The sequence below is a fragment of the Euleptes europaea genome, chromosome 13, assembly GCF_029931775.1.
Source record: "Euleptes europaea isolate rEulEur1 chromosome 13, rEulEur1.hap1, whole genome shotgun sequence".
NCBI lineage: Eukaryota > Metazoa > Chordata > Lepidosauria > Squamata > Sphaerodactylidae > Euleptes > Euleptes europaea.
The window spans coordinates 38,162,335-38,232,777 of NC_079324.1; the positions used below are offsets into that span (position 1 = coordinate 38,162,335).

General features: G+C 45.9%; 4 protein-coding genes across 4 annotated transcripts in view; 2 read left to right on the forward strand and 2 right to left on the reverse strand.

Annotated features, from left to right (window-relative positions):
* The first annotated feature begins 10,035 nt into the window (after positions 1 to 10,035).
* GDPD2 (glycerophosphodiester phosphodiesterase domain containing 2) lies at positions 10,036 to 21,665 on the forward strand. Its single transcript, XM_056859806.1, has 15 exons — positions 10,036 to 10,143; positions 11,636 to 11,739; positions 11,836 to 11,929; positions 12,739 to 12,798; positions 14,200 to 14,298; positions 15,038 to 15,131; positions 15,758 to 15,903; positions 16,460 to 16,542; positions 16,756 to 16,906; positions 18,289 to 18,504; positions 19,321 to 19,472; positions 20,367 to 20,514; positions 20,659 to 20,741; positions 21,096 to 21,124; positions 21,578 to 21,665. Exons 1-15 carry the CDS (start codon positions 10,042 to 10,044, stop codon positions 21,628 to 21,630), a joined length of 1,614 nt encoding a protein of 537 aa, XP_056715784.1. The 5' UTR covers positions 10,036 to 10,041; the 3' UTR covers positions 21,631 to 21,665.
* Positions 21,666 to 27,922: 6,257 nt separating this feature from the next.
* Positions 27,923 to 43,470, reverse strand: FOXO4 (forkhead box O4). Its single transcript, XM_056859805.1, has 3 exons — positions 42,920 to 43,470; positions 30,724 to 31,964; positions 27,923 to 28,277 (listed from the first exon to the last, which is right to left on the reverse strand). The coding sequence occupies exons 1-2, from the start codon at positions 43,373 to 43,375 to the stop codon at positions 30,741 to 30,743; spliced, it is 1,680 nt and encodes a 559-aa protein (XP_056715783.1). The 5' UTR covers positions 43,376 to 43,470; the 3' UTR covers positions 27,923 to 28,277; positions 30,724 to 30,740.
* Positions 43,471 to 47,106: 3,636 nt separating this feature from the next.
* On the forward strand, positions 47,107 to 51,050 carry SNX12 (sorting nexin 12). The gene is made up of 4 exons (XM_056859809.1): positions 47,107 to 47,285; positions 49,854 to 49,949; positions 50,107 to 50,231; positions 50,740 to 51,050. The coding sequence occupies exons 1-4, from the start codon at positions 47,121 to 47,123 to the stop codon at positions 50,840 to 50,842; spliced, it is 489 nt and encodes a 162-aa protein (XP_056715787.1). The 5' UTR covers positions 47,107 to 47,120; the 3' UTR covers positions 50,843 to 51,050.
* A 17,661-nt stretch (positions 51,051 to 68,711) lies between these two features.
* SLC7A3 (solute carrier family 7 member 3) overlaps positions 68,712 to 70,443 on the reverse strand; it is a 12,379-nt gene continuing 10,647 nt past the window's right edge. The window contains exon 11 of the mRNA XM_056859812.1: positions 68,712 to 69,160. Coding sequence (XP_056715790.1) covers positions 69,030 to 69,160 — 131 coding nt within the window. The 3' untranslated portion in view covers positions 68,712 to 69,029. The remainder of the gene's footprint in view (positions 69,161 to 70,443) is intronic.

The window sequence follows — 70,443 nt, forward strand, 5'->3', positions numbered from 1 at the left end:
TCTTTCTCTTTAGCCAAGACATGAACAAAGCCTCTTTAGTCTCCTTTCCCCCCAAGGTAATCAGAGTTCTCCCTGGTGCTTTTCAACTGCTAATTCTCATGCATCAAACAACAGAAAAGGAAGAAGTCCTCCAGAAAACCAAGGTCTAGGGCACAGTCAGGACTATTCAGGAGGCAGGAATTATCAAACAAAATTATCAGGAATGCATAAATTCCAGATGGAAGGACATAATAACTAAGTTATGAACCATGACTAAAGTGTAATTTTACCAGATTTATTTGCAATAAGGTAACATGGATCCACAATTTCTATGAATGTGTACAGTAAAACATACAGGATAATATGATGAGATCCCAGGTACAAACTCGTTTCGATATTCTTCAGATCCCTTCTTCAGACTGAATAAAGACCATGTCCATACCATCATCATACAGTAGAAGAAAGCAATAACCTCTTGACAGTTCATGCATGTGTGACAAGACTGAGCAGGTTATATTCTTGCAGTATTCTTCTAGCTGTGACCATCAAATTGTTGATACAAATAATTTCCTCTAGTTAAAATAGAAATCCAAGCCTTAAGTCCATCTCAGAACCAGGCTCCAATTTTCACAAGCAAGGCTGCCCTGAAGCCTTTTATGTTGCTCATGCTAGGAAAGAGACCGTTGCATGCAGTTTGGTTCAGACTTGGTGAGGGATGAGTGTGACAAAGAGTGAAGTCTGGATTGTTGGTCCTTCTGCCCTTACTTGGTCCCATACAGGGGGGCTTCTTTCCGAATTAGTTGCCATGGCAAGGTAGGAGCATCTGCCTTGGCCCCGCAACTGTCCTCTCACCAAAGTACACCATGTCCTAAGCACTCACATTGCCATGACAGTGCCTTCTGCGAGCCCCTCACTGTGTAAGATTAAATACTGAATGTGCTGCCTCGGTGGTGGAATCCCCGTCTTTGGAGGTCTTTACGCAGAGGTTGGATGACCATCTGTCAGGAGTGCTTTGATTGTGGGATCCTGCAAGGCAGGGGGTTGGACTGGATGGCCCTTGTGGTCTCTTCCAATCTTATGTGATTTTTTTTGGGGAGGGGGGAGGTAGTTGTGAACTTCCTGCATTGTGCAGGGGGTTGGACTAGATGACCCTGGTGGTCCCTTCCAACTCTATGATCTGACTGGTGGGGAGATTTTTTCCCATCTAAGTAACCAACATGTATGAGCAAAGCTCAACCATGAAGTGAGTGAGGCAAGCTACAATACTGTATATGTGGGTACACCCAAGAACAGGCTACAAATGCAGGATTGCAAGACCACTGGGACAATTCTCCTGCGCCTTTTCTATCGGGGTGACAGGCCAAAATCCAACTGGAATTCCTCAGCATGGAAACGCAGGAAAGAGGAAAATTTCAACTGCTATATTTCTCTAGCAGGACCACCGCATTAGTATGGTCTGTGGGGAGGGGCTGTGGCTCAGTGGTAGAACATCTGCTCGATGTGCAGAAGGTCCCAGGTTCAATCCCCGGCATCTCTAGTTAAAGGGACTAGGCAAGTAGGTGGTGTGAAAGACCTCTGCCTGAGACCCTGGAGAGCTGCTGCCTGTCTGAGTAGACAATACTGACTTTGATGGACCAAAGGTCTGATTCAGTATAAGGCAGCTTCATGTGTTCATGTCTTCCCCCTACCCCTTAAAAAAAGTATTGCAAATTAACAGATTTATTGAATCAGGAACTTCTATAGGCTATAGCCCTCTTTGGCAGATTCAGCAGATCAGATGCTTCATGCAGTTGTCAATGTAGGCTACAGACCACAAAACCTTTTGCTTTAATCAACCTTGTTAGTCTGCAAGGTGCCACTGCTAAATATCTGTTTGCCACACAGTTGTTAACACTACAGCAGTCCTGCTAGGAGGGAGCAGGGGAAAGACAGGCAGCCAGCCTTCTAAAACTGTTGGAGGATGGTAGTTTGCCTGTTTTTCTTCATGGCAATAGAAGCATTTGATTAAGCTTTCCAGATACTGCTACTCACCCAGAGCCTCTGGAACTGCAGAGCTTAAATATCTCAGTAAGGGTATTTCAGAGATTGGTGCACATCTTTTTTACAAACAGGCTTTCTCAAGCTGCAGTCATCCCAGAGAATATTTTATTCATCTGTATCCAAAACCCTCCTCGCAGTTACAAACCATCTCCCAGCATGCCTTGGTGGTGGGATGGGGCTGACCTTTGAAATTTGGCAGAAAGGAACAGAACAAGGTTTTGCAAGCAGCTGTTGCTGTTCATCTGGCATTCTTAGCAAGAGTAAGTATTTGCTTGGTTGTGTGTCCTGCTTTCTTTGCTGATGAGAAACCAGGCCCTTCGATCTCACTTCTCCTTCCTTGGCAGCACTGGGAAGCAGGGACCTGAGAGGTATATTACTGAAAGAATGCAGATATTGAGGGGTGCTCGCTGAGGATTTACCTTTTTTAGCACACACAGAATGTGTGTGAGCACCCAAGCAGGTCTATCCTTTGAAGAGTTCTGAGTGTGTGGATGACCTCACTCCTTTGTTACATTGATCTCAGCTCATGCTATGCTAAACTGGAAAAAGCAAGGAGGATTGGCTATACCAACCCCCTTCTCTGGAGGTGAGTGTAGCTAGGGGCAGGTGGTATGGAATTGATCCCTCAATCCTCCCCTCCCCCATTTGCTGGTGCCAAAAAAGTAGGGTGAATGCTGAGCAAAGAAGAAGAAAAAATAGGTGTTGTAATAACCTATTTGCCTAACCTGTTTTTAATGTTTATGGGGTAAAGATGTCAGATTACTAAACCCTCTCAACCACCCTGCTGGTATCATTTGGTAGTGCACTTAATCAGACACTTAAGCACTACAAAACCCTTGTTGCCTTGAGACTGGCTTGTTATTTTTCTATGAAAACTGAGTTTCTTGGGCAATGCAAAAGTCTAAGTGGCAATGGAAAACTCTGGGCTTGCATACAGTTGTAGAACACACATTGACTGGGGAGTATTTGTTTGACTTCAAATTGCTTGTGTCATCTGGCATGTGTATTTGAGCATGTGCAGAGTCCTTCTCATCACTGGACTCCCACAACACAACCATGTACACCCGGGCTAGGGAGAAGGCTAGGAAATCTCTACTTTTCCAAGCTGTTTGACTGAACAGTAGCTGTTAATCTTGAATGCTCTGATGTGTTCACGCAAATGGCAAAGTTTTTGTATTCAGTAAAATGCTGTTGTCTCTTTAATCAATTCTTATTGCTAGCACTCTAGCCTTCTCTTTTTTTTAATGAAAAAAACCCACTTTCAATGAGATGATGGCTATTAGCATATGAATATGTGTCTAATTGTCCTCTCTTCTCACTCTGGGAAGTAATCTGCAATGTTTGAGAAGCATGAAGGTTAAGGAACGTGCCCGGTCTGCGCTGCCTATGGGAAATTGCGCCTCTTCTAAATTGCCACTACCCTGACACTGTCTTCCCGGAGTACAATAGAAACCTGTCATTCCACCAGTAACAATAACCTCAAAGCTTCTCTTAAAAGAATTGCAATCTGACAATACAGACTGCAATTAACGTAACTATGGTGTGGAAGCTCAATTGAATTGGTCCAAGTTCACAGACAAAATGGCCCTGAAGCCCATACCATGATCACCTCTCATTCTCACCTGAAAAAGGGAAGTTCATGGTTCTGCTCTAGTATGTGAGGATGATGGGTGTCTGAAGCTGCAGTGCCACTCACTAGTACAAGGCCACCCCTCAAACTTAAAGCAAGAATTAAGTGTGCCATGTTCTTATGCATATTTTTGAGGCCAGGATGCCACCTAGAGGCTGAGTATTTTCTTAATAAACTGTTTATAATCGGCATCATGAGTCATGAGAAGGATCACATAAGGGTGTAACTATACAATATACTGGACACGTGTTTCCCAATAATGCTTTATGGTCTGCCAAATGTCATGTGGAATTCTTTATTGGGACTTGAGTGGATGCTGTTAGTGGAATGCTCTTTAGACCATGATGGTGGAGCATCTGCCTGTGCCAGGCAGGATAGCTGTCCCCTGAGAAATATGCAGCTTGGGGTTACTTCGGAGTCAGCCATCTTTGGACCCACAAGAGTCATTTGTGGATCGATGCCCTCTTTGGTATTACTGCCCCCTTTCCAGAAAAGAAATAACCAGGGCATTTGGTACTGTTCCTCTCATTTCATCAAGGTTAGAGTACTATCATGCTTTCTGAAGAGCTATTGGAAACTTCAGTGTTGTCCAGGACAAGCCAAAGGAGACATATTACCCCAGTATTGAAAGAGCTGCATTAGCTACCGTCTTTTTTCCAGGCTGGTGTCGGACCTTCAAAGCACCAAAGTGCCTGGAACCCCAGTACCCAAAAGGCCACCTCCCTCCTGTATGAAACTGCTCATCCTCTTAAGATCTTTCTTGGAGGCTTTCTCCAGATGCCACTGCAGTGAGGTGACCAGGGATAAGGCTTTCTCAGTGGCAATGCCCTGTTCGTAGAATACTTTGTTCCATGAGGTTTGTCCATTTAGATGACAGGAGGAAAATGTTGTTTTGTTCAGCTTTGGATTTGGTTGGTTTTATTCCTAACTATGATCTCGTAACTGTCTGCATGGTATAGTGGTTAAGAGCAGTGGTTTGGAGCAGTGGACTCTGATCTGGAGAACCGGGTTTGATTCCCTACTCCTCCTCATGAGTGGCTCAGGCTAATCTGGTGAACTGGATTTGTTTCCCCCCTCCTACACATGAAGCCAGCTGGGTGACCTTGGGCTAGTCACAGCTCTCTCAGCCGCACCTACCTCACAGGGTGTCTGTTGTAGGGAAGGGAAGGGAAGGTGATTGTAAGCCGGTTTGATTCTTCCTTGAGTGGTAGAGAAAGTCAGCATATAAAAACCAACTTTTTTTCTTCTCCTTCTGCTTATTTCAATGTTTTAATCTGCTCCTCTTAATGTTGTTGCTATGTTGCTGTTTTTAAGTTGTTGTTTTTTTAATCTGCAGCTCTATATTTCAACCTATTTAGTTTAATATTTATGATCTTTTTTAATTGCTGAACTTAATAAGAAAAGCAGGGTACAAATGATCTGCAATACATAGTTACTGATTCAGGTTTATAATCCACCCCAGCGATGGCCAGTTTTTTGGGCAAGCATCCAGACTTTATATGGAGTTCTCCAATTCTGTTGCCTTGGGATGCTTTTTGCCTCTAGTCTAAAAAAAAGTGGGGGGGGGGAGAAAGAAACACAATGCAGGAAAGGCAGGTGGAACCTGATATTCCATCTGGACTCATAAGCCCTCCTGCTTTTGGCTGATGGTACTGCAAACTCTTCTTGTCTGTGCCATTTTGGGATCCATAGTCCACATACATTCAGGTTAGGTAAGAAGTTTATATTCAAGTAACACATTTCATAAGTCGTTTTGAAGGATCTCAAGGTGTATCATGTACTGTTCAGTTCATTGAACAGTCTTCAGTTGCTTCTAGCAGGTACCCAGGCTTTGGCAAAGCCGAGGAGAGGGAAAGTTGGAGAGCAGATTGCAAGACTGCAAATGTGTTGTATGGGCAGGTGCAGGTAGGATTTCTTGCAAAGTGCTCTCCAGCTTGTACGGTTACAAGCATGTCCTATGTTGTTAATGGGACACAGGGGTGAAGGCAATCTGAGAAGAACATAGGGCCAGATATCTGTGTCATGTGGAGGTGCAGTGATAGCCCAGTGGTATATATTCTGTATAAAGTATATATTCTGCACATAGAATATTCCAGGTCTGATTTTTGTGGCATCTGTGGCTAAAAGAATCTCTGATATTGGAAATGTTTTTGCTGAGACCTTGGGGAGCTGTAGACAGTTGGACTTGATGGATCAATGGTCTGACTCATTGTAAAGCAGCCTCACATGCTCATGCATGTAAAGTTATGTTTACCCTTAGTCAGACCAAACTGAGTCAGACAACAAAGTTTTGTCTTGCTAACCAGAAACACAATGCTAAAGATTAGGAGGGGCAGGCTTAGAGCTGCTCCATTCCAGTTTAGCACGTGGAGTGTTTGCTACCTCACCATACTGAAATGTGCAAGACAAAGTCAGACCCTTCCCAGTTTCCGATTCAGGATTGAAAAATGGAAGAAAGAGTGGAGAGGCACAGTCAAGGCCCACCGAGGAGGGCTGCTGCTCCAACACTCTGGCATATGAATGATACTGTTTGACAATAGTACGCCATGTATACCACATCTTTTCAAAGATGTAGGGCAGAAACTGCTCTTCCTGACCCTCTGCTGTGTGCTGGAGTGGAGACTGTGCCTTGCTACAGAGCAGTCTAGCACAGCACAAGGAAAGGGGACAGAGGGTGAAAACGCATGGTTGTTTTAGCCTTCTTTATTCCGTGTTTCGGCCTGGATTCAGCCAGGATTGAACGCACAGGGAATAAAGGAGGCTAAAGCGACCATGCGTTTTCTCCCTAGTTGCATCAGAACAACAAACACTGCAGCATCCTGGAAGTGTGTGTGTGTGTGTATTGATACGGCCTGTTTGACCGGCCAAAAGTTAATACATAAAATTATCTGACTTAATAAAACTGCAAAACTAATATAAATTATGAAATTAGATAAAAGTCTAATGATATTAAAATGTAAGATATTAAAACAAATCACAAGAATTAACTTAACATCTTAATATTTCAAAAAATATAGCAAGGTTAAATAATTTTTTTCCTTCTATTTTTGTGAGTTTTAATTGCAATGGCACAAAATTTGGCAGTTGGGAGTGAAAAGTGTGGAGTTTTGCCCATTAGGAGCCTCTTGGTCAGGAATTCAACTGGCTTATCGGGGTGCGTGTGTGTGTATTCACCCCCCCAAGAGAATTCCAAGGTGGCACTCCCCTCTTCTGCTATGGTGAAGAGCCGGTTGTACATGCCCAGGTCAAGGGGAGGCAGCCCTTTTCAAATGGCAGGATTGAGAGTACTTGTGGAAAAGATGCAAGTTGCCAGTTGTTTGCTTGATCACTGTTATATTTTTACTTCCCGTAAAGAAACACCAAAAATGCCTCTGGCCATTTCTGAGGATACAGGGCCACCCACCAACACCCTGGTCAGAGGGACACCCCCCCCCCCGACTCCACCTAAGAGCCCCTTCTTCGACCACCGCTACCCTTTTGTCTGGCTCATCTCTCTGTCTAATCCAGTTGGCGCGTGGGCTGCCTGCAAACTCTGAGTCTGGGAGGTGTGTGAGAGACTTCCCCCACCCCGGGCCCCTTCTCTAGTATCTGAGCAGCCACAAAACAAGCTGCCCAGGCCTGGGAGTGAGTGACAGGACTGGAGCGAGCAGCACAAAAGCAGCTCCTTCCTTGGCCCGTGGCAGCAGCAGCAGCAGCAGCATCACAACCAGCTGGCTCCTGCCTCTCTGCCTCTCCCAAGTGCACCTGGGCTTGCCTGGCCCTGCCCATAAGTGGCATGGGCTGCCTTGCCAAGAACTGTGCAGGTGAGAGATCTGAAGACTGCGGAGGAGCTCCTAGGAGCAACAGCAGCCGTCCAACCTGCTAGGAGAAGGGCAGCTGTCAGCAAAGGCGCTTTGTAAGGCTGCTGTCTGCCTGGCCTCCGAAGGAACTGAGCCCTTGGGCAAGGTGAGTGAGCACCAGAGCCCAGTATCAAACTGAGCAAGGCCAGCTTGGAGCAAAGAGGGAACTCCCTGAGACTTTCACACATGCCGAATAATGCACCTTTAATCCACTTTCAATGCACTTTAACGATTGTTTGCAAGTGTATTTTGCCATTCCTCACAGTAAAATCCAGCTTCAAAGTGGATTGAAAGTGCATTATTCAGCATGTGTGAAAGTAATATTTGGGGGCTGGGACTTACCCCGCAGCCCTCCATGAAGACTACTGGAATGATGCTGGCTTGATGGAAATTGGGGGTGGAGGCAGTTCTGAATAAACCGCTCTCTTTAAAGGAAGGAGTTATCTGAAGATGCCTGTGTACATTGGATGGGAAGCAAATTCTGGTGAGCTAGAAAGAAGCATTTCACTTTCAGTTCCAGTTCACATTGGGCAGGGTGGAGCTGCTGAGGTTTATAGTGTATAAACTTCTTAAATTCCTGTTTGCAATGGAAATGGGTTTGTGGAGTGTTTCCTGTAAGAATTTTCTGTTTTGGTTTTTTTTTTTTAAAAGAAAAGGCACATGTGTGTTTCAAGTGAGAAGGCTCTGAAGATTTAAGGAGATGATTTCTTCCTTCCCCCGTAATGTTATGTTGAAATGTTTCCAGTTAAAACATTATTGTACAATAACCCAAAAAATCTGTTGAAGTTGAGCAACTTCTTTAGAAGGGAGAAAACGAGTTGGATCTCCCCCCTTCCAGACTCATCAAATTTCACAATGGCTGGTTTTGCAGGGAGCGAATGGGGATTGTGCTGACCATGTTATCAGCAAGATGTGCAAAGGCATCTCCTGACTGCTCCTTTTACCACACTTTACCAGCACTGTGCCGTACCCACCCACCTTTGCCCTCCCCTTGCTGGCGCTTGTGACAATCACTGCATGAGAAGATTGGAGTTCTTGAGCGGTGGCACAGCTAAACTGCCCCCCACCCTGCTGCCTTGTTCACCAAAGCCTGAAGCCTCTCTGGTCTCCATGGAAACACCTTCCCCAGGTCTGAGAGGCCCTTGCAGGGTTGGAACGCCTTTGCCTCTCCAGTCTGCTTTGCACAGGACATACTTTCCTTCATGGAGTTAATCTCCACGTAGGAAAAGTTTTGCATGCTATAATGTGTGATGGACATGTAATCCCTCCCCCCACCCAAACACACTCACCATGGCTGCCTGTGCATAGGGCCAATAGGTGCTATTCTAAGTTCGGCTGGCAAATGCCCGCATTTATTTCACAAGATGGTGCCCCAGCTGTTTCCCAACACAGTTATCTCTGTGCAGGAAAAAAATAGCCCAAGCGAAGCTTTCCATCCCCTTTAGAGCCTGTTCAAGGGACCTCTTGTGTCTTTCTTGTGCAAATAGCTTTCAGTGTGGTTTGAATCTGCAGGTATAGGGCCTTGAATTCAGCTGAGGGGTGGTGCAGGAAGTGGGTTTACTGCCATATTTCAACTTTAGTGTACTTTTTGCCTCCTCTGCAAACAGACCCTCCCCCACCTCCAGCAAGGACGTGGTCAGTCCTCCCTTCAGTATTATCCCCATAGCTTCCAAGACATTTTCCTACATTCCCTGGAAGGGCATGCCTTAGGACCTGGAAAGGAGGTTGTATTTATGCACCAACTGTGAATGAGGCAGAGTTAGTTATATAGGGAGAAGCACCAGCCTAAGGTTGCCAACAACCTGGAGAAAAGTGTCCTATCCATTTAACAGAGGTTTAATGTGTGGAAATAGGCAGCTGAAGATTGTCAGGGCATGGAGTTAAATAACATTCCATTAAGCTTCTGTTAAAGGGGCAGGACACCTTTTCTCCAGGCAGTTGGCAACCTTAAGCTGCTATCAAGTGCCAGCTTCTGGGCAAACCCTCCAAAAGACAGCGCTGTGGGTTTCCTAGCCCTCCTGTTTTCTTACACCACTGCATGAAAAGAGAAAGCTGCAGAATGAAGCTGTCTGTTGTCCCGGGCTTCTTGCAGCAAGGGCCTGCCCTGACTTGACTGTTTGGGGCGGGGAGGCCAAGGTGTGACTAACTGCGCAGGTTTCCGTTGGCCTGCTGCCTGATCTGGATTAGCCACTGCTGGGAATCCGTCGGTGAGTTTGCGCCAGATGGTGAGACTGGGGAGCTTGGAGCCATCAAAGAAACCTCAAAACTTGAAACCTGCTCAAGCTCCATCTGTTCTGGGGGTGGGGTGGCTGGGAAAAGGGGGAAGCATGTACCAGTTGTGCATTTCGGCTGGAGCCGTTTCTCCTCCCCTCTCCAATTTTGCCACTGTCATTTCCTCTTGGAAATTCCCACACTAAATCACACCATATTAATGGACCAGAGCCAAGGGGGAGCCAGGGTGCATGCTCAAGGAAGTACAACCGCCACTCTCAAACTTCTTCCTGTCTGTGTGCTTTTTTTTCCCCCTTTAGGGCCTGGTGCCCCCTCCTCATCATGGCAAAGGATGGGGGCTGCTGCCATGCCTGTGCCACCTGCCTGCTTTGCCTTTACAGCTGCCGCTGGTCTCGCAGCAAAAAGGGCATGAAGACCAGCAAGGTGAGTAGGAGACTCCAGGCAGTATCTTGGGGGATAGGCAGACGGCTGCCCTGATTTGCTCAGCTAGCGGTGTAGAGGGTAAAGTGCTGGATTAGGCTCTGGAAGACCTGGGTTCAAATCCCCACTCTCCCATGGAAACTTGCTGGGTGATCTTGGGCTAGTCCCTCTTTCTCAGCCTAAGCTACCTCACAAGGTTGTGGTTGTGCGGATAAATGGAGGAAAGGGGAGAGTGAAATAAAACCAACTTGAGCTCTTTGGAGGAAGAGCACAAGAAAAACGCACATCCATAGGCTTTTTTACATTGCCAGGCTTTGGAGAGGGGCAGAAAGATTTCAAGCCTGGCCTCCTTCTAGGGTTGCCAACCTCCAGGTGGTGGCTGGAGATCTCCTGCTATTACAACTGATCTCCAGGCAATAGAAATCAGTTCTCCTGGAGAAAATGGCCGCTTTGGCAATTGGACTCTATGGCATTGAAGTCCCTCCCCTCTCCAAACCCCACCCTCCTCAGGCTCCGCCCCCAAAATCTCCAGGTATTTCTCAACCCAGAGCTGGCAATTCTACCTCCTTCCCTTTTTGGAAGTAGCCTGGCTGTGTGTCTTCCCCCGTATCCTTGAGTGGCCCGTGTTTTTACTTATTTATTGGGCCTCCTCTTCCCCACTTTTCTTTCCTCTTCCTCATGTTCCCAGTATATGCCCAATCCCTTTCAGGTGGGGTCTGAGTTCAAATTCCTGCTCTACCACCAAATATTGGGCATTATGGCAGCCAAAATAGGGGGAAACACTGTCTGCTCTATCTCACGGGCTGCTACAATGGATGAAGCAAACGGCAGAAGCTGGCACGGGGCACCGTGTCTTCTTCCTTCCCATTCCTCCTGCAGTGTAGCACCAGAAACAATGCAAGGCTGGAGTTAGACCATGTCTGAAAGGCTATAGGAAAGGTGAAAACTCTCATCCCATTTTTGTGCCTGGTAAGCAGGTTTAACGTGACTCTTTATTTCCATTTGTTTACTTGCCCAGAGGCAAGGGCGGCACAAGCAGAGTATGCGTGTGCGCATCCAGAAGTGAACACAATAAGCTGCCTTATGGATAGTCAGACTATTGTCTACTCTGACTGGCAGCAGGTCTCCCGGGTCTCAGGCTAAAGTATTTTACATCGTCTTCGCTGGAGGTGCCAGGGGTTGAGCCTGGGACCTTCTGCATGTAAAACAGCTGCTGTTCCACTGAGACAGGCCCCCTCCCCCCAAAAGTGCCATTGAAAATCCAGCCTCTCTCAAGCCTTTTGTCCATCTCCAGCTCCCCTTAGGACAGAGCACAGAGCTTAGTTTGAGGTCCTGTTTACAATGCTATGCGAAACAAGAATGCCGCTAAGCACGTGCAGAGTGCCATTGAGCGATGTCAGTAGGCTTCCCAGTAAGAAAAGGTGTCTTCTAGGGATCACGGTGTCGAGATGTCACTTCCGGTGTCCTTTTTCTAATACGATCCTTTGCCTCACAGTGTGACTGTGCCTGGTTTTTCTTCCTCTTCTGTGTGTGTCTTTTCACGCTGGCCTGGCTTTATCTTGCCCTCGTCACCCTCAATGACTTCCACATCCTCAACGAGTGAGTAGAAAGCACCGCGGTTCCCACCCCTCTACTGCAGACCCTTCCTGATCCAGGCTGGCTGTGACTTAACCTGCCCTCCTTTCTGCCCAACAGATTCCTCTTCCATAAGTTGGAGTGGTGGCTTGATTGGTCGGTGGTGATGCTGTGTGGAACGGCGACTCTGGTCACCTACTCATCCCTCCTCCTGGTACGATCTTTGCTCTGATCCTTCCTTCCAAAGTGCCCCATCTGAAATTCCCTGGTCCAGCTTTGGGAAAGCGGCCCAGCATCTAACTCCTAGAACATGATTGCCCCATCTGCCACTTGAAGTTAATGGTCTGCCTATGCTATAAACTGAAAACAGTTTAAGTGCCGCAGCTGCCCTACCTGATTGGGAATGTAGCTTTGTGAGAGGGCTAGAAATATCCAACATAGGAGAGCTACCATTTGACGCAAGTGTCTTCAGCATTCTGAAATTACAAGTCTCAGAGGCCTTGGTTAAGCCAAGGTTAAATCAGCATAGGAATACCAGCTTACTCCTAAAAAAAATAATAATAAAGCAAGCTTCTAGTCCTCAAGACAAAGTACATGGGCAATTGGTTCTTGTGGGTTATCCGGGCTGTGTAACCGTGGTAACCTAGACCACGGTTACACAGCCCGGATAACCCACAAGAACCAATGAACTCTGACCGTGAAAGCCTTCAACAATACATGGGCAATGCCTCGTGAAATCCCAGGAGTCGGAATGGGATGTTGCGAAAGATTTTGCTGCTCTGCATAGTCAAAGGGAACATTACTAACAGCTGCAAAATGAATTAATCAGCGGAAGCAAAGATGTTTAATTTTCGTAATTTGTAGTATTCTGCTTTACTGTGGTCAGAATTTGGATTGCCTCAGTGTATGATTCTGATTTAGTGCAGGATCAACAGCCATGCTTTGCCACACACGTGTCAGCTTCTCCCACACTGTCCAAGGAAGAAGCAGACTCTTGTGACTGCTTTCCTTTTTATATTCCAGGTTTTGGCGCTCACTCTACAACTTTGCCACCAGCCCTTGAAGATCCATTGGCTGCACAAGGTAACCTTGCCCTTACCCACAACTCTGGCTGCACCTTTCGCTTCTCAGGGTTGCTCCACATTACAGATTTCCTGAATGGAAAGTGTACTCCCACCCACAGATTTCCTGATGCTTAATGTACACTAGGTGGATAGCCTTGATGAGGATGTATGGCTTCCCAGTGCATGTACTCCAGCATCAGTCTAACCTACTTCATAGGGTTGTTGTGAGAATAAAATGGAAGGTGAGAAGCGTGTATGTTGCCCCGAGTTACTTGGACAAAGGGTAAGATAAAAGTTTACTAAATAAATAAGAAATCTGCATGCAAGATATTTGCGTGTTAAAATCTGCAGGTGGACTTTCTCTGCAGGAAATCAACACTGTCTCAAGTGGCTTACAGTCATAACTTCCTAGCCACAGTATCACAGCTCTTCCATAGAATTCCTACTATGCTTCAGGTTGAAGAAGAGTTGGCTTTTATATGCCGACTTTCTCTACCACTTAAGAGAGACTCAAACCGGCATACAATCACCTTTCCCTTCCCCTCCCCACAACAGACACCCTGCGAGGTAGGTGGGGCTGAGAGAGCTGTGACTAGCCCAAGGTCACCCAGCTGGCTTTGTGTGTAGGAGTAGGGAAACAAATCCAGTTCACCAGATTAGCTTCCTTCGCTCATGTGGAGGAGTGGGGAATCGAACCCGGTTCTCCAGAACAGAGTCCACCACTCCAAACCCGCTCTCTTAACCACTACACCATGCTTGCTCTTGACAAGTACTGATGCAGCTGTTACTGTACACTGCAGAATTTATCACAGGCAGTTTTATCCCATCCCTTTTCCGAGGAGTCCAGAGCAATATGCATGGGCCTTCCCTCCTCACAACAACTCTGAGAGATTGACTGGCCCAATCTCTCCCAGTGAGTTGCACAGTAGAGGGGAGATGTGGACCCAAATCTCAGATCCTAGTCAGGCACGCTTCATCATTACACCATGCCTGCTAAGAGGATAAAACGAGTCTAATCCTAGAATGTTCGAATGCTAGTAGTGAGGTAGGTACTGTACAGAGATCAGAAACTTAAGCAAGATGTAGTGTGTCACACTAAGATCTGCTAGACCTATGTTCAAATCCCCCACTCTGCCATGGAAGCTTGCTGGATGATTTTGGGCTAGTTACGCACTTTCGGCCTAACTTACCTCGCAGGGTTGATGTGAGGATAAAATGGAGGGGAGGTGAATGATGTAAGCTGCTTTGGGTCCCCATTGGGGAGAAAGGCCATGTATAATTGAAGTAAATAAATAATTTGAACTGTGCTTGATCATCTAAGCATGCTTCTTTTCTTTCGTTCAGAAGGACGCTTTTTGGGGCAGCTGGGAACCCCATTGCCTTTCCAGGTGTTTGAAACTGTCCTCCCCATTTCTTCCAGGTCCTCCTGATCTTGACTGTGCTTGTGGTAGCAACTGCTTTTGTGGGACTGGAAATTCAGTGGGCAGAGCAGTGGGAAAGCGCTCACATTGCTTTACAGGTGAGTCCACAGTTGATGCATTCCTTTTGAGAGGGCTGTGTTTCACACGAGAGATGCCACATGTATGCTGCTTTGAATTGCACCATGTTTTTATGTTCCATGTGGTTCCAACTGTGGAGGAAATTCAGGCTGCATCACCGAGCCCCAAAAAAGGGTGGGGAAGAGGGGCCAATTCCAGGGAATAGACAAAGGCACATCAGGGGCAAGCCCTTCATACATGCCGGGCTGCTACACTTGATCAAGTCATGGGAACAACCCAAGCACCTTCTGCATGGCAGTCTTTTGAGCGCCTGTTTGGCGGTAGTTGCTTGTCTACCCTTTTGGGTGCTGTGCTGTACCACAAGGAATGTGGGAAGCATTGCATAAAAGTCCCCCCCCCCCGATCATACTCAGCCCACACAGCGGAAGCCAGGTTGCAAATGGCGGCTTGATCCTCAAAGACCACAAGAACTGATTGACACTTCCTGTGTATCTGCACTGTTAGGGTAAGATGTGTTCCACTAACTAAGCAATTTGGGACATGACCTTTCCTTCAGGGTGGATGGGGACAGCAGACCTTGCTGCCCTCTCCTCATGTGCAACAGGGTTCGGGGTAAGTGACAAGTTTTGGAGCCCCCGACGTGGCCTTTTTCTGTTCCCTGGAATTGGCCCCTCTTCCCCACCCTTTTTTGGGGCTCGGCGATGCAGCCTGAGTTTCCTCCAGTCCCAGATGACACTGCCTTTTTCTCTGCCATACCAGGCAACAGGGCCCTTCCTACACATTGGAGCTGTGGTTGGTGTGACGCTGCTTGCCTGGCCAGTGGCAGACTGCTTCTACCGTACATCCCGCTCAGGTACTGGGGAGAACGAAGTTTGCAGGTTGGCGCTTTCAGCTAAGATCATGGGAAAGTTGCTTTGCAGCTTCTTGTCAATCCCCCCCTCACCCAGTACTAGTCATTAAAGCCCCTTCAGCAGACCATTACATCTTTTAAAAATTTGAATTGGGTTTACTCACAAGCTTGTTAAATCATATTGTGGAGTGTGCTGAAGTGAACTGTGTGGGCTAGCGGTCAGCGACTGGCACTGTCATTCTGTTTAGCTCTGCTTTGGAGATTTAGTACCTCATTAGAAGGAAGACACCGTCCAAGAAAGGGGGGGGGGCAGGGCAGATGTTCACAGTGGATGCTCTCTTATCTAGGAGGCCTTTGCGAGGATGGGTCTGCAAGCCTTATGATCTATATTGGTAGAGCATCTGCTTGGCATGCAGAAGGTCCCAGGTTCAATCCGTGGCATCTCCAGTTAAAGGGACTAGGCAAGTAGGTGATGTGGAAGACCTCTGCCTGAGACCCTGGAGAGCAGCTGCCTGTCTGAGTAGACAATACTGACTTTGATGGACCAAGGGTCTGATTCAGTATAAAGCAGCTTCATGTGCACCTGTCATGGTATCTCATGTGCATTTTCCATTCATGTGTCTTGACAGCCCTCAGAGTACTTCTGCTGCTGCTGTATCTAGGAATTGTGATTGCTTTGTACCTGGCTCCATTGGGCATTGACTCTCCCTGTCTTATGGAGTATAGCCAGCTACCCTCCAAGCCAGCTCTGTTTGGGCATCGTGGTGCTCCCATGGTAAGTAGCCGACACCTCCACTTGCTTCTGCAGCACAAGGAGGAGTACAGTATGAAGTGGCATCTGCAACTTGTAAGCCGCCTTGAGTTCCACAAGGTCAAAAGGCAGCTAATAAATGTTTTAAGTTAATTAAATAAACTGGGGTTGGGTGGAAGGAAACACAACCAGAGAGGCTGAAGGAAGGTGTTGGAGGCTACTTGCTTCCCTCCCAGGAGCAGTCCTTGGAGCCTGAACTATCTCCATATCCCTGGATTCCTCCCATATGTGAGCAATAAGAACCTGTACAACACCTTCTACAATCCATCCTCTCTTCTGGACTTTTGCAGCCTGCCCTTGAAACCAGGAACTGATCTGGCCATGGGATGCTACGCATTCCTCCAGTTGGTGACTTTCAGCCTCACACACTCCATGCTGAGTTACGTCACTTCATAGATCACTGCTGAATCCTGTCAGCGACTCCGGGAGCGTGCACTGCAGACCAGAGCCTCCCAGGAGTTGGTTGATGAGGCATCAAGATTTGCAGTCACAAATCTTATCACTCTCCATCTTCCTCCAGCTTGCACCTGAGAACACACTGATGTCCTTTCAGAAGGCACTCAACTGTGGTGTGCACGTACTGGAGACCGATGTCCTAGTGAGGTAAGGGCAAAGGAAGACAAATGGGAAGTTTGCCAGGAAAGGGGGGGCCTTCCCAGGCGTCTTGGGGGCATCCTTCAGAATCTTTCACTCATTCCTAATAATACATTCATTTTGCTTTTGTCTGGTTTTAAAAAAGAGAAGAATCTTTCACTTGTTCTTCAGGAAGTAGAGATGAGTCCACTATCCAGCCACTTTTCTCTTTATTGCTTCCAGTGCTGATGGAGTCCCTTTTATCATGCATGATGAGAAGCTCACCCGGACAACGAACGTGCAAGAACTCTTTCCTACTTGGGCCCATTCCAATGCCAGCTCCTTCAACTGGACCGAGCTGCAGCAACTGAATGCTGGCAGCTGGTTCCTGCAGGTGAGGGCCAGAAGGGGGGGAGAACCAAGATGAACCCTAGCCAAATTTGATTTAGAGGATGTTGCTCACATGCTTTACAAGCAAAGGGTTGATCTAGGGAATCTCCAGTTTAAAAGAGTTCTCTGGTAACAGGTATTGGGGAAGACTTTGTTTTTTGCCAGATGTCCTGGAGGGCCACTGCCAGAGCAGACAGTGCTGAGTTAGATTGGGCTGTGATCTGATTCTGTATGAAGTAGCTTCATGTACTTGTGTAGGGCTTGGCTTTCTTGCACAAGTCACCAGGAGTTAGTTACTGTCTTCTGAATTACAGCTGCCCTCTGTAAGTGGCATAGAGTAATTTGGGTTATGGGGAGTCTGCTAGATGAAAGGCCCTGCCATGGGAAAGGACTGGGGAGAATTCTTTTTTTTTCCTTATCAAATATTCATTTAAATAAAGGTTTATGCTGCAAATTCTTGAAACTAAAGTAGCACTTAGCAAAATAAAACTTCTATGCATCTAGATAGTTAATCAGAAAGCAGCATGAATATGGCATGTCATCAGCCATGGACAGGAGCAAACCTTTAATCCAGTGAGTCCATGGTAGCTGCAGCCAATGGAGCAACACCTAAAATATTGTCGAAGGCTTTCACGGTCAGAGTTCATTGGTTCTCGTAGGTTATCCGGGCTGTGTAACCGTGGTCTTGGTATTTTCTTTCCTGACGTTTCGCCAGCAGCTGTGGCCGGCATCAGCTGCTGGCGAAACGTCAGGAAAGAAAATACCAAGACCACGGTTACACAGTTACAATGAGCAACAACTACCCTCACAGAACACATGGACCCTCCCAAGTCAGCCTGCAGCCATGGAATTCTGTACAGTCTCTGTTGAGTTGGGCCTGCCAAGATGATCCCATTCCTAGTCTGTAGGGATGGGATCATCTTGGCAGGCCCAACTCAACAGACCGTACAGAATTCCATGGCTGCAGGTCAGCCCTGGTTAGTATTTGGATGGGAGACCACCAAGGAATACCAGGGTTGCTGTGTAGAGGAAGGCACTGGCAAACCACCTCTTAGTCTCTTGCCATGAAAACCCCAAAAGGGGTTGCCATAAGTCGGCTGCGGCTTGAAGGCACTTTACACACACACTCTTGTTTTCTACAATTGAATGTACAGTTCTTATGTGTCCCTCTCCTGTTCCATTCACATGTATGGAACAAGAAGAGAGAGATGCTTCCCCTCGTGCATACAGCAAGAAGCAGCGTGGGGAAAGCTCAGCAAATAGTTTTCAGTTGCTCCTGGGGATCATGGAGCAACTTTGTGGGGCTGGATAAAGAAAGGCCTGGGTTGGAACAGACTAGAGCAACGTGTTCTGACATGCTCTTGATGGCTCCCTCTGCCTTCCTAGAAGTCCCCCTTCTCCCCAGCGCAAAGCCTCTCAAGCTCAGAACAGGCCATGGTGCACGAACAGAAGATCCTATCACTGAATCAGTTGCTGGGAGAGGCTGCGAGACACAACACATCCGTCATGTTCGACTTGCGGCCTGAGGAGGACCCCCAGTATGAGCACCTTGTCAATGTTACTGTGGAGACCATCCTCCGGTCAGACATTCCCCCTGAGCTGGTGAGTGTGGCTGGGGCCAAGCATGACAACTGGGCTTCTAAGCCAGCATCCCAGCAGGGTGTTGGGAAGGGGGTGGGTGAAAAGGGAGGCAGACTTCCTAACAACGGGAGCAAATAGGCGTGTCTTGAAGAACTTAAACTAGGTTAAGTCAAAGGCTGTGCAAAGTAGAGAGCACTTGGACTAGTCTCACGATGCACAGTTATCCAGTTAAAAACCCATGCTATATAACCTGTTTATATATTGCTATGCCTTGGCAATTTATTTTATGGTCTTCATCATGCATTCCTAGTTTTGTAATATTGGATACTGTGCTCACCCTCATGAGAATTTGGTCTAGTCTCTCACCGCTGTCCCCATTGTATAGACTGAAGAATTGAGCAAAGTTCCATCAACTCAGGACCCAACATGGCCAGTTAGATGGCCCAGGGCAGCTCACAAGTGGACGTGACGAAAGTACACTTCTAATAAGCAGGCAGAGACCACCTTCGAACACAGAGCAGTGTCCAAAATCACTCAACTCTTCTTGAGCTGGGCCTTGAACCCAGGTCCAAGTCCAACTGCCTGTTTATTGGGTCAGGTTGACGCTTGACTGTTTAGCTGGAAGCTGCAGTATGTCATCTTTTCTGCCCTTCCTTTTAGGGTATCTGAGTAGCAAATGACTCCCATTTCACCCTCTTTAATGTCACCTTAAGAACTTCATGCACTGGAGCGTGCCTTGTGCCTCCCAGTTTCATCTCCCACAGACTCTGTTAACTGGCTATGATGGAAGAGAATGAGGAATAAGGAAGTGTAGCTCACATTTTATTTCCTCTCCAGATTCTGTGGCTGCCAAAGGAGTTTCGAGAGCAGGTAAAGCAGCAGGCACCGAAGTTCCAACAGGTCTATGGCCGGAAGAGGCTGAACAATGAGTCGAATGAGTTGCTATATGTCAACCTACCCTACCAAAATCTGAGCAGCACAGAAATCAGGTTTGCTGGGGGGTGGGTGTTACTGGGCAGTGCCAGTAGATCTGTGCATAATCCATGCAGCTGTGTTTAAGTGCAGTATTGTGAATGACCTCAATATCCTGCCCATTGCTACATGTGTATTAAGCTTCTAACACTTCTAGCTGCAGACAGATAAGTTTAACGAAGTGGCTAGAACTCAGTAAAATCTTCAAGGCTAGAGAGGATCGAAGCAACATTGGTAGAGTTCAAGGAATAAGGCACAAGTGCTCTGTGTAACTATCTTCCTTCCCCATTGCTGGCAAAAGCAGAGTAAATTAGAAAATGTCTGGAAATCTTGCATAACTTAAGCAGACCACAGACTCTAGACCACTGGTTCCCAACCGGGGGTCCATGGACCCCCAGGGGTCCGCGAGAACTAAATTAAGGTCCGCGAAACAAAGTTATAAACCCATAATACATTAATATTTTCAATTAAAAGTTCTCTATTATAAAAATATATATTCAAATATTATTCTAAGTTTAATGTTTAACTAACAGTTATGATTAAAGTTTATTTTCAAATTCTCTGAATTTTTATTTTGAACCTTGGGGTCCCTGCACCGAACAAAAAAGTCCTAGTGGTCCCTGGTCAAAAAAAGGTTGGGAACCACTGCTCTAGACTATTTATTAAAGGTGATACCCATCCCTAGGTACTGAACAGCCCTGGAATGTGGTAGCAGTGTTGCAAGGTAATGCTCTGGAACCTGATGTCTTCAGTTTCCGTCTTACCTTCTCCTAGGATCCACCTTCCCTCACTGTACCCTAGGAACAAGCAGTTTGGCCACTGTGCTTCATCTCTAGGAAAACTTCTATGTACCCACCTACTTTTGTGTTGGTAGAAGTGTGTCCCAACCCCCTTCCTCCATTGTTTCCTAGAGAATACCGCCGTGACAACATCTCTGTCAACCTGTATGTGGTGAATGCTCCATGGCTCTTCTCGGTCCTGTGGTGTGCAGGAACCAGCTCAGTCACTACCAATGCCTGCCATGTGCTGCAGAAGATGAAGCGCCCCCTCTGGCTGCTGGTGAGGGCTACCCCAGTACCCACTGACCCCTCCCCTTGCAGTGTAGGAGGATGTTCATGGAGATTGACAACTGCCAGTTTACCACTTCTGCCCTCCCAACCACTCCACTGATCACCACTCCCTTTATTCCCACCCCCAACCCAGCCTCGCGCCACATACCAAATGATCTGGATTGTTACCGACTGTGTCTCCTCACTGCTGATTGGCTGGGCCTTCCTGCTGCTGAAGTGAGTATCCTTTGACTGGTACTTTGGCTGCTGCAATGTCAACTTCCTTCTGTATTTGGAAGGACATAGTCCAGTGGTAAAGGGATTGCCAGCAGGCTTTCAAATGTGCAGAGGTGACGAAAAATCTAATAAGTCACCTCTCAAGGGCTCCTTGGGATCCCTTTCTCATGGAAGCTGGAACAGGTCTTGGCCCCTTGCAAAGTACACAAGTGAAGCCTTCCTCTTTAGCACAAGGGCAGAAGCCTGTTTTGTTTTCTAACTAGAGTGCAAGGGGGTGTCTTCATGCCCACAAACCAGGCAGAAGTGGCAGGGCATGGATCTCTGAAGTAACTCTTCCTCTTTGTCTCTTTATAGAAAGTGGTCCCGGAGAAAAGAGTCAGCAGGTAAAGGAGGGCAGCTGGGTTTCTTGGAATTCTTGATGCTCCTGCTGTCTTGCATGTGTTGTAGGCCTGTTAGATGTTGGAGTGTGACTTTGTGCATCATTCTTGATGGTTGCAGAGCTGGAACGGTGGGATATACATAAGAATGCCTCCAGCACACTCTTCTACCCTTTCTTATGGGTTGTTACAATTATGCTACTGGTCATTTATATAACTTGCGCGTTGTCTTCCACCACATTTTCCTTTTCAGACAAACCTGCTTCACTTCCAGAGTGGGCTCCTTCAGGTGGTCCCAAACACATCTCAGATGCATGAATAATTTTAAATACAAGTGCATACTCAGCTACTCCCTCAAACAGAGGCTGAAGAGAGCAGCATTCAGGACCCCTGCAGCCAGGCTGCCATATCCCAGCTCACGGAGCTCCGATGTTGAAACCCATCTTCTTGCTCTTCCAGGTTCTGACTCAGATGTGCTACTGACGAAGATCCACAGCCTTCTGTCTGAGTGACAGGGAAGTGGTATGAAGAGAGCTCCAGGATCTGCCTCTCCTGTGACTGGCTTTGAAGCCTCGCTTCCCAGAAATACCTTCATTGGGCTCACTGTGGTCTTTCCTCACTAAATCCAAGAGCAGCGGCATTGGTGTTGCCTTGAGCCAGGGCAAACTGGACTCCAGTATTTCAATCTGTACCTTCTCGTATGTGGCGCAGTTGGGGGACTTTGCAGGTACTTTTTCTCCCCTAGTGGATTCATACCATCTGTACTAGAGGCTGGGCTCCTCCTGTCTCCTCAATGTGAGAAGTGCCAGGATTTTTTTCACTGTGGCGGAAACATTTGTAAATAAAGCATCCTCTGTGGGTTAGAGGTGAAATAGGCTGATTCCTTTTTTGGGGGGGGGGTGTTATTCTTTTCATCTGGATGGCCCAGGCTAGCCTGATCTCAGAAGCTAAGCAGGGTCTGTCCTGGCTAGTACTTGGATGGGAGACCACCAAGGAATACCAGGGTTGCTATGCAGAGGAAGGCAATGGCAAACCATCTGTTAGTCTCTTGCCTTGAAAACCCTATGGGGTGGCCTAAGTTGGCTGTGACTTGACGGCACTTTACCCGCACACCCTTTCTCTTTACGGCCATCTGAGAACTTTATATCTCAGACAGTTACTGCAACTTTCACACCATGCCTTAGAGTGCCATCTGGTGGAGGTTTGTAGAATGCCTGCTGAAGCAGTGGTGGTAAATGCTTTCTTGCAACCAGGCACTACCCTATTGCTTCAAGTCCTGTGTTGGTAATTGCTTCCCCCCCACATACACACTTTGATCTCAGCCCAGAATCTCTCTCACCAAGGCTCACTCATATAGGATGTGAGGCAATTGCTTTTGTTGCTGGTTGTCTCTTACTGCACCTTTTAGATTAAAAAAAATCTTGCTTTGTGCCTGTCACTGATATAGATTTTGAGGAGAGCAAGAGTACAGTTGAGGGGGGGAAAGGATCCAGTTAATTCCCATACTACATATTTAGCAATAACCTCTTTGGGCTCATTTTGATGGGTCTCTAGAAGAAGCCCTGTATAATGTTATGTAGCCACTGACAAGGCTGCAGGAGGTACTTTTCCTGATTGGATTTGTTGTGCAGCTGAACGAGTAGGCAATCTTCAAAATATACCGGACTTTACAGGTCTGACTGCAGCACCTTCAGTTACACATGGAAGAAAGCCCGTGAAGAAGCCAGAGCACAAGTAGGGTGGGCTATCACTCAAGCTGATGGGCAGCTTCAATAAAGCACACAGTACAGTGGTCACATCACTTAATAAGCTCTTACAGATCGTTTGATTTGGGACTAAAGCACTGCAGCTCTTGACCAGCAGGTGACAGTGTCCCCTTTTAATTGGCTGCCTGTACCCAAATGAAGCTGGAGGGGGGAGAGCTACTCGTGCACTTTCATTTTTTCTACTGGACACAAGATCTGCATAAGCTCTGTTCTACATAAATCAATCTGCATTGTCATTGGATGGGTGGAATGGGGGGGGGGAATTAGCAAAATTATGAAAACAAGCCACCTTCTGCTCAATGTTATGGTTTTGGTACTAGCTGTAGCTCTTTTCCTCTTTTTGCCTTCAGTGATGCAAATATAGCCAAGATTGTGTATATATCTTATACAGATTACATGTAGCTTTTTTGATACAGAACGGGGTGTTTTTTTTGCGGGGGGGGGGGGAAGGCCACAACAAACTTATGTAGTTGAAAAGCATGTAAGGATTTGTGCCAGAATCTAGTTTTCCATGGGCCCATACTCTCTCTAGGTGCACCTAGTCCCAACACCTCCCTGCTATTAATAGAACCACAACTGCAGATAGGTCACAACCAGACAAGGAAGAAGAGAGCAAGCTGCTTCCTAATAGCACACACGGAGCAGCCACCAAGCTTGGATGCAGTTGGGAGCAGGCGGTTATGTTGGCAGAGACACACAAGGGCTGCTCCCAAGCCTTCTGGTGGGAGGAATGGAATGGAATGTGCTGGCTGCCTCAGAGCAACTCTCTGTGCTGGAATGCAGCCTGCCCAAGAAGTCATCCAGAGCAGGCAGGGCAGCTCTCTCCACACAGCAGAGCACAAAGGGGTTCTCTCCCCTTCCAGGCAGGGACAGCAGCTTGAACGGAGAAACAGATGGATAAGACTAGCAGAAGGGCCAGCAGAAGCTCAGAATCAGCTGCAGATGTTTTTTATCCCCCCCCAAAAAAAAAACAGGGCCCTGCCATCTCAAAGGATAAGAGACTCATTTAACTCTTCAGCTTTTAAACCAACTGACACCTCCAAGAATCAATCAATATCTATCACATTAGCTAAAAAAATTGAACCTCCATGGTCAACTATGTCTCTTACCACCAGATACTGGGGACAAACCGAAGGTTGCTTTCGCCTTCATGCCTGGCTTCTGAGCCTCCCAGCAGCATCTAGAGGGCCACAGGCACAGAGGGCTCTGATGTGGCTTAGCAAGGCAATACATATTCACTTGCCAAAACATAAAACTGGTAAGACTAGTGGGGGGAAACCCAAAAAAACTTTTAGCCTGGAAGCCGCCCCCTCCAAGATAATCCTTGATGTGTGAAGACTGACTGGATTTACTCCCTAGCAGGGAAATGCACTCTACACATATTCACATTTTTACTAGATTGCTTGTTTCAGACAGAAACTTGCCTCAAAGCCTGGCTGCAGTCCTTTAGATAATAGCAGGCTGCTCCTTCTAGGGCCAAATCCACATCAGCTCTAATATTTTCCTGAAGTCCTAGAGAGTTGTTCAATTACTCCAACACTACTAGAGAAACGCTGAACTCGGGGGGTAGGGAAAGGAGCATTTTCTCATTTGCACACCAATTTAACATTTCCTACCATCTAGCAGTGGTTTTTGCAAAACCTACACCCAACACACTGAGCTAGTTCTTTCCTGAAGAACTACAGGGAAGCTTTCTCCTCGTCAGCAAATGTCCCCAGTTACTAGCATTCAGCACCCTTCTTGCAGACTTCAGGAGGTCCTGGCTAGCAGCAGAACATGAAGCATGAACTGTACTGACACAGGCAGAGGATTACAGAGATTTATTTGTCACATTTTGCCCTCTAGCACATTCCACACAGCCTCTCTAGCAAAGGGGGATATTGGAAAACCCTGGAAGAGGACAGAGATTCTATGACTACATGGGACAAAACTGAAGTTAGAAAGGGCAAAAAAAAAAATTCCTCTGTAGAAACAAGGTAGGACCTATCCAGATCAACTCCCCTCCTACAATCCACCAGTCCCAGTGGGAAAGACAGGACCAGTCTGGAAGAGTATATACACTGCATGAGCTCTACAACTTCCACAACACAATTCTAGGAGGCGCATAGCCCCAGGTCACCTCGTTCTAGAAAGAACACCCCCATCCTGAGACATGCATTGAAATCTAACAGGTAACTCCCAGATGCTCCTGAATCTCAAATGCATCCTGCAGATGACACTACAAACAACCTTAGCAAGAGCCCCACGGAGCAATATGCCACCAGGACCCGTTCTGGTCCCCTTGTAACCTGCGTCTCATGATTAATCAAAAACAGAAATACCGTCATCATGCACCAAGATCAGACCTTGCATACCAGCTCTCTTTTCATTCATATCCCAGCAGCAGGGAAAGAAGAGGGCCAGGGTGCGTATTCACTCTCACAATGCAAATTAGCTAAACTTTTAACATGCTTTAACGTGCCTTTGATTTAGATTGGCATATGGGTTGATATCATTCGCCCTTTTGGTGCATGGTTGTGTGTGAGGTGCAGATTTCAAGCCCACATTAGTAGTGGTGAATATGAAAACAGATGGGGGCAGTTATACCGTTAATCAACCCTAATTCAATCTTGTTCCTGCAGACATGCCACTCTCCCTAGCACAGCTCAAAGCACTCAAATGCCAGTCTCCTGGCTGCAGTTACCTGAACAAATACTCAAACTTTGGCTCACATTTTGAAGGGCAGGGTACTTCCCTAAGCAGCCCTGACTCTGGATCATATGTGTGTTAAAATGCAGTTACTGTATTTACCCGAAAGGAAGACCTAATTTGTCCCAGTTGTGCTGGCAAGAAAAAACAAACATATTGTCTTAAATTCATGCATAAGTTACAAGTATGTACAGTAATAAAAAGACTGTGCTAATCTTTTCTTTTTAAAGAGGAGAAAGGTCATCTTACAGTTAGGTTCATCTTCCTTTCTGGTAAATATAGCTTTTCAGGCATTTGCCTTGAAAAAGCAAAACTGATGTGCCATACTCATGCACTGAGGGCTACTCACCTCTGCCAGTTCCCTCACTTTCATGTTAAGTCCTATTGCTGACTCAGCTCCACTATCTGGCAAGGAACAACTCCACAGGGAGTGTTTCTAATGGCAATGTGTGAAAAGGCTTTTCTGAGTCAGACCACTGGAGTCTACCACAGAAATACAACAGGTACCGGTTACAAAATGCACACATAATGTAGCAAGGCCCGGCTACAGCCAAAAGCCTGGAACCAGAAACCTGTGCTGCCATGACAAGGGGATGGCATCTGGTCTGTCTCTTCTTTCTTGCAAGACATGCTTTCCTATGCTATAGCCATTCCCACAAGGAGACTTACACACAGCCAGAAATTACTTAACTGCAGGAAGAGAAGGCAAGCTGTGGAGTCCTCAATGGAAAGTTTTTAGTAATTAACTGTGGTTGGGAAGGGGGACCTGTCCCGCTTGCTTCTCTGGCAAGAGCTTAGCCTTGATTCAGGGAGCTGAAACCTCACTGTTTGCCCTTCTCCAGTAATCAGTGGATTCCCAAGCATGTCAAGGGAAGAAAGGATAATCTTGAAGCATAGCCTCCACATCAAGTGAGAGGACCAATGCTAGAAGGGGGGCCCCTATTCCTGCCACAGTAAATACTCCAGTGCTGATAAGGAGCCACCAGATCAGCCACTGGGGCTTCCCTGGCTCCCAAGGGTCTTTCCCCAGAGCAATGAAGTGATCTCCAACTTCAAAATCCAAGCTGTTCTTTCTGGATCCTGCCGATGAGCATCGTCACCAAAAGCCAACTCAAGTTAAAGCTACAGATCCGGCGACTGCCAGGCCATTGAGTTATTAAGTGGAGTTGGGTTGTACCACAAAGTGACAAGCCTGCTCCCTTCCCCTCCAATTCTACAAAGCAGTCAAGGCTCAAGAGGCTTCAGAAGCAACAGCTGTGAGCCAGCTATTATAAGGCTTAATGGCTACACACACACCCCACTGCCAATCCCTGTAATGCAACCTGTTGGCAATTCATGATTAGTTGCTGAAAGCATAAGACTGCTGGAGGATCCTACCATGCAGGAAAGGCCTCCAAGCCTTGTCCCCCACCCACACACACTCACCCCCCCGAGAAGCTTCCCTAATCCCATCTTCAGACCCCCAGACTCATGTACTGTAGTGTCTTGTCTGATAAATGCATAATGCTGCAAGAAAACAGTTTGTGCTTTTAGCCAATAATCTCATAGGATTCACTGTTAAAATATAGAGGGCCCCCGACACCCAAGGTAGACAAAAGCTTCTAGTTAATCTGCAGCTAACTTTACAGGCTACCTATAATGTACAACCCCTGCACTTACCCCAGTTCCAAAGCACATGACTTGCTTGGTGCCCCTCTCCCCACCCCACCCCCCCAGCTACATACCCGAGAAGGTGCACAATTATTCTTAATGCAGCTCAGAGAAGCACACCTCCTACTGGTACTGTCTTTGGGGGAAGGAAAGGCACCCAATATGGAGACACTTATATTGGTTTGAGGGCTACCAAAGAAAGCCCTGCCCGGATTACTTTTTAAAAAGCCTCCAAAATAGTTCATCTGTAGAAAATGCCCTTCTGGATTTAAAAAAAGAAGGAAAAACATGAACATCAGGGCTCTGCTTAAGGCCAGATCCAGGTTTTCCATTTCTTGGCTGCAGCAGGACAGCCAGAAACAAACCCAAGGAGAAGTTTTGGTTTCTTAGCAACAGCTTTTAGCACCTGCTTGTCTGCTTTCAGGCAGTCAATGTTTTAGGAAAGTGCTACCGACGGCTCAGGCGATGCTTTCAACAAGGCCAGACCTCAGCTTCCAAATAGGCCTGATGGCTGGCACAGTCAAGAACGAACTTGACAGCCTTGTTCTCCCCAGAGTGCAACGTTCTCTCCCCCACCCCTTGCTCCCACCAGAAAAATGCAGAAAGGGAGGGATCCCGCTACTCAAGCAGCCCTACGATGTGAATACTGCCTTTCCACTCATTTTTCTATCAAGGATTAGGGTACTGAGTCAAAGGATAGCTGAGGCAGAAATCAGACAGAGGGCTGATGTCAGCACAAAGCAGCTCCCTTCTGACCATCACTGACCCATCTCAGCTGGTGCTACCCCATCAATTCAGAGAATGCTCCTTCAGAGCACAAACAGTCTTTGGCCATGTTTGGAACGCTTCCCTGGCTCCTTGCAGGGAGGCCTCGCTGTGGCTTGGAGGGCTTATGGTTGACTCAGGAAGAGACGTGGCACTTAACAGGATCTCCCTCTTCCTGTTGCAGTTAGCTCTCCTTCCCAGCTGGCTTGAAGAGCAGTAAGACCAACTCCAGGTGCTCTCTGCGTTCCAGACTCTTCTGGGGGGTGCAAAGCTCCAAAACCAGAAGGGCACTGGAGAGAGAAAGAAAGAAGCAAGTACTTATTTGTCTGCAGGGTTCAGAAGGCAACAGAAGTACACACAAGCTCAGGATACATCAAGCATTAAGGAAACTCAAGCTTCTATATATTCAGCATCCCCCCTTTAGGGAGAACCTCCGTTTCTCAAGCTAAAATCTGCAGACCAGACACAGGGTCCCTTTGACCTAGGAGCCTGTGTTTACTAACAGATGTTTGTGAGATTCAGCACTCCCACACCAGACAAATGTAGGTTAATCTCCCCCAACAGAGACTCCATCTTAATCCTCCAGTGTCAGATTGCTTCTAGTCTCAAAGCTCAAGAGATTGTGTGCTTTGCAATAAATTACAAGTTTGGAAGCCCAGACTGTTTTCCCTTTCCAGTTTCTGGCTTCAAGTACACTCAGCCATAAAATGTTGCACAAGCTAATTCTGCCCTTGGTCTATCTTGTTGCTCTACTTTCCTCTACCTCGAGAGACTGGAATGAACTCCCAGCTCTAAATAGTAATTCCCCGACTACCATATTACCTTATTCAATAACTGGAACAGGGACAAGCATCTGAGTTTGGGGGAAACCTGACAGGTTTCCCGGGCAATACCCTCTTGAATACACAGAAAGTGGAATTAAAATTGGGAAAATAACAGTGAAGAGGATTGCTTATTCTAAATACCAAAATAGCCAATCACCTAATCACCCACGGCAGAACAATGCTCTCCTTCTCTTCAACTGCCTCTGTCCATTAGGGAGGATGACTATGGCCATTCTAGAAACTCCTTGTATGACAGAAGAAGAAGAGTTGGTTTTTATACCCCGCTTTTCTCTACCTTTAAGGAGTCTCAAAGTGGCTTACAATCACCTTCCCTTCCTCTCCCCACCCTATGAGGTAGTTGGGGCTGAGAGAGTTCGGAGAGAACTGTGATCGGCCCAAGGTCACCCTGCTGACTTCATGTGCAGGAGTGGGGAAACCAACCCAGTTCACCAGATTAGAGTCTACCACTCATGTGGAGGAGTGGGTAATCAAGCCTGTTTCTCCAGATTAGAGTCCACCACTCTTAACCACTACACCACATTGGCTCCAAGCTTTACATTAGGCAGCTAGGGCTTGCAAAGTAAGAAACACAGGAAGAAAGATCTCTGGAACAGCCAACTTCTCCAAACTAGGGGTTTCTAATCCCACACATGAACAGCCTGCTCTTGACATGTTGCCACAAACATCTCTGCCTTGGTGCCATGCCTAACAGGACATCCTTGGGCAAAGACATGACTGCTGTCCACAAAGGAGACAGGAAGAAGATTTTATAGCATGTTTTCAGTCTCTAATTAAAAGGGCCTCACTGACTTGATGTCACATCCACCTCACAACAAAAGACAAGGCTCCGAAGACAAGCCCTGAGTGAGGCCTTCTGGAATTAGGAGTACTTTGTTAGGGTGAGAAGAGTGAAGGCATGCAGGTTACCAACTGCAGAGCCATCTGTGTATCACAAGCTGTTGTTTGTTACCCTGGAAACATTAAAGCAGATATAAAGCAATGGAAGTTTAATCTCAATCTAACAAGACATCATGTCTAAGGACATTCACACAAGGAGATCCTGAAGGCTGTATTTGCTATTGTCGAAGGCTTTCATGGTCAGAGTTCATCAGTTCTTGTAGGTTATCCGGACTGTGTGACCGTGGCCTTGGTATTTTCTTTCCTGACGTTTCGCCAGCAGCTGTGGCAGGCATCTTCAGAGGAGTAACACTGAAGGACACTGAGAGACACTGTCCTTCAGAGTTATTCCTCTGAAGTTGCCTGCCACAGCTGCTGGCGAAACGTCAGGAAAGAAAATACCAAGACCACGGTCACACAGCCCGGATAACCTACAAGAACTGCTGTATTTGCTGTTCCTGTTTATCGTTCCCATGATAACAGCTCCCTATTTACAAATAGTTAATGGACTGCTGTGCTGAACAGACATTCACTTGATGGAGTCAAAACTAAATATTGGGAGGGGAAGCTGGAAGAAGTTTCCAAAAGACAGCAGTTATGGAAGCAGAACCAGGACCACCATCCATGTGATTTAATTCTGGTGTTTCCACTCACCTTCCACATCCTTGCGAAGAGAAGCACACATTCCAAGGTAACAGCTCCTCAAAGTTACCCTGACATAACAATTGCTTGGGCTGGAACAGCAAATTGGATTAAATCCAAGACTGGATAATTCTCACTGAGAACTGGAAACAATTTTCAGACCTATTTACAGCTGGCACAAAAACGCAATACTGGCTCCTAGACATGTAAAATATTTTTCCAAGCCTTGGGCAAAGCAACCTACACTCTGGATCTTTTCCTAACCTATGACTGTCTAAAACAGGAGGAAACATTGCTTAAGTATAATGTTGGAAGAACCAAAAAACTGACTGCAAGCTTGAACGTCAGCTCCAGCTGTCATACATCCACCTACCTTTGTCAGTCCTGCAGTTAACTGGGTACCCAAGTGTGGTTGGAGGCCTGTGAGGTGCTGGGGTAGGTAGGAGCAGAAGGAATGGGTTCGAAATTGAAGTCCAGCCCTTCTCCATCCATGAGGTCGGTATTGATAATGTAATCCACATCACATTCAAGGTTCTCCATGTACATATCAACATCCAAGTCATTAGGCAGCCTATCCTGATTACCTCCAAAAGGATTAAGAGTGGCAGCAGTCAGAGGTGGCAGGGCACCCAGCTGGACCACCTGGGTAGACTGTCCCGGGCTGGATGCCTTCAAAGTGGACAGGCCAGCTGCATTTTGGGGAGCTGTCACCATGGTAAGTGCAGAGGCCAAAGCAGTGGTACCAACCGAATCCAACTGCTGTTCTGAAGGCTTTCTGAGCAGGTTAATTGGGCTCATCTTGCTTTTAGAGGATTGGTCCCCCAGGAGCAAAAAACTCTGGCTGTTCAACCTGCCTCCACTCTGCGGGAGGATAGGATCTACCTGCGTCATCATCACATCACTAGGAGGCGGTGAGTTGGAGGTCAGGAGGGCTTCCAGTGTCTGTGGACCAGAGAAATGGCCCCCAGAGCTGTGCAGCGAGATATCAACAGGGTTGAAGAGGGAGCTACCAAATGACGGTGCCTGAGTAGCTGTGCTCTGGGTCTGCAAGGGGAAACTGGGAGTTCTCTGGGCCAGACCACTTGAAGTATGCTGCTGAGCCGCCAGCAAGGACGAACTTGGTGACATCAGGTTTAGGCCATCAATGAGTTCCAGCTCCTCTGTCACAGTGGGTGGAACGTTGCTAGATGCACTGGAGTAGACGAGGGATGGGAGGAGCTCCTCATCGGGAAGGTCATCCTGCTCAGTCAGGATTGGAGAAAGTCCTAAACTGATGGTGCTGGCATTGGAACTGGTCCGAGGCCGGATACTGGTCCATACATCAGAGTCCTCGTTGCTTCTTGCTGAGGGGCTGCCAGGCCACTTGGGGTACTGAGAGCCTGGACTGTCAGCAGGAGGTTCTGGGGCCACCTGCATAGCCGCTTTTTTCTTTGATGTTTTCCCCCGGACTTTTGCCAGTTTGCTGCTGTTGTCCATGGAGGCAGCTCTCCTCCGTGGAGCTTTCCCACTTTTCCCACCTTCTGGATTAAGCATCCACCAAGAGCTCTTCCCTGTAGCTTCATTGTGCACTTTAATGAACTTGCTATGCAGAGACAGGTTGTGCCGGATGGAGTTCTAAGGGGAAACAATGGGAAGGACAACACATTAGCATCATTCCCATCATCCCTTTACACAATCTAGACCAAAAAACAACACCCCTGAGGAGAAGAATGGCCCACCGAGGTGCCAGATAGCCTAGAGATGTGTCTTGGCTATCAATATGATGAAACGCCTGTCTGGCTTTTCAGTAAGCCACTCATTCAGAAAAATCTCCCAGTGAGATCTATTTAAAACATTTGTTCAAGCAGCCTGTACTATTCCTGTCTTGAGATTACATTCAGCTGGGGGTGGATATCCAAAGTGCAGGGGGCCTACGATGATGGGCAAGCCAATAAGCTGTCTCTTTTTTTCCTTCCAGGGTACCTCTAGCATCCTTGACCTGTTTTCCTTTTCCAAGTATCACCTCTGCCACCTCTTCTGCATGTAAAAGAATATTTAGCAGAGAAGCCTTGCTAGCACTCACTGGCATGTAGTCAGAATCAGACACACTATTAATCCTTTCACAATTCCAAGCCTGTGGTAGATGTTCTTGTTGTGGTGACATGTTGCATTTTTGTTAGGCAGCAAGGTGCCAATTCAGCCTGCAAATAAGGCCAAAGCCAAATTCCGAGCAAGAGTGAAAATAGAAGCAATTATCCCTTCCAAGCCTAGCTAAATTACAAGAATATTCGCGTGACTAACCTCACCATTGATTTTATCCACCTAGCCAAAGTGAAACAGAAGGAAGTTCAGGAACACTTTCCTAGCTTTGCCTAGGCCTCTCATGCAACATGAGGAGCCTTGCCTCAAAAAATGGTAAGCCCTGAAGACATTGCTGCTCTCCGAACTGGACAGTGTCCAGTACTACTAGCTGACCAACTTCTGATGACAACAGAAGCAATTATACCAATTGGCATCTAAACCTGTGACTTCAATCAGGCGTTTATGAATTTCCAACCCATAATGCTGTTTTTCAGGAGCCCCATGGCGCAGAGTGTTAAGCTGCAGTATTGCAGTCAAAAGCTCTGCTCACGACCTGAGTTCGATCCCCACGGAAGTCGGTTTCAGGTAGCCGGCTCAAGGTCGACTCAGCCTTCCATCCTTCCGAGGTCGGTCAAATGAGTACCCAGCTTGCTGGGGGTAAAGGGAAGATGACTGGGGAAGGCACTGGCAAACCACCCCGCAAACAAAGTCTGCCTAGAAAACGTCGGGATGTGACGTCTCCCCATGGGTCAGGAATGACCCGGTGCTTGCACAGGGGACCTTTACCTTTTAATGCTGTTTTTAAAAAGAATCCTACCTACCTGGGATTCTTTTGCTTGCAGGAAACCTCTCTAAAGTGTTCATACGGAGCGGGGGGGTGGGGAGATCCAGCACACCACAGACCACTCATGTCTGCTCTTGATTTAGAACGGGAGTCTCATTTACCAACCCAGTGGTTTGCAAACTGTGAGAGGCTATACAACCCCGCCCCAGAGGGAATGAGCCAACTCACTGGCCAAGAACACCCTCCTCCCCGCCCCCAAGGAATGGCTGCTGTCTAATTGCCTAACCACAAGACTTTGGCTCTGTTTACTTCAGTGTGACTTGAAACCAAGAGGTTCGGAACAGCATGTAACTTCCTAGGAATAGTAGTAAGGTTTTGTTTCTGGGTAACAGGCCTGCTCAGCCAGAACCACAATGTGCTAAGCCTTGCGTCAAGAGGCATCCTTGGCCCAACGGCAGAACTGTTCTGGTACACTGGAGTTGCCGGATGGAGCCATTAAACCTTGATTTCTCTTGTGAAAAGTAAGGCACTTTTCAAGATTTTTGGGTTACAAATAAAAAGGTAGAGATGATGGCATGACAGCTCAGAGAGAGTACATGGACCATATCATAGTTACTTCTTAGTTTGGTACCCAGGGTAGCCCTGGTAGTTTAGTGATGGTTAAAACATCCAGGACATGTGAAGGCAAAAGTCTAATGTAAAAAAAGCAGAGTTCAAGATTTACTTAGCCTCAGATCAGAGGTTGTTACCAAAAACAAAGCAAATGAGTATCACAGAGCAGGCAATAATAGGAAAATCCAGAGGAAACCTGGAAGGGGGGGAGATGTACTAGAAAAAAGCTTGGAACCACATAGTTCAGAATAGGACTGAGTTTGGCCAAGTGATATTTAATCAAAATTAAGCATTTATAATTATTGACAGCTTAACCTACAATCCAACAGCACTCATTACAATCTGCCCACCCCCAATTTTCTGTGTGATTTCAACAGCACTTTCTGCTACACCCAGACCAAGACTGTCTGAACAGCATTTTTTTTATAAAAGCACATTACAGGGAATTATAAGATAGTTCTGTTGTTACTAAGAAAGCTGAACTAATAACCCCCACCCCCAATTCCCTCTCACACAAACAGAGGCTTACAGTAAGTGTTCTGATATTCCACTTTTTCTTTACAAACAAATCACACTGTCATTCAAAATACCTTCCTACTGGTTTAACACCTAGTTACCCAACACCTTACATAGCAGAATATGTCACACACCATCTCTGGAAAATACAAGGGCTCATGTTTCAGTGCTCCTTCCAGTGAAAGATTGCAGTAGAGTCACAAGACAGACACCACGGATGTTCTACCACATACCTTTGCCATTTCAACATGGTACATATATGTATCATGGTGCTGCTACAAGGGAAACCTAAATGAATTCTACTCATTGACTGAAGTGGGGCACAGGGAAGGAGAGCCTCCTCATTAACTTGGCAAGGTGGGGAGGGGAGGTGACAGCACTCTGTTCTTTATGTAGCCATGAACCTGCTTTAAAAATAGCCCCGTCTATTGTTTATGTTTCCCCTTTGCTCCTTATCTGAGGGATGCTAATTGAAACACAACCCTTGATCAAGAGTGAAAGTGACCGGCAGTGACTTAATTTGTTTGGCCTATTTTCACTACAGGGGTATTTCAACAGGCTTTTAAGAAAACTCTGTTCAGACTCTTGTCAGAAAATGTTTCTCAGGTCAATGCCATTGTCTTACATTGACCTTCATTCACCCACCCTCAAGCCCCTTTCAACATTATTAAATTTTCTCTTTCTTCCAGAATTCCTGGGCATTCTTCCTCCTGGAAACTTACTGTTTTCTGAATTTTCAGTTTGCTTTGGAACATCAAGTTAAGTGATCATGAGAGAATCATTAGAGGCAAGACTCATGGTTCTCTGGGTTCGGCCCCCATACACTGTCTACTGCAATTAAATGTGCCATCTCCCACTTGGAGTGGTTCTGAAAATACCTGTTAGTGCCCACTCTGAGTTCCTTAAGCACTCCAAGAATTTGGCAGCAAACTGCCCTCATCAGGAGAGGAAATTATTTTTTTAATAAAATTTGATATACCAAATGTTCAGACTTGCCTCAGACAAAACACACCTCATCTCTCAAATTGCAAGATCCTATTACATGCCAATGAAGAAGCTAGCATTCTCCAACACAGCTGGTAGTTTCAGAGCCAGAGAGCATCAGTCCACTCACTACTTATTTGTACAGTACTAATGTACTTTGCAATAGAAGTAAGAAGGGTGGTCCCCTTGCCCTAGAAAACTTATAATCTGATGTCTGATACAGGGATGGGGCTCAGCAAAGATAACACGAGGGAATAGTAAGTTACTGCATTCTATGTTCCTTGGCTTCAGTGAGACCAGAAATAAAGAAGAGAGTCAAGCAATGGCTTCACAAAAAGGTGGGAGTTGAGGCAGAACATGAACAGAAAGTGGCTACATCACAGAGACATTCCAAGAGACCGAGAAGCAGGTTTTCTACAGAGAAGCAGATTATTCCGCACCTCACAATCCCTATATTCCCTGCAAGCATGCTATAGTCTAGAAAACCATGCCCCTGGGATTTTTCTAGTTCACAGAACCGGACAATCAAGCGCCACTGTCTCAGCCTTCCTTCTCCATATCCTGCCTCTCAGAGGGAGCAATGATCTTCCACATCATTCAAACATGTAAGTAGGAAGTTGCAACAAGTTAAGCTGACTGAGCAGCCAGTGACTATTTCCTGCTGTTAATAGCCCCTCCACCCCAAGCCTCAAACACAATACTTTCAAGTATTTCACACAAAAACTGCACCCCATCAAGTTCTACCTTGCAAAAATCCATTTCCTTCTCCCAGAGAATTAAACTGGGTAGGAAGAGAAAACAGGTGGAAACACACACATGGCATGTGCTAAAATATGCTTTAACCCAACTCAGGCCATATGTGTGTATGTGTTAAATGCCATCACTTCCAACTTATGGTGACTCTATGATTTAATGACCTCCAATATGTCCTACTGTTTGACAGTCTGGTTCATATCTTGGAAACTGAGGGCTTTGGCTTCCTTGATTGAGTTAATCCATCTTATGTTGGGTCTTCCTCTTTTCCTGCTGCCTTCAACTTTTCCTAGCATTATTATCTTTACCAGTGATTCCTGTTTTCTACTAATATGACCAAAGTTCAATAGCCCAGCAATTTTAGCTTCTAGGGAGAATTCAGGCTTGATTTGATCGAGAACCCACTTATTTGTCTTTTTGGGCTGTCCACTGTATCCATAAAACTCTCCTCCAGCACATTTCAAATAAGTCAACTTTCTTCCTGTCAGTTTTCACACCCATACATAGTAATGGAGAACACCATGGCATGAATTACCTTGATCCTGGTTACCAGCAAAACATCCTTATGCTTAATCTTTTCTAGTCCCTTCACGGCTGCCCTTCCCAGTCTCAATCTCCTTCTGATTTCTTAGTTGTAGTCTCCCTTTTGGTTGATGAGGGAGCCAAGGAACAGAAAATCTTTAATGATTTCAATTTCTTCATTGTCAACTTTAAAAGTGTGTAATTCCCCAATAGTCATTACTTTTGTGTTGCTTGTCCAGCTTTAGCACCTTCTGCTTTAACCTTCACCAGTAGTTGTCTCAAGTCTTCACTATTTTCTGCCAGTAATGTGGTGTCATCTGCATATCTCAAACTGTTAATGTTATTTCTATCAATTTCCACTCCACCTTCATCTAAATCGAATCCAGCTTTCTTTATGACATGTTCTGCATATATATTGAAGAGCTAGGGAGATAAAATACATCCTTTTCTGACACCTTTGCCAACTGGAAACCATTCTGTTTCTCTATATTATGTCCTAACAGTAGCCTCTTGTCCAGAGTACAGGTTGCACATCAAAAGAATCAGATGCTGTGGCACACCCATTTCTTTTAAAACCAACTAAGCCATACAGAAAACATTAAAAGACATTCTGAAAGGGAGGAAGGGAGCATCAACATGGGTAACAAGTGGAGTTGCATTAGTATCCCTAAAGCAGCTCTCTTGGGGCCCAACACAGCTGCAGGGCAATCTTGGCACGTGATCTGCAGGGGAAACAGCTTTCATAAACTGGCAAGAATAACAGTAAGGTTTTCCAAGATAATTCAACCTGGGTTACAAAGAGCAGTCAGTACACCGTGTGAGGAAGGAGCGGGAAAGTGCCCTCTGGGACTATGAACCCAAATGGCTCTGGGGTGGGGCATGTTTGTCCTGCTCTGTTCTTGTTCTCTTAAACACACCCTGTTTTTAATCTGCAGGGAAGGTTGACAACACCTCGAGAAGGTGCTCTCTATGCAAGGATGCCTACCCGATTCTTGAGCAACTGAGCTTACTCCCCTCATTTTTCTTTCTACCTGTCACCCTCACTGGCCACCCACAGCCAGGCTTTCTTTCCATTCCCTGTCAACATCAGCTCAGAATTCCTTCTAGGCTTCCTTTGCAAACCCCTACCAATGTTTCCTAAAGCACAAATATTTGCAAGGGGGAAAAAAGAGTTACATGTTCTTCCTAATTTTCCTACCCCTTCCACTGCCAGTTTCCTAGTCATGCCTCTGTTTCATCCACCTAGCTGACCTGTGCCAAGGAGAAATTCTAGTAAGTCAGAAACATCAAGAGATCATGCAAGTCAATAACAAAATTCCCACAGCACTATAAAAAGAGCTTTTGAAGTCAGAAACAAGGATTATTACGGCCAGAAGCTTTTCCAAGACACTACACCTCCTTCTAGATATATGCACAGCACAAAGCACAAATCAGTGCTGCAACATTCATTCCTCTCCACCTATGACAAATCTTTCCAAATCATCTTGCTGCACCACTACTGTTTTTGTATAATATAATCATACAGCACCCCCCCCCCCACAAGAACCAGCTGAATATTTTTGCATTACAGTACCAAAGCTAAAGCAAACACAAGGTTAACCTCTGGCAACAATAGGACCATGAAAGCACTTTCCTTGGTACTTCCAGGATGAATTCAAACAAAAGGGTACCCAACCTTACAAAGATGTCTAACAAAAGCCTAGTCTTTTATGGAGGAAATAAGCATAGCTACTTTTGGGGCAACACTCCCTCACATTTCAGAGTGCTGCCTGTAGGGCCTTCTTCTTCCACAATATCCACTTGGATAAGTCACAACATAGAAGTAATACCCTCCTGACCTCTAATAAATTTGGACTCACCTTAGTTTTGATCTGAGTCAACCCCATCTACTATGAACTTTAGCTCCAAGAGGTAGAGACCAATTCCAGAACAGCATGCTGAGAGACTGCAGCAGCACAAGAAGGGAGCATAGCTGTGTTTATGCTGCAGATCCCTGTATGTGAATTGAATATTTGGGACAGAATTTCACATCCTAAGCATTTTTCTTTTAAAATGTCTCTGTCCTTTAAAAAAAAAAAAACCCTCCACGCTCACGGTATGGATACTTCAAAGGGCATTTTCTCTGCTTCCACTTAATAGATAGAAAGCATCTTAACCAATTAGCAAGGCCAGAAGAATTTAAACTATTATTCACAGAGCATCAACAGGATCATTACACAGAGGTTTACAGACATCCACCACTGAATCTACCCTTGACCGTCTTTTTAGATCCCAGTTAATTCTTAACTTCTACACTGCAAAGAAAAGGGACAAGTCACAAGGCCAGCATCTAGTAACCTTTACGTATTCAGATTAACTTGTATCTACAGAATGCTTCTTTGAAAAAGATTGCAAAGGAATAGTAAAATGTATTTTTTAATGATACATGTCTGCATTGTTATGCTTCCTGTGCTAAAGGAAGCACACAGCACACATATGAGCCTTTCAATTGCATGCCTGAAACCTGTATGGGAGAGGCCTACATCAGGCACTGCTTGCTCCAGATCAAAACAGTCTTCACTGCCAAGCGATGCATTTCAGCTTCAATTTCATTCAGGACCTCTCCTTTAATGACCTGACCATACAAAAACATACCATTTTTTTTTTTGGTTATTCCAGAGCAAGAAACTGTTCCCTAGACATAAAATAAGTGCAAGTGTTAGAAAGGAATGCCTGCAGACTTCAACAATATGTACCTCTATTCAAGTAAGACAAATACAAGCAAATGAAGAAGCGGATAAAGAAACAACAATGAGCCAGTGTGGCGAGGTAGAGGCTGCTGGGCCTGCATACAGGAATCAGGGTTAAAACTCCTGCTAAGCTGGGAAGCTCACGTGGTTTCTGGCAACCCTCAGCCTCTCAGATTAACCTACATGTTAAGGATAAATAAATCTATTGTAACCTTGTGGTCATTAACCATACTTTGCAAGCTCACATTTATGACAGCAAAAAATATTACGCTGGACACATAGGAGAAGGCAGGAAAGGGAACCAACAGCAACACTAAGCTGAGCCACTCAGAATGTCACAGCCTTTTGTAGATGCTGTCCCTACTGCAGAAGATGGCAAAGGCAACAGGGAAAGCGAAGCAGGTTTTTTTTTTAAACTACTTGAAATGAAAGTTTGCAAAGTGTGGATAATCACTCAGGTGATGCTATTCTGAGTCAGACTAGGCATGGGGGAGGGCGGAGAGAAGAATGCTCTCATTTGAAATCACTACAGGAGCCAACTCCGTTTAACACTGGCATTTCCCATTTTTGGAACAAACAAGGCTCATATTTTAAAATAAAGGGAGTCTTCTTCCCAAGTGCCTTTTCAGCCTCAGCTTCCTCAAGGGAGGGCAGACATGTTCTGTCTCTGCCCAGAGCTCCCTTTCTGAAGGAAGGGCTGTGTGAGCCAGGAATGCATGCTATGAAGGAGTTATTTATACCGAGCATCAGTGCAGCTGGGTGACAAAGAACTGAAGCCCAGTATTGAAATCCATTCAAACGACACTTGGCCTTACACAGCAGCCTGGCCTAGCGTCTCTGATTAGGCTCCTGCCTTTCCAGGAAATCTCCAAGAACATTTACAAAGTGGGCAGGGAGTGGCCTTTCTTGGAAGTGCTGAAACAAAGTGAACTGAAGGGCCGAGCACAAGGGACAACCCACATACATCCCCCTCCCCCTTCTCAATACTTTTTATCAGACAGCCAGGAGCAGGCAAGCAGTCAGCTGTAATCTCTCTCCTCCAAATTTCTTTAAAGCAGTGGTTTGTAACCTGTGGGTTGGAGACCTTCAGGTGAGTCGTGCAGCTTCACTTGCGGAGCCATCTCCCCGCTCCCCAGCTTTTGAGGCCCTGCAGCTACTGCACATGCAGCTAGCACACATGCAAACAGAACAAGGATGCCATGCCCCTTGTCTCTCATTGTATATGCTTACACCTCAGCATCAGAACAGCAAGAGGAGGTCACTAGCAGAGAGGATTCAGATGCCACCCAACCCTCAAACCCTCCCTTGCCTTCTTTCTATGCTCCCTGCCCAGCACAGACAGGCCAACCATTGAAACTCACAATTCATTTCTCCAACACACATCTGCTGATTGTGCAAAGCCACCTCTCTTCACAGAAACAGGTCTTTGTTTTCTCTATCTTTTCCCTCCACTTAGTTCAACCACTATTGCTCCTTTGCCAGTGAGACTTTCATTGTTCTGTACATGTGATTCCTGTGTGTAAGCCCCCCCCAAAAAATTCCCCCTTGCTTTGTTTTCTCCTCCCTCAACCCTGCCAAGATCCACAGCCACCAGTCAAGATTCCAACGTTCTGCACATCTGCTTGCAGAGTGAAATCTACCTCACTGAGGAAATTAATCTTTGGGAGAGAGCACTCCACTCACCCAGCAAGCAATGGACAACTAGTGGTGATGGCAAGGCATGGGAAGTGGGGGAAAGGAGAGATATAAGGCAGGGGAGTGCTTCTGCGGCAGGGAGAGATATCTGAACCTGTCAGCGCTGGCTTGTTCTTCGGTACGGTATACTTCCTGCTATGCCTAGCTCTGTCTTCAACTGCCCACTGTCCTGGCCCTGATACTGGTGAGGTCATAATTCTGGCTCCTCCTCATCACATGTCCAAGATCACAGTTTCCTTTTAAGTAATGTGCTTGTAAATGAGTCCAATGTTGCTTCCTGGGGGCTGTCAGAGTAGTCGGGAGTAAATCTGAGAGATTATAATAGAACACATGGCAGCAATGAGGGAGGGGTTTACTATTATCATACTTCTAGACATGTGAGATTTTCTGAGTCTTGGAGAAGACCATTCCTTATCACTCTTTCCACACAATGAAAGCAAAAGCATTTCCTAAACTTGCACTGCTCACAACTGCAGATGGGGTTGTGGTCTCCAAACATTTGCCCTTGGAATCAAATTGTACCACACTGAGAAACCAGGACAAGGAGAAGTTGGGGGGGGGGGGGAAGGAGGCTGAACCAACACCAGCCTTCTGTACAAAGAAATTCCTTGCAAAAAATCAACAGTCACGGGATCTGCAGAGAAAACATAGCACAGGGAATTCTAGTCAAATACACGTGCTTTATGCTGAGGACCAAGACCCATACAAAGGTTAAGCTCTAGCAACTGTAGCATCCCCACTAGACACAAGGGTCAGTGCCAATCACTCACTTGTGCCCAGCAACTCAAGGATAGCTGACAGAGCAATCAGGACAGAGTTTGTTTGGTATTCCCTTCTCTCCTGGTCTCGCTCCTAAGGCACTGCGTTCAGTATCAAAGATCTGGATGAAAGAAGAGGCCATCTAATCCTGCCTCCTGCTACATCACCAATCAAACCAGTCCAAGCTACCAGTACTTCACTTTCTGACTAGAAAGCCTTTCCTCCTAATCAGAAACGTTTTAGATGTATACTTGCCACAACAGTTCTTTAGTAGTGTAAAAGAGTTCTAGATCAATGCTGGCTCAAATTAAGTCCCATCAGTACAGTCTCAACAGTAACTACAGTAGATAATTCTGGACCTGCTGATAAGTCACACCCCATGACCCAGAAACCTTGCAGCCTAGTTCCAGAAATATGGAACTGGGTTGTGGTTACTCAAAGCTGAAACCCAGATGCTTAAAAAAAAAATTAAGCCATATTCCAGAACTGCAACCTGACACTGAAAACTGGTTCCTTTGGTGGATCTAAGCAACCCCAATAGCCACTTCAGAGTTGTAACCTCCTAATGATGACATTTTCTTCTCCTTTGCTGACACTACCCCCATGTCTTTTCAGTGACATCAACAGGTACTCTCCTCCCATTCCTGCAACTCTGACTGAACAAATGTCACCTGTTGAATTTTTATTACATGCAATTCCTAAAAGCAAAAGGACCACAATACTCTTTTTGTGAGCTTTAAAAAGTCACAAGACAGCAAATGATTTCAAGAGGCAGGGAATGGAGGGGGAGAGACGCTGCTGGCAGAGGGCCTGCAAGTAGTACGCAGTACAGTACCTAAAGCAACTCTGCTGTCAGTTGCACTGCCAGGACGGGAAAGGGTCCCTGCCAGGAAAGAGGAAGGGGAAAAGACGTAGAAACTTTACACTCTGGTGCAGCCTGGTGACGACAGATCAGGAAGTCCACAACTCGAATCTGGCCTTTTACTGAGCGGCCTTAGGCAACTCTCGCAAGCCGCAACACCCAGGGCAAATAGGAAGCGGCCAGGCCACCGGCCTTCCTCACAAGGCTGATGTAAGGAGCGCACGATCACGCTTCACTCGTAGTCGTAAATTCTCCCCTTTCCCTGCCCCCCTCCCCGCCTTTCGGGCCTCACCTTCCACCCGGCGGAGCTGTTGCTGTCTCCCTTGTCGCGGAAATAAGGCACGGAACGGACCATCCACTCGTAGATCTGCGCCAGGGTGAGCCGCTTATCCGGGGCGCTCTCGATGGCCTGGCTGATTAAGTCCGCGTACGACTGGCTACCCCAGGCGTTGCGACGCGCCCCGCCGCCGCTGCTGCCGCCGCCGCCGCTCTTCCGCGCCCCGCCGCTCCCAGGACCTCCCGCCGCCGCCGCCGCCGCCACGCCGCCGCCGGGCTCTTCGGGGCTCCCTAGGCCGCTCCCGGGTCCCACCCCGCCGCCGGGTTCTGGGTCGGGATCCGCCGGCGGCCCTCCCAGCTCCGGCCGCGGCAGAGGCCACGTGCAAGAACGCGGGCGGCTCTGCGGGGGGAAGTCGGGGTCCAAGGCCGCCTCCGCGCCCGCCGCCGCGGGGCTCCCAGAGGCCTCCGCCATGGCGCCCCTCCCGCTCGCGCGCTCCCTCAGCGCCGCCACATCACCGCCGTCTCCTCAGGGCCACCGAGCGCTCGCGGACTGACTGGCGCGCACGCGCTCCGCGGCCGCTGCCCCCCCCCCTTCTCGCCGAGGAAGGTATGGCCCAACCCCCTCAGGCCGCACCGAAGTTTCCCCCCCTTTCGATTAATGGCACCGTCCGCCTCGCCTTTCTCTCCTGAAGCTCGGCCTTGAGGCGCTCGCGCGCGCTTTCTCCCTCTCTCTCTCTCTCTCCCCTCCCCGCACCCTTCGCTCCCGCCTCTTTGCCCCAACAAGCGTCGCCAGCCACAGCAGTCAGCCGCACGGCGACACAATGTTTACCGGACTTCGGAAAAGAGATGTCTACGCTTGCCCGCTCCGGTGCATCTTGGGAGACGTAGTCCTACCAAATTGACTGCCTGGGGAAGCGGGCGCTCGAAAGGACTCGGTCTCCCATCGAACGCAGCGCGGCCCAATTCAAGAAAGAATACCGTGGCAAGCTGCGCCCGCTGGAAAAACTGCAACACCCAGAGAGCGTTGCGGTAGCTTTCCCCTTATTCTTCATCGGGCCTTACACATTACATAACCAACCAATCGGCTTGCTTCAAAACAAACCTTCAGCGCTGTACTGGGCGACGCCGCTCTCCCACTTGTCGGCTGTTCTGGTCACCAGACACTACGCCCTTCCCTCCAGCTCCCTGTACTGTGTGTTTTTTAACTTTCAAATGTTGCACCTAAATTTTGAACGGCGTTCCTCCCACGTATTATGTTTTCCTGCACCAAAGACCACCTAGTATTCTGTGTGTCTCTTATGAAAAAGAAAGGCGGCCTGTAAATTGACTGAGATAAAACCACCTTTTTGGGTTTGCTTGCGCCTTACGGTTCACTACATTATTATTATTGTTATCATCGTCATCATTATTAGCCATGCAGCTACAAAGCTTCTCAACCAAAATTTGGTGGCTTCACTTGTCCTCTACAGCAGTGAGAAGAGTGAGGCACACCGCAGGAGAGTCCTTCAAAAAATGTCTACCCCATCACATCAATGAATAGTTTTAAAAAAAATAAAAAACTGGAGAGACAAAATATGCTGGGTTTATATACTTTATTGTTATGTAAATTTATAATTTTACTCTGATATCATTTAGACTTCAAACTTTATCCCCTGTAATCAGGGTAGCTACAACTGAATCTTGAAAATTCACATAACTCCCCATCGACAAATACATGCATAGTTTTATCACAAGTCTAACAATCTGAAGGTTTCAATAAACCTTTCAGACAATAGGACATTTAGCTGCACTATAAAGGCTAGTTGGCAACTCTGGATGCGAACAACCACTAAAATGTTTCCAGCATATACCAATGTTAAGTCTGGGTTGTCCCCCCCTCCCCCGCACTGTGATGTGTCACTTGTGAATGCTACTGCGGCACAGAAACCCAAAAGCTGAGTATGTATTCTAGTCAATGTAGTGGTTTTAATTGTAATTACAAATATAGGAAATTCCAACATTGATTTTTAGACAATCATTTATGAAAATTGCCTGAATAGTTGCTCCCAGAACTCTGTTTTTGTTTTCTTTATTTTTTACATATGCTGCCCCCTTCTGAGATACAACCAACAGTGCAGCTTCTTGGCCACACATTTTATGGCAGAAGCCTTTTCCATCTTAGATCCCAATCTTCCAGCTGTAGCTGTTTTGATACATAAATTCTCTATGTACTGACACTTATTTAACAAGCAAATGTCATCTGTAAACATTTACACACCTTACAATGTTGTTAGAATGAATCAAATTTTGAGATCTCAAAACATTTTAGTTTTGGGAGTAAGATGCAACCACTAAAATTTTGAACTTGTGGCATCTGAAACTGCAACCTATGCAGTGTTAGGATCAGGCTGCACTACTGAAGATGTGATTACAGGGCTTTTTTGTTTTTTAGCCATCAAGTCATAGATGACTTATGGCAATCCCATAAGGTTTTCAAAGCAAAAGATGTTCAGAGGGGGGTTGCCATTGCCTGCTTCTGTATGCTGGCTCTCAGCATGTATCCAAGTCAATACCTTCGGTTTCAGTTTTCCCTTTTAGCAAAAATACACATAATGATATGCTCTCTACGTATTTTTTTTAATGAGCCAATTTTCCTTTAATTAATTTGAAATTCTTCCTGTTGGCTGTGTAATGTATAATGGTTAGTCTGTGAGCTGTGGAAGTTAGGTTAAACATTTTGGAACAATTCCCATAGTTAAAAATGTAATGTTGAACATTAAGGGCTGCTGACAAGCAGAATTCCAAAGACATTTTGAGTCTCAAATGAATCTTTAAACCTACATTTTAGAGGATACACAACAAATTACCCCCTCCAAAATCATAGAACATTGTAATGGTGATAAATGTCTTAATAATCAGAAACAATGCTCCAAAGGGAGCAAAGTCTCCCCCTACCCCCCCCCGAACCCACATAATACTATACACACAGAGACCCCACAAACTGTCAGTTAAATGTATCTCTCAAGGTGGCTTACAAGTGTAAGCTATTAACAGTACAAAAATATCAACATAATTAACATTAAAAACTTGGAAAGGCCACTTCAAAAACAGGATAAAACAGCAGCAAGTATATACTACAGCAAACACGTATACCATAAAATGAGCAGCACAATATCTTAAATAGGAATCTTGTGGTTTTTATTCTACCATAGACTTGCATGGACTAGAGCCCACATTGTCAGATGCTATTCCATAAATGTTTATCATAGAATAAAATGTTTGTTATTCTTTTAAGCGCTGTAAGGCTTCTGTTTATTTGGGCGACAACCTACTAACAGTACAATCCCATACCGAGTTACTCCAGTCTATTGACCTTAATGGACTCAGAGCAGTGTAAGTGTGCGTAGGACTGCACTGTTACGCACCTTGCCAACTGGAGAAATAATTTTTAAACACATAAAACCAGCAGACCCACTAATAAAATCACCACAGTAAAATCAGACCTCATAAAAAACCAATGCAGGCACATGCACAAAAATAAAAACCAATTTTCTAAAGACTAGGGAAACACTAACAAGCAAAAAAAAAAAAAAAATCAACTCAGCATCGTTTTAAGCCAAAGCCCTTTTTCATAGAGATATTATACACTTTCTTCACGCATTGCAAAGTACAATTCTCACACGCTCATTCATAAGCCCAGCTGAACGAACCCCCCCCCTTTTTTTTTTACAAGTCACCAAGAAACAAGGCTGCGCACGCGCACCAAATGTAACGCCTTGCGGCGTCTTAGCGGATACATCCTCCAATTATGCAAGTCGTTTCGGAAACAGACCTCACCGTGCAAGAGTTCAAAAGGAAACTGGCAGGAGCCCTGGAACATGGATACCGCCCTTCCTTTCCATATAGCACAGGCAATAGCGGTGAACCAATACACGTTCCGAGGATGGGCCGCTTAAAACCCCGCGCCGTGGATGAAACAATCTCAAACCCTTCGGACAGGCTGCTGCTTAGCTCCATACAGATTGCGGGGCTGCAGGGCCAACCACCCAGGGCCCTGAATCCCTCCTATCCTTATGCACGGCGGAGGCGACGCCGCGCAGTTCCACGCACGTTCCGGGGCGGAGCTAGGCATTGCGGCGCCGCGGCGCTGGGGGAGAAGAGAGTGGCGGTTCCGCCGAGGCGGTTCTGAGCGCGAGAAGGACCGTTAACGTCCCCCCCCCCCGCTACCAGCGCCCGCTATGTCTGAGGCGACGGTGGCCGATACGCGGCGCCTCAACTCGAAGCCGCAGGACTTGACGGACGCCTACGGGCCGCCTAGCAACTTCCTAGAGATCGATATCTTCAACCCACAGACCGTGGGCGTCGGTCGGGCCCGCTACACCAGCTATGAGCTCCGCATGAGAGTGCGTGAGGGGGACTGGGAGGAGGGGGGGCGCAGAGGGCGGAGCGACAGAGCGTCAGGGGCGTGGCCTGATTCGCGCAGGCTGGAGGAAGTGGTGGGGGGTGGGGCGGAGGGTGCCCCTGGATGTTCTTCCTTGGGAAAAAAACACCATGCTGTTAGAAAGTTAGCACAACAGGGAGACTGCTTACAGAACTGGCTTTTTAAAGCGTAGCTCCACATTGTTGCTCTCTGCCTGTCTGAAGTCCATTCTACCTTCTCAGTATTTTGCCACCTCTATTCCTGCCTTTCCTGCATGTGTGAACAGTCCTTAGGTTGGTTCTTGTAGGTTATCCGGGCTGTGTGACCGTGGTCTTGGTATTTTCTTTCCTGACGTTTCGCCAGCAGCTGTGGCAGGCATCTTCAGAGCAGTAACACTGAAGGACAGTCCTTCAGTGTTACTCCTCTGAAGATGCCTGCCGCAGCTGCTGGCGAAACGTCAGGAAAGAAAATACCAAGGCCACGGTCACACAGCCTGGATAACCTACAAGAACCAATGAACTCTGACTGTGAAAGCCTTCGACAATACTTTTAGTCCTTAGGTTCCCTTTTCACAGATGCCCTAGTGCTTATCAAAAAAGAGGGGTATGAAGGTTGTTACTGTAATAGAAAGAAGGGATGTATGTGGTCCTGTAGTCTGGTTTCTTTCCATGTTTCTTGCCTTGCCCTATGTTTATAAATGCATGAAGAGCTCTGCTGGGTCATTCGTTATTATCACAGGCTCCTGGGCTGAGATGTTTGCTGTCTAAATGAGGGGGGGTGTGCATGCATAAATGATGGACAAACACTGTTCTTCTATGGTTTAATTATAGCTGAGGACTAAGGAGTGTTAAACCAGGTTCCTTTTCTCTGAGTTGGTGTTTGTTTAACAAAGTCCTATCCTGAAAATTGAGGAGCAACAGCTTATGCTGAATGGTCACAAAGTAGCTTTAAGTCTCTGTAATAGTCTCCCTTGCTATGAGAAGCCTGCAACTAGACCTTCTCTTAGGCATGGACAGAGCAATTCTTGTATCCCTCATCTATAAAGGAGGAGAATTGAAAACTGTAAAATGGGCTAGTTGCATAGTAGTTCCACAACCATGCATGCTCGGGGCCTGATGCTGGTCTTGCTCATGCTACTGGTTGGTTAGCTGCAGAATGTCTTATGGCCACAGTCCTTTCCACTGCTGCTTTGCTCATGCCTTGACTCAAAGATTCTGGTTGAGTCCAGCAGATGCGACAGCTGTTTGCTTACTAGAAGTACAAATTTCATCTCTAAATTTTCAAGGCTAGGGTACCAAGAACTTGTGGGTCAACTGATAGACTGGAAACTTGTACACAATACATAATTTGTAGTGGAAATCAGAGGTCCACACACTTTGTCTGGACATAGTAGTCAGTTGTTTCTAGTAGCCAATGAGGCCCTGCTCTGTAGCGGGAAAGTGTGTCCCTTCCATACCTACTGCCCAGCAAGAGGATGGTAGAGGATATATAGCATTTGGTTTGTCGAGAGCATTTGTGGCAGTCACCCTGCTCCAACCCTAAAATGATGATGCAGCCTGGTGCAGTTTTGAAAGAGGCACTTCTGCCTTTCTGTTGCAAAAGTACTTTTACAGACTTGTTTCTCATGTGGTGGTGTATACGATTTACTTGTATTTCTATCCTGCCTTTCTACAATGTAACTAGTACTGAAGGCAGGTAACAATCAGCAATAAAATTAGCAATAAAATAGGTCACAACAAAGCTCACAGTAACCCCAAATCACAAAACAGAGCATCAGAAACTCCGAAAACTTATCCACTCCCAAATAATCCTCTGCAGTGGAGGTGATAGGGGGGATCTTGACAAGATGCCTAGAGGCAAAGACTGGGGGAGCAAAGTATGCTTCTGTGGGCAGAGTTCCAGAGTCTGTTTTTTCAGTGATTAAAGTAGCTCTTCTGTGCATTAGGGTGTGGCCTGAGCAGAAGATACAAGATCATGGGTAGGTTCACATGCATAGAGGAAGTCCCTCCATTACTCTGATCCAAGCCTTTCAGGCATTTAAGTCATCCCCCATCACCCTGAATCAGGTCCTGAAAAAAACTGCAAGCCAGTGAAGATGATTAACTTTAGAACTACAGTCCCCTCAGTGGGTTCTTATTAATAATTTTTCAGCTGTATTCTGTACCAACTACAGTTTATGAATCCCTTCAGAGGCAGCCCTATGGAGAGTGTGCAACATTAATTTGGATGTCACAAGGCATGTATTGGTGTTGTCATATCTGACATGCAGAAGCTTTTTCTGCTGGTTGCCAGAACTAAATTTAAGGCGATAGCAATATCCATGGATCCCAGGTACTGATAACTTAGCCCTGCTCTAATCCCTTGCAGAACACAGAAAGTCTTGGAAATTAATTTTGAATATGTCTGTGTGTTTTGCTCTTGGTAATTGTCTGCTCTGTGGTCCTTCCAAGGAAAGCAGTAGGTGTGCCACTGGACTGTAGTGTTGCATGTATTGCAGAGCAGAAGAAATGATTTGTAAAGCATCTGCTGAATGTTATGTGTCTTCTTGCAGACAAATCTGCCCATATTCAAACTAAAAGAGTCTTGTGTGCGACGACGATATAGCGACTTTGAGTGGTTGAAGAATGAGCTGGAGCGTGACAGTAAGGTGAGTACAAGGGAGGGAGCATCCGCTCTGTGTAGTCCCTGACCTTAACTACAGAGTAGATGCAGATGAGTCTCCTCCTATCTGCCACAGAAATACTGTTTTCTGTCCATCAAGCTGTAGTCTTGAGGGGTTAAGATTCTGTTCTCTCTCTTTCCAGATTGTAGTGCCTCCACTTCCTGGCAAAGCCTTGAAACGCCAGCTTCCTTTCCGAGGAGATGAGGGCATCTTTGAGGAGTCTTTCATAGAAGAAAGAAGACAGGGCTTAGAACAGTTCATAAACAAGTAAGATGTATACTGGCATTCATTTTTGAGAGAAGTGGAAGACTGGGGGAGAGGGAATATGTTGGGTCCAGATCTCACAGCAAAGCCAACATGTGCATCACCACTACTTTGCTAGTGGGAGTGGCCGTGGCAGAGTGGACTATAAGTATTTATCTTGTATCCTAAAAGGTTATCTTATGAGGATTGATTCTATGTGGCAGAGATTGGCAGAAGCTTGGCTTTAAAAAAAAATCAGTTCCTTCCCATTGCCGCTGTTGCCAGCAATTTAGGGCATATCAAGTGTTGCCATGGCAATGCCCCTTCCCTCATCTCTGAATTCATGCCACACTGGGTAGCCTCTAGAGTCTTGGGCATTTCTGCCACCCTCCCAAGAGTCTCTGTGAAGGGAAGACAGCATTCATGTCTTCATCTCTGTGCTTGCCAAAAATTGTTAGGAGGGGCAAGGTCAGGGACAACCACAAATGATGACCTACTGAAATCTTACCACCTTCTTGATTGTTCCTGGCAGAATCGCTGGACACCCGTTGGCACAAAATGAGCGCTGCTTACATATGTTCCTGCAAGAAGAGACCATCGATAGGAATTACGTCCCAGGGAAAGTTCGCCAGTAGGAGAGTCTGGCATCCTCCATTTTTCTCTCTCTCCCCCTGCAAAAATGACATTTATTTTTACAATGTCCCTTCTGAACCAGCTTTTTCTCTCTGAATCTCCCCACTTGTCCAGTGTTGCCCGTCATGCTGTCCCATTCCACCCCCTTATCAGGCAGCAGTCTTTGGTTCCGTTGGTCTTTGTTCTCTACATTAAAGGTGAGAATCTGCACCTGTTGCTTGTTGAAAGTGAACCAAGAACTAGTGTAAAGTATTGCAGCATGCATCAGATCTTGTCTCCCTTTGTGCAAAGATGTGGGGCGTTCTGAAGCCTAGATACCTGTCCCCCGCTCCATGCAGCCTCAGACTTCCGTTGGTGAGTAACTGATCCTGAAACACCTCCCCCAGCTGTTGTGGATGTTTCTGTGGGTGTTCGTATGCCCTTATGGGTAGCCTTCATCCCAGAATCAAGCTTGGCACTGGAAAGTAACAAGTGTCTCCTCTGCCTGCTAAACTGATACTGCACACCAGATGCACCTTGAAAGCCCCCTTATTCAGCAGGAAAGGGTCTTCTGAGTTTTAGGTGTGAATGCTGTTCCTAGGAATGTGTTTAGCTTTGAATCTCCAACATCAAGGGGGATTTTTTTTTTATCCAAGGCATGAGGCACCTTGTTGAAAGGCGCTGCTTCCCATAGTAGGGAGACACCCTCCTCCCCAGTTGTGATTAGCCTTGATGCCAGAACCCTGTTGAGTGAATAGGGTGGCTGGTTTCTTGGGCAACTTGACTTTAAAGCCTGCAGAGCAGTGTTTCTTCAAGGATTGCCAAGTTAGAGGCAAAGTAAGCAGCCAAAGGTAAAGTATGTTCAACATACAGACGCTGTGGCTGATAGATACCTTCAGTTACACTTGCTTGCTTCCATCTGTGGCTACAATGTAAACAATTTTATTATTTATCAGCAGTGTATATTAGAAGGCTCTGCAGTTGTTTTTCAGGTCATCTAAGAAGCCTCTTAAAAGGGCCCCCCTTAATCATAGATTTTGTGGATGGGGGTGGGGGTTACATTGTGTATCTTCTGCCTCTTCCACTACTTGGCATCAGAGGGCAGAAATAACCTCTGTACAAAACTCTATATATGCTTGGGTTGGGGGAGGAAGAGGGAGAGACAGGAGTAACTCAATACCCAATGTGTGAGGCTAGGCAGAAAAGAATCTCTTCTGGGCTGCCACAGAAAACACTAGGAAAAAACCTGCCCAAGCACAAGGCAGTCATGTCTGTTGCAGGAGAGGTGCTAACTGTTGTGGAACCTTGCTAACTTTTCTGTTTGAAGCATCCTGCTGCTTCTTCCTGGATCAGCATTAGCTACGGGTTTTGTTAACCCTTCATCGGTGCACAAGTCTGAAGGTCAAAGGCTGTTACTGCTGTGCATATATTCTGATGTGGGGCTTATAATTCAGCAAACTGTCTTTGGTTTACTGTCTAATGTAATGTCCAAGATTTGTTCATATTAAACCACTGTGAAGCCAATTTGCGTGTGTTTGTGATCAGCAGTGGCCTTATCTCAACGTCTCTGGATACACCTTGGTGAAGTCAAAGCATCCGAGGAGCTGCTATCTTGTATCTCCTTTCCATTCCACTCCCACATCACTATGGAATGCTAGGGAACTTTGTAAAGGGTATCTAAGGCTGAAATCCTACGCAATTTAGGTGGGAAGAAGCCCCACTGCATTCAATAGGCCTTATGTCTGAATTAATATGCACAGGACTGGACTTTGTGTTCTTGTGATAGAGTGCTTGGTTATGGGAGAAGCATAAGGAAAGTCACTGCTGCTCTGGCTTTTGGAAATATAAAGTCCTGCTTAAACTAGGATGCCTGCTTTGGGATTTAATTGTAAAAGCAATTCAGATTGATGCATTAATGACTATACTGTTTTTTGTTGTCCATTCTAGAACAGCCAATTGTTCCTTAAGATAGATTGGCAGAGTAGACCTTATCCCTGTCTTGAAAGGCGTATGTTCAATAGAGCTATAGTGTTCCAAGTGACTCCTAAATGAATAGATTCTGAGTCTCTGGAATGTGGTTTAACAAACATGGTAATTAGCAAAGGAGATGAACTCCATAAATAATGTGCCCTGTTGTCTCATGTTTCTCTTGCTTTGCCTCCTACTTTCTTGTTGGTGAGGAAAAATGTAATGGTATTAGAGTCAAGTGTTAATTGCTGATGGAACTTATTCTGGGACTTTATGTTGGATGCCAGGGCTCAGCTGTGGGCCATGTAATTAGGAGATGTCTACAAAGGAGAAGGGAGAGAATGCAAGCAGTATAGCTTCTAGGCAGTTGTGAACCATGGCATTCTTTTAGAAACCAATTACTGATCCTTAGCAATTCATTTGACTTTTTTCTATCTGCTTCCAATGAGCTCAGGACAATGTACCTAGTTTTCTCTCCGCCCCTTCCCCTCCCCAACCTCTTACCTTGCAGCATTGTTGTGAGGAGGTGAGAGAGACTAAGGAGCTCAAGGACATCTATTGAGGGGGGGAATTAGCATGCTATCGGGTCTCCAGCCAGATAAAAAAGGAATCTTTTGCCCTTGTAAGGAGTTTTTATTCCTGCACACTATTCCAAAAGAAAAAGCCACAGATACCAACTCATTCAAACTAAATGGAATAGTTATTTACTAGCACTCAGACACACAACTAGAGGTAGACCAAAATTGCTTCTAACCTTTAAGACCCCAATTATGCATGTTAAACCAAAAATAAAAACCACCCTCTCCCTCGCTATAAACACATGCACACAAACAAAACTGAGAATGGGGGAAAGGAATGAGAGGGAGGAAGAGGGAGGGAAAGTGGGAAATATATTATCTGATCCAAGGTGGGTGATAAGCTGAGAATTGCAGGGAGTCCATAAGGCAAAAGTCCCATAGAGAGGAGCCTGCAAAGCTATTGCAGGTGGGTTCAGGTAATAGAAGATCCAGGCACACATTGCAAAACCTGGGCTAGTCCCTTTATGGGAGGAAATTCCATAGTTTGGCATGGGACCTGACTTTCCCAGGCTCAGGATTGGTTCAAGAAAAAAAGTTTGAATTTGACTGGACAGTTTGAAGATAACTGCCCCCAAAATTCATCAGGAAGAATAGGAATGACACCTGACATTCCAAGGTGAGGTCATGATGGGTATTGACAAAAACTGATGGTTTAAATGTCCTCTTGATAGCTCCTTCTGGGTGGATTGGATGGTAGGCTGCCTTTATCAATGGCTAGATTCGATTAGGTGATACTTAAGGGTTGCCCAACTATCTATAGCCAGAAATGGCTTACATTGCCATGATGAGGTATCCTGTGGAGCAAGGGATATGATTGTATTATGAATGCCTTGGAGCTGGGGGGTATGTAAATGCCTTATCCTGCCTCCACGTTGTAATGCACTCTGGACATGGCAATCCAGTTGCGTTCTCTGAAACTTATCCCAACTAAGAGGAGATTGGGAATCAAATTGGGAGAGAAGAACTGAGGAGAAGAAAGGGGCCTTGCACGGGGACCTTCCATATGCCAAGCAGATGGTCTACCACTGAACCTTAGCCCTCCCACTCTCCCATCTTATCTCTTTGAACTCAAGGTGGTGCATAATGTAGCAACTAAGTTGCAAAGGCATAAATCAAGAAAATTAAAATGCACAATATACTGATTTGAGAGCATTCAAAAATACACCCAAAAGTTAAACCCAGGATCAGCAAGCCCACCGCCAGGTCTGCTGGAAAAGTTCACTAGCCACCAAATGCTGTCTGGAAGAGTACTGCCATACATGCCTTCCTAAATGTAGGAATGGAAGGTGCCCTTATCCACTTTGGCAGGCTGTTCTAGAGCAGGGGATGTCAAACATATGGCCCGCATGCCAGATCCAGCCCCTTGAGAGCTCTTATCCAGCCTGAGAGCCAGCAGAGGCAAGGCTTGGCCTGACCCGACCAAGTGACATGTCATATCTGGCCCTCATAACACCTCTGTTCTAGAGGGCCACCAAAAAGACTTGTGAACTCACTGTTGCCATGTGGACAGTCCTAAGGGAGGACACCTTAAGGAGAGGAGGGTGTCTGAACTGCATAAATAGCATATAAGGCCTTTCCAGTCTTGTACAGTTTTAGGTAGTGCCAGGGAGGGGGAGAACAAATGCAGTCATGTAACAGTTATTAGAACAATAAAATGGTTGCAAAGCAATGAGAAAGTTTTCAAATGCCCCCAACTGTTGATTGGGGGTGGTGAGAGATTTCAGATCCTGATAGCAATCTTAAATTGGGGGGGGGGTGTTTACATGGTTAATTAGGTGATGTGCGCAAAATGACTGCAAGTTGCACCTAGCATTCATGGAGCAAAGCAGTACATTGGAGCATGTGGTTCCGTTGTAAACCAGAAAGGGGGAATAAAGAACCATGGAATCCCTTCTGTTAACAAAACTGGAATTTAATATTAAGGGAATGAATTAATCTTTGGGTGTGTGAACAAAAACGCTGGCATTTTTCTTCTGCACTCTGCCTTACAAGGGACCTGAGTGTTCCTGTTTGGGTAAAGCAAAATTTGAATAGCTGTTAGCTTTTATATTTTGAGAGCAACTTTAAAAAAATTATTCTAGAAGACTGTTTCATCTGGATTTTCAAAAATACCCAGCTGTATCCAATTAAAAATATTCCATGTTGTATGACAGTGCTCAGAACACCATTTTCTCCTCCCCTCCTTCTGTACTCATTGAACTATCCTGATGAGTTGTGTAGAAATCAAATTGTAACATTGTGGGTATTATCCAAGTGCTTTCCTGGTGTCTCTTGCTGGTCTTTCAGCAGTAAGTTATAGTAGTGGGGATGCCAGTATCCTCTTAAAACTATTTAGACATCATTACAGACCTGCGGCCTTTGGAAAATACAGCCTTTCTGTCTGTCCAGTTACAGTATACAGGCTGTAAAAGTCTTGTAAATTCTAACATTTATTGCGGCACAAGGTTTAGAGAACTAGAGTGAGCTTAATCTGGTGCATTACCAGATTGCCAGATACAGGGGGCCCTCACCACTCTTGAACAAATGACCTTCAAAGGACAGTCCTTCCTGAGATGGCTGAAATAGTATTTTTAGGAAGGGTGTTCCTATCCCATCAAGCCTACAATGACAATTCAATCAATTAAGGGTTCGATTATAAATACTGAATCAGTCAAGATCGTTAGCAACCGCTGCTGTTGTGAATAGTTGGTGCTTGCATGCTGACTTTGCACAGAATTATCACAGACTATTACTTCATTTCATGGATGTCCGGTCTCCTAGTTTACACACACACAAGGGTACAGGGGGGAAAGTAATCTGCCAGCTGAGCAGCGGATAGCGTGGAGTCTGTTCCACAGAAGCTTCTGCCATAATACATATGTTAGTCTGTAAAGTACTGAATGACTTTCGACTGTAAAGGAGTTCACAGATCTCGCAATTTAATTTGTAAAACATAACTCCACGCCTCTAGTGCAGCCCGTCTTGCAGCTTCCCTCCCCTTTATTTTCGGTCGTTTTTGGCTGAGCAAGCACCGGCAGCCGGCCCCGCCCACCTCGAAAAGCCCAGGGCTCCTCCCTACCATAGACAAAAGAAACACCAGTGCCTAGAGAAGAAGGAAGAGAGACTGTAACAGGGTCAGGCGAGAGAGAGAGAGCGGTCGCTCAACTGACCCTCTCTCCCACCCCTTGCGGGAACGGTTAGCACGTGACCAGCGTTTCGGACAGTTGGGCTGTGCCGGTTGGAGAATAGCCGGCAGAGAGGCGCGCTCGAGCAATCTGATAGGTGGAAACCGAACCAATGGGAGGGGCAGGCGCGGATTGCGAAAGAGAGGCTGCTGCGTCCTGAGCGGGCCCGGGGCCTTTGAGACGCGTGAAGGGCGAGCGGCCCCGCTTCTGTGGCCGTTATGAGGCGGCTGAGTAGGCCGCAAAGCCCCGACTCTTTCCCGGAGCCGTCTCCCCAGCGGCGCCTCAGCCCCGTTCCCCAGGCAGACCCGCAGCAGGCCGCCCGCCCGCCTCCTGACGCGGCTACGCCCGGCGTCCTGTACCGCAGCTCCTTCGCCCAGGAGTGCGAGGCGGTTGTGCTCCGGCTGAGCGGCGCCGCGGAGGGGGCTCGGCCGCGGAGCGCCTTCACCATTCAGGAGGAGACGCTGACCCCGCTGGAGCCGCCCTGCTCTTTCTTGGACAGCCCCGACGGCGGTTCCCCGCCTCGCCCTGAGCCCTCGTCTGCCGGCCCGCCTGGGCCCTTCGCGGCAGTGCCGTGCAGTGAGCAGAGCACGGGGCCAGCGGGGGCTTCTCCTGGCGCGGTAGCCCAGCTGGCCGCTGCGTCCCCTGTCTCGGGCCTGGTAGGGCTATCGCCGTGGCCGGAACTGGGGAAGGGCCCGCTGTCGCCCAGCGGGGCCAACGTCACGTACGAGTGCAACGGCTCCGGGGGTTCTGCCAACGCCACCTACGTCTGCAGCGGGTCCCCCTCGCCGAGGGAGTGGGCGACGGCCACAGACGCAGCGCCCGCCCAGCCTGTCCTCAAGGCTTGTGAGCGGATTCTGCCCTTTGTCACGTCAACCCCCCTGATGGCGCCTCCCCTTTCCAAAGAGGCACCCCTTACAGCTTCGTATACGGAAAGCCCTCTGAAGCGGGAAGGCTCCGGCTCAGGCTCCAGACAGAAGTCGCCGGCAGATCCACAGCGGGATGCTGGGCTCAGGGTCACCTTTGTATCCAGCAGTGGGAGCCTTCCTGCTGCTGCAGGAAATGAGGCTGACCGGGTGCCTCATGTCTCTGGTAAGGCTCCCCTTGCCAAGAGACATCTGTCCCTTGGTGCCCCTCGAGCTCTCAGAGGTCGAGGGGCTTCGGGCATAGGAGGCCTTCCCAAAGGCACTGGTGCAGTGAGAAAAATCCCGCAACCAGCTGGTGGATATTGCTTTCAGAACTTTGTTATGCCACCAGCCAGATCAGGATCAGCTGTGCAGAGCCAGCCTGTTACCCAGGTAAGCAATAGCTAGGAGGCATTGTGGTATCACCTATCAGTTCTATGTAGGGCGCGGACGTGCACAAACATAAAAAATTGCCAAGAGAGTTATTGTTCCTGCTTCCATCTGAAAATCTGTCCTTTTTGTAAGACGTGTATCTCTTAAAGATATGCCAGAAGAGGTAATGCAGTGTATTGGTTTGGCTGGAGAGGGGGTCAAATTCCCACTCATTCATGAAGTTCATTGGGTGACCTTTAGCCAGTCACTCTCATCCTAACATGTCAGACCAGGTTGTTAGGATACAATGGAAAGGGTAGAATCAAGCAGATCTCCCTGAGCACCTTGGAGAAAAGGCAGGATAAACATGTTGATGGATTGATCCCTGGAAAGCTGCCTCAGCCACTCACACTTCTCTGATGTGCTCTCATTGAACTCACAAGGCTTTCTGCTGGATTTTAAATTCCAATTCCATTGATTCTGCTAGTAAAAGCTTTGTATATAGGAATTAATTTGAAGGTTAGAACATCTGTAACTAGATCTGTGGCTAATTGCCCACAAATGAGAAGTTACAAGGTCTATTAACTAAGTTTTAAAAATTAAATTTATGGTAACTGACCTTGGCGGACAGGAATTTTACCCACCAGTGGTAGGCAGATGTAGATTATAGGTTTTATCATTTACTGAAACCCTGATGCATTCACTACATGTACAAGGGGACCTATTCATTGCTTGAAACTCTGAGTAGTTGTGAGATCTGCTTGATATCATTTGTGATAAAGCTAAAGAAATTGTGTTCTCCAGAGAAACTATTCTTGAAGAGCTATTCCTGAACATTGAAGGAATGGTTGTGGTCTCTTTTCTTTGTGAATTTACAAACTTAATATTTTCCTTTATAGCTGAGGGGTCCCCTAAGAATGCTGAAACCGACTCCTTGTCTATGAGAGCCACTGTTTCACAACCTTATTGATAAACACAGGATCATCGCCTTTACTAGTTAGCAGTGACTTGCAAATAAAGTACATATAAAGGGGCGGGTGGCAAAACTTAATTTTATCTGTGTAAACCTTAGGGTGTTTGTGCAGCTCTGTACCAAGTAATAAGCCAGCTTCAGCCTCGTTCACAGTGAGAGCCTGTCTTCAGACTTTCTGGCTGTAAGGAACTGTTCACATGGTTTAATCAGGTGGCTTTGAGCATAACTGCTTTTTAAGTATTAAGTCACTAGCTGCCAGAACTGAATTTAAAAATAGGTCGTTAGATATGTTTATACAGAAGGGTTTGTCTGTGTTGTCAAATATTTAAAATTTATTCTTGATATCCACTGATGACATAATTAAATACAAAACCATGTTGGTGATTTAAGTAACTTCTATTTGATGGAAGCCTTTACTCTTCTATGGACTCATCAGATGCTGTCAGCAATGCAGGATGAGATATACAGAAATATTTCTTTTACTCTGCCGGGAAGGGGAAATACAGATCATTCCTCACTATATTTCTGTGTCCTATCTCTGACAGTGAGCAGAATATATCTAATTTTTTTGCTTACAAATGATAATGAAAGGCCATTGAAAGCTTATGTAATGAGCTGCTGTTTGGACAACAACTTGTGTACTCCCATTTCTGCACTTTCTTTGGCACTGAGTTGATGGTGTAGTGCCAGAGTGTAGAGCCAGTGTGGTGTAGTAGTTAAGAGTGTCAGACTAGTATCTGAGAGACCCAGATACTTGAATCCTTGTCCTTGCCATGGAAGCTCGCTGAGTGACCTTGGATAAGTCACACTCTCTCAGCCTAACCTATCTCACAGGGTTGTTGTTAGGGTAAAATGGAGATTGTTGTAAGCCACTTTGGGGAGAAAGGTAGGATATAAATGAATTAATAAATTTTAAAAATGGGTGTGTAATTCTGTATTTTGATGTATTATTTATCACTTTATTATGGCCAGGGGTTAAATATTTAAATGTTCTTAGAACTGTTAAATCAGTCTAATGGAGTAGTATTAGCATCTGGGAGTTTAGAGAAGGTGGTGGATTCACACCAAACTACTTTTAAGGCCCATCTAATACTTGGGTCTTGTATCATGTAGAAACTCTTACCTGAGATAACAAAGACAGATTTGACAGAACTGCCCTGCAATAAGAAGCCCCCGATTTCCATCCAGCCTCCTTCCAAACTTGCTGGTAGATCTGGAGTTCAAGGGTCCCTAGCATGTCTGGGTCTGAAGCTCCACAGTGTATCAAGAGATGATAATGCTTCAGGAACAAGGCTTCCAGTTTTTGCAGGTAAGATGGGGCTTCTGGATGAGTGGATGTGGGCTGGTCTGTCTGACAAGAATAGGTTGAAGAGTGTTATTCTGACTGGAATGCCTGGTTATTTCCTATTTTTCTTCTGAAGGTTACAAGCAGGTAACTGTTTGCTGCTCATCTACTAGCTTGTGCCTCTATACTGAAGATCCAGAAACCAAATATTAGCCAGATGGCAAATTGTGTGGTAGTCAAGGACTGGTAGAGTATGTTTAGGAAGGGATTTTGAAGGTGTATACCACATTAAGGAATCCATGAGCTAAACAGGGGTTGAGGGTGAGTGGATCTTCAGAAGACTTCTCAGCCTTCTGGGACTGGTAGTGGATTCATCACTTTATTGTGACCTGCAACATGCTAGTACAGGGCTTGACAAATCCTAGGAGCCAAGGTGCCTAGCATTTTCAATAATAACTTTATTGTTGTGTAGCTTGGAAATCCTCAGTAGAAATATAAAGCTTATTTGTCATTTCAGATCAGAATATTTTGTAGCATGACCTAAAATACATGTGCATTTCTTGTTTATATGTTAACTTTACACTATTCTGTGGCAATAAATCAAATTATTTCTTAGCCAGTTGCTTTCAGTATTAAATTAAGCTTTTCAAAGCAATAATAAAATTATATTAGATAGAGGTTAGCTTTTTGCTGCCATGATGACAACCAGGGTTAACCCATATTTATTTATATGCTACAATACTTTTGTCAGAGCTTTAATAAAGTTATAAGAATCTGCAAATAGTGTAGGGTTAGGTTTTGTGGTAACAACAATTAGAAATATGGTCATTAAAATGCAAACCCTTGTTGAAAAATTAGTCTGGTTCCTAAATTTTGGGGGATTGGCTCCTAAAACTGTAGAAAATTTGTCAAGGCTTGCGCTATTATTAAAGTGGCAGTTGTGCTCACTGACAAAGTTAGAGAGTCAGCATGGTGTTGCGGTTAGACTGTTGGGCTAGGATGCGGGAGACCCAGGTTCAAATCCCCACTCTGCCATGGAAGCTGGCTGGGTGACAGTGAGCCAGTCTCATACTCTCATCTTAACTTACCCTCACAGGGTTGTTGTGAGGATAAATGGAGGAATGGCTAATGATGTGAGCTGCTTTGTTATCTTCCTCTAACTTAAGTAGCTCTTTCACTGGAAGAGGGCTCCTTAGGCTGGAAAAAGGCATCAATCTTTGCTCAGTGATGTGGTAGGATACATGCCACCATGTGTAGGGTTCAGAATACTATGCTTGATCAAGCTGTGATTTGTAAAGAGATTAAACGCAATTCCAGGGTTCTGTTGGCATTCTTATTATTGTGTGGCATTCAGGCAACAAGATAACAGCTAAGGTAACAGGTCAAAAGCGTCCCTGGGAGAAACCATCTGACAAAGCTACTGCATCCCTCCTGAAGCAACAATTTCCTAAGCGATCCCGCCTGAGCAAAAGTAAGTTGGAAAAGGTACTTCAGCAGTAAATACTAATTTGGGGAAGGGGTGAGAACTTTCCTCTGCTGGGCTAGGGCTGCTGGGAATGCCTAGTGAAACTGTTACTGTCAGGTTGCTGCATGCACTGAAATGCAGGTCCTTCTCAAGCACAGTACTATCCAGCCATAGCCACAACGGAGGCACCGTCCTCTCCTTTTGGGCTATAGCAGTTCTCAGGGTAGACTGGTAGAGAAGGGAATACATTCTTGCCTAGAGAGTTGTAAGATTGGCTGCAATCAATATACTATGTATTAGGTGCAGAGGTGGCAGATTGCCAGTAGAGGGCAGCAGCAGACCAAAGAAGCTTCTCTCCCTTCCAACAAGCAGTCTTCTAAGGTAGAAGAGTTTCAGGTATCCTGACATTGCAGGGGAGAGGGAGAAATGTGTTCAGCCATCCCAAAAATAGTAGGTGGTGAGTATATCTTAGGTTAGGAGGTCCATGGAGCAACACTCTGAGGCTCCTGTTTGCGGGTCAACACAGATGGAAAATCACTTGTCTTTCGTCCAGGTCAGAAAGAGACGGCCACATGTAGTGATCTGATGGCTGTTGGACAAACCCCAAGTGCTGATTTGGAGAAGGAGCTCACTGCACCTTGCTCACAGGTAGGGCCAGCAGGGTGGATAGATTTAAATCAGCCAAGAAAAAATGGCTCTGTGGTGCATAATGGTAGGAGGGAAACCCGATCATGCAAACTGTTGTGCTATGTTTGGCATTTATGAAATTAAGGATTTTTGTTTTGACTCTCCCAAGATATGTATACTAAACATCAATTTCTGTACATATATGAAGGTTCTGTCAGAGTCAGACTGCTGGTATGCATAACCCAGTATTACTTTCTGTGGCGGGCCAGAGCTCTCCAGGCAATCTTGAGGCAGAGAAGGCTCTTTCCCAGCCTTGCTGCCTGAGATCTTTAAACTGCAGATGCTAAGCATTGTACCTGGGACATTTTACTTGCAAAATAATCCTTAGTTCTTATATAACCATGCATTTAAGTAGAGAAAATAATGTGCTGTGATGGCTAACGTGGCATCTGTTTTTCAATTTCAGTGTCAATGGCTAGCTGAAGAAAACCAGCGGTTGAAGAGCATGTTAGAAACATGTCAAAAAACTATTGCCTTCCTGGAAGGAAAGGTAATCTCCTCGGGAGCCCTGCATTTATAATCCTGGGGGCTTCTATATGCAGAGTGTGTAACACGGTGCAGTGTGTTGCAGGAAACTGCTAGCCTCAGCAGAATTGCTTTCAGAATTAAAACCACTAGCAGAGTGGAGCTTATCCACGGTGCGTTGTAGCATTCTATTCACATGACTTTGTTATCCAAATCGATACAATGTGCCAAGCGTCCTCTACATGTGTACAGTCAGACCCCGTCACTGGAGCAATTACTTTGGGACTGTGCAGTCTACTATACATCCAAGTCCTGCTCTGATACACCATTTCAATTTGGGAAGGAAAAACAAAAACACAGAGAGAGAAAATCTCATGAGAAATAATCTTTATTCCCCTAACCCAGATAAAAGGCTAGAAAAATTAAATGCAAGGGAAAGCAAAAACATAGAACAAAATTGCAGTGCAGTAACGCATTGATGCCGTTGGCTGTTGTCTAAGTGAGTGCACAGAGGATACACATATGTGAGGACAGTGGGGCCATTTAGGTGGGTGTTAGCTACTGTGACGTTACTGGGATGATGGACCAGTTGGCGCTAGTCTGAAAAAGGCTGAGCAGCTTTGTGTGAATGTCACTGGGCTTGGGATTCAGTTACTAGGGTAGGCAGGAGAGTAAGGAGGGTTCTATAGCCTTATTAGGCATCAAATGAGACAATTACTCCCTGGAGCTTCTGGAGGCTGGAAGTCAGAAGCCTTTGATCAATTTGTTGGGGGAGTGTATGTGCCTCTGTTCCAAACGCTGAACAAATTGTGATAGAATTTCAATTGTTATGATCATTTTTCTGTATATTGTGTAACATGTACCAATCTTATTCAAATTCTTTCATTTGGTTTGTCCCATTCTACCTTTTCCCTACTCTCTCAGCAAACTGCAGTAGACAATGAAAACTGTCCCCCTCAGACAGAAGCGATGATTCTTCAGAGTTCCTCTGTCAAATTGAACAAATGAGGCTTAAATGAAGAACACGATGGATATTTGGTAATGGACAGAGCCCATCTATGTATTAAGCATATAATAAATTTAATAAAATGAAGTCTTGCTGTAAAGTATTGTCCCTGTAAACCAAGGACTGCATTTTATTGTGTGTAAACTGCCTCAAGTGGTTAGAGAGGCATGAAAGAAGTAACTTTAAGGGATGTACATGGCTTTAGCCTGCCTTTCCTGTTATAACCGAGCTTTGTTGGTCCCTACACCTTATCTGTTGGTTGTAATCCTTGGTGTACCTGGCCATACCAGAGTGCTCTTCAATAAATGCAACTCTGCTCTCCTCCTCTCCCAATTTCAGTGGCTTGTTGTAAAAATGAAAAAAAGACTGGCAAATGCTTGTTCGTCTGCCTGTCTGTTTCCTGCTGTCTCGCAAGCTGGGCTCTGGAAGATGTCCAGCAGATGGGAGTTTAAACCTAGGTAAAACCATGGCAATGCTGATTCTCAGGATGTAATACAACTACTGTTCTGAAATGGTCCAGATCTACAGGCAGCACAGCTATTTTCTAGATAAGACCCAGGCCCTTCTCCCTCTGCTCTTTTGTTAAGCTTTGTTTTTCATTTCAGCAGTTGCGCAAAGGCCAGCAAACATGCCTCTTGTCTGTGCCATTTCAGAGGCTACAGCAACCTATGGACTCAGGCGCTATTTTCTTCAAAGATGACCCTGGCTATATACCTTCTATCCTCTTCTTAGAACTCCTTCAGTGCAAGCTGTGCTTTGGAACCTATACCAAAGTGCATACTTCTAATGAGTTGAGTGAAGGTTTCCTTGGTGTGTCCAGATTGGTCATCCTACTTTGCAGGGAGTCATGAAGAACAGTTGGCCTCCTCTAATTTATAAAAAACCAAAATCTCCTATCCTCAATGGGGTTGGTAACAGCACTCTGGCCTGCTAGCTCCCTTCCTCCTTGTTAAGAGTGCCCTGCCACCTGGCCCGCTTCAGGACTAAGTTAGGTTTGTGGCTCCTCTTGCTGCCTAAAAATTAAGGCAAGGGGGAGGTGCATACTAATGCTGATCTTACAGAACCACAGAAAAATGTTACTTTTATCCAACCTTTAAAAAAAACAACACATTGTATGCCATTTTCAAGTAACATTAATTCTTTTCCTCTGTTAAGATCTTATATATAATGTTAAAAGACCCAGGATCCCATTTAACCTCGGCTGGCAGTATGGGACTTCGTAAGCTGTAAGCATAAAATAGGAAATCACATAATAAAGTCATGCGATGAGGTTGTGAGGCAGGAAAAGGAGGAGCCAGACTTTACTAGTGCCAAGGCCAAGACTGTGTGCAATAGACCAAAAGAGCCAGAGACAGGAACTGCAAACTGAGCACTTGTGTAGTGAGGAACAAGCAGTGGTCAGTCATGTAGAAATCTTCTCTATTAAATGACCCCATATTGCTGTCCAGCTGCTTCCTGGCACCCTTACCCCATGCATGCTGGGAGCAAGTCCTTTAAAAATAGTGGCTCTGCAGGGGCTTGTGACTCAGCTGGTGGTGGTTGTCTGCAATCCAGCTGATGGTCCCAATGCATGCAATGAACACCACTGTTCCAGAGCATCTAGCTGCTGTAGGCACTCAAATACAATTATAAATCTAGGCTGTTAACTAATTCAATGAAATTCACCATATTACTTCCTCCCCTATTCCATGTGTTCCCTTTATTATGGAGCTATCCTTTCCCATTTGTGTTATCTGGGCACTGGAAATATATGCAAATGTTTCCAATTACAATTTGCTTTTGAAAATGTAAGCAGATTTATGGTCTAGGCTGGAGTTAAATTAACAGGATTGAAAAGGTTTCTGTACTATATAATTTGGCACTGGATCTGGTTTTCTGTAGCCCTACTTGGATGCTTGAATTTGCATGAAAAGCAGAAGAGTCATTGTTGACCTTTCTTCAGAGTCCTGGATTTTTTTCCTGTCAAAACAGTAGTGACTTGTTTTATGAAGGAAAACTGCCCTGTGCACTTAGAACACAGAAACAACTGGAAAGAGGTTTGAATGTACACAATATCAGAATAATTCCAAAACAGGACACAATACCCTCCTCAGCACAAATGTTGTATATCTAGTATTCTCCACAATAAAATATACAAATCATCCACCTGAACTGTGTATTTGTTCTTCTTCGTAAGGGGTGGAGAGCAGCAAGAACCATCTTGGTCAACAGCAGTCATGGGAACGATTGAAATTAGAAGCACTGCAGTAAAACCTGAGTTTACTGCTTCTTATTTATAACCCAGGGTGTGTGATCTGCCTTCTTTAAAAGCACCCTCCCCCAGACTGGAGCCAGTGGCTCTTTATCAGTTGATTTGCAAACTGTCTTTTGTAAATTGACAGCAGATAAGGATTTGGCAACCATCTGGTCATTTGCCAATCTTTAGAAATGGCCTGTTGCCCTTAATTTGGCTCCATCTGCAAACCATGTTCTTTTAGGATTACCAGGTTTTATGAATTCTTATGGATGGCTAGAATTTTTAGGCTTCAGCCCAAGAGGCGATGGCCTCCCTTAATGGAAAGTAATCCAACCAGAAATTCTTTCTCGGCAGCAGAGGCCCTAATTTGCAATACCTGTTGTCTTCATGCTTGCCAGTTTGCAAGAGGGAGGTTATGAGTCCTGCTTCCTGGCACTTCCCTTCCTGAACCTGCTATTGACAGTGTTAGTATATCACTGTTGCCTCTGAGCTTGGTCTAGCTCAGCAGTCCCCAGGAATGCCGTGGCAACAGGAAGGCATCTTTATGGCTCTTCCTTGTTACAGGGTATGATGGCTAAGGTTTGGCCAGCTTGATGTTCTGGCTTCCATTTTAAAATCCCACCCTAGCTTTCCCAAATGGAGCCTTTTGGGAGTTTGCTGTATTAAATTCATCTTTACTCCTGGCTAGCCTTTTCCAGGAAGTATTTACGACTTATCTGCTTGCCCTGAGATTTTCTCCAAGTGCATAATAATACGGTTCTAAGTAGGCAAAAACTAGTTTCTCAACTGAGCCCTTCATTTGCATGAGGAACGGAAACCCCTTATTAGAATAAACATCCCTCTTTGGCTTTTCACATCAGATTTAACAATACCTAGTTTTGTCTTGCCTGCTTCTAGCTTCAAACCATTGTCATTTATGGTTAAACACACCCTCTTGTGATCCACATCTTCCCCAGCCAATGTACTTCTTATGCTTTGGTTTTATATTCAAGAATTAGGCATCACCAATGCCTGCAGGATGAAAAGATAACGGGGGGGGGGGGAGTTTAAACAACAATTACTGCTTTTAATTGAGAATGATTTTTTAAAAATTAACCATGGGTCTAGCTGCAGGAATAACATTATGTTTGGCTAAAACTGCTTTGGATCCAAACTTCCCATGTCAGAGGGGGTGATCAGTCTTATGCTACTGCTTAGGAGAAGCACCTGGTGGTATAAGGGTGCAAAAAAGATTCTTCTGATGCCTTAGTCCTGTAAAATCTTCATTTGCTGTCCCTTTAAAGGGCAGGGTGGGCTGTATATAACTAGTGTTATGAAGTGCCTGGGTGCAGAATTCCACTGCCGTAGCAAAGTTTAAGTGTCTGGGGGACGGGTTTTAATTCATTTTCACCTTTCTTGTAGTTGCCATGACAAGCACTCCACAGAGAAATGGCTCTCTGCTTGACCAAATAAGGATATACTCACACTTAGAACCCAACAGTCCAGGCTCTAATCCTCACCACCACCCTAAAAAAAACCTTCCATCTAGCCTTCCAGATTCCCTCTCCATTCTCTTCTCTTCAGCCGAAGATGACAGTGTCATGAAAGGCAGCCACTGATGGGCTGTAATTAGAAATAAGAATGTTGAATGCACCAGCCAGCCTCTTCAAGGCTCTGCTCTGTGAATTAGCGAGATCATGAGCCTGCCTGGCTCACACTATTAAGATGGTCTAGATACTGTGCCACTGCAGGAATATGCAGTGTTGCCGCTGCACAGGAAGGAAAATGGTGAATGCTTTTGCGGAGGCATTTCTTAAGTCTGTGTTGTGCTCAGGAAACCCTCCTGTAACAAAATATACCTGCCTAAAAAAAGGAACCATCCGACCCGGATTGCTGACACAGCACGGATACCAAGTGGTTCATGGGCATGCATCCAACTACCCCACAGATCTATTAAGACAAACACAGCCATGAAATCAGGGCTTCCCCTGCTCCTGAAATCACACCACACAAGTCCAAACATTTGTGTAGAATTCTGTATTGAGAATCTCAAAAAAAAAAAAAAAATCCAACACAGGCAAGTTCCTAGGTTTTAAGGCTGAAAATAAGCCTGAAAGCATGAGACAGAGACACAGGAGGAAGGGGAATCAGTTTGCAAATACTTCAAGTAAATGGCTTCAGCAGGCTCTCACATACCACATTGCAAGCAGGCATGGGCCTTGCTATTAAACACCATACAGCACATGACAGTTGGAAATGCTATAGAACCACTGAAAAGCAAGTGCTTGGTTTGCACAATGCTCAATTTCTGGCCAGGTAAGGTTTATTACATTACTCCTACATACATCACTAGGGTAACTTATCTTTGTGGGCTCTAGCTAAAAGACAGCCTGCTCACAGGAATTTAGATATGCTGGACAGTGAATGACCTATGCTGCAGCCCTCTGCAAGATCTACAGCAGGATTCAAATTAGCTCCTGCCATTTAAAAGAGACGTGGGTGGGCTGGAATAGAAAAAACCACTGATGCTGGATTCCACCAACAGCCTGAGCTGAAACTTGGGACCACTCATCACATAGTGGAGAAGCTTAATAAGGAAATAAATTGGCACAAGATGTTGTCAGTAAGACAGATCAACCTTCCTTGTTTGTTTTTAAAAAAATGCTTCTTTGGATTTTTAATCATATAAAAAACGAACATTTCTGACAAAAAAAGTTAAAAGGAAAGCAAAAACTTACAACCAAAGAGCACTGACCCATTTTTTGACCTCCAAGCACCTTACATGCACGCTTCTTACACAAAAGAAAGGCAACTTCTAGCCAGCAAGGCCAGACAATAAATACAGACATCAGGTATGTGGCAGTTTCCCTGCCTGTCAGCTTTTTCCAAGGGCAAGAGGGATGCAGTGCTTTGCATCTGCTCCCCCCCCACCCTCCAGGTTGGTGCTTGCCTTGTCTCCCCTGCAGGATTAACCTTGTTTGGGTTTACTGCAGTGTACAAGGGGAAGCAAGCTGCCCAGGATCTTTCCCTCTCCTGCTTGTTATGTGGAAGGGCAGGAGACAGGCAAGAGCTCAAGGGCAACTCTGATGTGTGGAGGGCGGGGCAGGTGGAGAATCTTCACCTCCTTCTCTCAAATAGCTATATCTGGACTCGGGTCAGAGCTGGCAGAATTCAGAGGCTTGTTTGTTGTTAACTGTGACTGCCGAGTGGTCTGTGCTTCTACGCTGTGCCGGATCCCATAACCAAAGTAGATGGCGAAGCCTGCATGGATTACAAAAATGCTTTTATTGCACATGTTAATAGCTGCTTTATGCCAAACAGTCAGTGTAACCAGGTATAGTTGTTAGTGTTCCAGACGAGGACTGGGGAAACCTGAGTTCAAATCCCCATTTAGTCATGAAACTTGCTAGGTGATCTCAGCTCAGTCACTGGCAATCCTAAACTATCCCACAAAGCTTGTTGTGATGATAAAAGGCACAGGGGAGCCTTTCATGGAGCTCCTCAGAGTGTGATAGAGAGCCACACATGGAAGTCATAGGTTAAAATCGCAGGATCTAGCTCCTTCGAGTAACAGTTTAACATACTTCAATATGATCAAATGCTAAAGGTAACCTCCCCCCAAATCCTCATATTAGCTCCCTTTTACTTAGTCAAAGCATCCACCTAGCTCAGTATTGTCTACTCTGACCGGCAGCAGCTTTCACACAACTCTTGCTGCACAGGTTCCTCTAGCTGAAGGCCAACCCAAGGATTGAACTCAGAGCCTGGTGCCAGGACCTTTTGATGGCATCAGTCTATCTCTTTGCCTGTAACCAGCAAATCTTTTCTGCCAAAACACCAGCAAGCCCTTGTGTATGAATGGATCACAAGAAAGCCCTGTGAGACCCAACCTGGGCTTTCTGTAGGACAAAAGAGAGTGGGGCAAAAGAAAAGGCAGCTTGATACAATCTAACTTTAACTTTAACCATGAAAAAACCATTGCTAGCTTAAATAGATGCAAGCGCGCGCACACACACACAAAGATAAAGATTGGCTCAGTGGAAAACCCAGAGCGAAAATGGCCCAATCAGTAGCCACCAACTCTATTGCCTGGATCTAAATGCTTAGAATAATAATTTGTAACAAAAGGACAACCCCTTGCCCTCCCCACACACACAGTTAGGGTGGTCTTGATGATTCTGGGGCCCAGGATGGAACCCCAGAATCACTGCCCCTTGCTGGAGCAAGCCCCTACAGGGGTCAAGCACAGCATGGCCCTCCTTCATACAAGCCAGTTGGAGAGCCTTTACCACCACTAGAAGCAAGTGGCAGGAGTCTGCCCCTTCTTTTCTCCTCTCCGTTGCGGGGCAAGGATGTGGGCAATCAGCACCTCCCCACAGCGTGTGCCCCAGTGCACCTGTCCCTGTTGCCCACTGGTAAAAACCAACCCTCCCCACAAAGATCTCAACCTGTAACAATTAATTTTACTTCCAAAGTCTATACCTTTCTTGACTCTAACCCTCCTCCTATTCCTATCTGGAAAACTTTCTGTGAAAGCTCCTCCT

Bases quoted from the DNA above. Each gene is read 5' to 3' on its own strand.
- GDPD2 (XM_056859806.1), top strand. From the start codon at position 10,042: ATGGCAAAGGATGGGGGCTGCTGCCATGCCTGTGCCACCTGCCTGCTT. The intron at 10,144-11,635 runs GTGAGTAGGAGA...TTTGCCTCACAG, and splicing joins AGGGCATGAAGACCAGCAAG to TGTGACTGTGCCTGGTTTTT. The intron at 11,740-11,835 runs GTGAGTAGAAAG...TCTGCCCAACAG, and splicing joins GACTTCCACATCCTCAACGA to ATTCCTCTTCCATAAGTTGG.
- FOXO4 (XM_056859805.1), bottom strand. From the start codon at position 43,375: ATGGCGGAGGCCTCTGGGAGCCCCGCGGCGGCGGGCGCGGAGGCGGCC. The intron at 31,965-42,919 runs GTGAGGCCCGAA...GTTTCCCCTTAG, and splicing joins ACAGCTCCGCCGGGTGGAAG to AACTCCATCCGGCACAACCT.
- SNX12 (XM_056859809.1), top strand. From the start codon at position 47,121: ATGTCTGAGGCGACGGTGGCCGATACGCGGCGCCTCAACTCGAAGCCG. The intron at 47,286-49,853 runs GTGCGTGAGGGG...GTCTTCTTGCAG, and splicing joins GCTATGAGCTCCGCATGAGA to ACAAATCTGCCCATATTCAA. The intron at 50,232-50,739 runs GTAAGATGTATA...TGTTCCTGGCAG, and splicing joins TTAGAACAGTTCATAAACAA to AATCGCTGGACACCCGTTGG.